The following is a 72,089-nucleotide window of genomic DNA, read 5'->3' on the forward strand; positions in this document are numbered from 1 at the left end:
AATCCCAAGAAACTTTCATGGCCTCTCAAGAGATTCATTCTTTATTACGGAGAAGCGGTGTAGCCTAGTGTAAAGAGCACAGGCCTGGGAATCAAGGGACCTGGGTGCTAATCCTCACTCTGACAATTACCTGCTAGGTGGCCTTGGAACGGTCACTTAACTTCTCTGTGACTCAGTTTCCTCCTCTGTAAAATGGGGATCCAATACCTGTTCTTGGACCCTGATCCTGATGTGGGACAAAGAGTGTGTCCGATCTGATTATCGTGTGCTTTCTCCAGCACTTAGTTCAGTGCTTAGCACCTAATAAGGGTGTAAAAAATAATCATTATTACTATTAGTAGTAGGATTATTATAAATTCATTGTACCATACTCTCCCAAGCTCTTAGTAGAGTGTTCTGCATGCAGTATTTGATCAATAAATAACATTGATTGATTGACTGATTGATTGAGGTGTCAATAACAAGTACCTGGCAAAAAAGAGCTAATACGAAAGTTCTCCCCTACATTGCTAAGTGGGAGAGTTGAGGTAGAGAGATGAATATTATTATTATTTTACTGTATTGATTAGGTACTCACTCTGTGACAAGCACTGCACAACAAACAGTTCAGAGAGCAAAATAGAAAACAATTTGCAGAGAATTATAAAAATAAAATCACCATCAAATAAGTCACAGTCCCTGTCCCACACAAAGTTTGCAATTTGATAGGGAAAGCACCAGTTTCACAGATGCAGAAACTGAGAGACAGTTAAATGACTTGTCCAAGGTCACACAGCAGGTCAGTGTCAGAGCTGAGAGTAGCACTATGGTCTCTTCCATTAGGCCATACTGCCTTCAGAGTAGTAGTATAATAATGATGGCATTTGTTAGGCACTTACTGCACTGTTCTAAGCGCTGGGGAGGATACAAAGTGATCAGGTTGTCCCATGGGGGGCTTACAGTCTTACTCATCATCATCATCATCATCAATCGTATTTATTGAGCGCTTACTGTGTGCAGAGCACTGTACTAAGCGCTTGGGAAGTACAAGTTGGCAACATATAGAGACAGTCCCTACCCAACAGTGGGCTCACAGTCTAAAAGAGTCAGCATTAGAACCCAGATCGTTTGGACTCCCAGGGCATGCAATACCCATTAGGCCACACTGCATCATCCTTTATCTGCCCCTCCCTCAGCCCCATAGCAATTAGGTACATATCCATAATTTATTTATTTTATTAATGTCTCTCCCCTTTCTATACTGTAAGCTCACTGTGGGCTGCTATTTTGTTTCTTTTCTAGCTCTTAGTACAGTGCTCTGCATTCAGTAAGTGCTCATTAAATGCCACTGATGGATTGATTCAGATCTATTCAGAAAACCCTCAAACCTGTTCTGGGGCTGCTGGCTTCAGTGAAGGAACATGGCACGCTCTTCATCTCCATGCACAGCAGCTCAGGGAGGAACTGGATTGAATTCAGGGAACTGATTAGGACGCGTCAGTGTTGGAGTGTGTTGGACAAAATCATCATCATTCCAACGTGCTCCTATGGGGCACTTTTCCTGCAAAGTCTTCCCCTAGCCGCCCTTAAGTATGTTGTGGAAAAAGCAGGGTCACCATCAAGCTGTGTGACCTTTTACACAGGGAGTGACCTGTACTCCCCATTTACAGATGAGGGAACTGAGACCCAAAGAAGTTAAGTGACCTGCCCAAAGTCACACAGCTGACATGTGGTGGAGCCGGGATTAGAACCCATGACCTCTGGCTCCCAAGCACGGGATCTTTCCACTGAGCCACGCTGCTTCTCACCTTGGGGCTTAGCGCAATCCAAGCAGCGTGGCTCAGTGGAAAGAGCACGGGCTTGGGAGTCGAAGGTTATGACAAGTGGCAGCACTTGTCAGCTGTGTGACCTTGGGCAAGCCACTTAACTTCTCTGGGCCTCAGTTGCCTCGTCAGTAAAATGGGGATTAAAAGTGGGAACCCCATGTGGGACATGGCCTGGGTCCAGCCTGATTAATTTGTGTCTATCGCAGCGCTTTGTACAGTACGTAGTAAGTGCTTAACAAATGCCATTAAGGAGAAGAAAGAAGGCGCCAATTGATAAATGTAGTTCCAAACCTACCAGAAAAGTACTGCTATCCTGTCATTCCCCCGCTTATAACCCTGCCCTTTCTTATTCCTTTCAAAATCAATATAGACTCAAGGAGCTTTTTTTAGTTTATACACTGCCACGTTCCCTGACATTAAACCACCTAGTTATCTACACCATAAGTAGCTTTTTTTGGAAAGGATTTGGTGTCAATAGCTTTGGCCAGGTGACCCAGATAATAGAAAAGGAAACTCGTTACCATCCAATTCCTCCCTCTGTTCTCTCCCAGAGCCAAACCGGGAGCTAAGGAAATGACTTGGGAGTTTTTCTCGCTAAATTGTATCCATAATTTCTCCAACACGGTCTATTTTTTTTTTTCTTCACTACATCAGCAACACCTGCTGCTAAGTATAAAGATGATTAGCCACAAACTAACCTAGTAGAGAATATCAGCTGCATTTGTCCAATGAAGAACTAATGGAAATTATGCAGATTGAATTGTCTTCCCTCCTGAAGGCAACCAAGCTTCACATCAACCGGGAAAATGAAAATATAACTCAGATAGGAAACGATTTATAGTGGGAGCTGCAATAAAATCTATTGCTGATTATTTTAAGGCCTCTTTCTTTTTCATGTAATTATTGGCAACAAATTACCCAAATAAAGGTTTATAGCATTCCCTGTGTACCTGAATAACTTTGAGTATTAATCAATTCGGTAGAGGATCCGAACATTCCTAGCTAAATATCCTTTCACAATGACGACAGTCCCAAATTCAGCACACAGGCTGGCCCATGATAATAGAATCCTGTCACACAGTCAGATTTATGCTATGATGTTTCTTCCAGCAAGGTTCTGAGGGTAACAAAGAACCAAGGAGTGAGTTAGAATTTATTAATTTGGTCATTGATTTTGCTCCATCAAATAAATCATACGCTCTTACCGAACGTCTTTAGCCCGGAAGAATAGGGGGTCCCCATGGGAAAAGGAAGAAAAATACCCCAGTACAGATCACTGAAACACAAAAAATAAGAGTTTCACGGACAGAGAGAGCGCTGGTTTTCTTTAGAACCTGGCATCTCAAATTAGGAATAAAGAAGTGCATTATTTCCCATTGTGATTTGCCCTTGGGCACAGGAATTTCTAAGGCTGAGAGAGAAAAGATGAGTGGAGGGCTACCATCTTGCGTTTTTTCCTTCTTGGTGATTCCACTGGTGAAGGACATGATCCATCCTCCTGACCCAGGAACTTTGTTGCTGAAAGACTAACATCTGGTTGGTTCCTTCTAGAGCAGCTAAAGAAGTTTGCTACCCCACACCAAATTTCAGTTCACGAATCCCTGATTGTACCCCTCTCTCTCACGCTTTAGAACAAACTAGTAGTAGGCTATTGGCAGTAGTTATCCGAACTTCAGTCATCATAATCATCCCCACGATTACTTATCACCCCGAAGCACCAACAATGACTTAATCCAATCTTCCTGTTGAGAACAAGCCAGTTAGTTCAGTTGGTTAGAGTGAGGTGCTAATAACGCAAAGGTTGTTGGTTCAATCCCCATATGTGCCACTCCTCTTAAGCGCTAAGTACAGTGCTCTGCACAAAGTAAGCACTCAGTACAATTTAATGAAAGAATGTTTTTTTAAAAAAAAACCAATTCTTTGGCCGGACCTCCATGTCTTTCTGATTTTTCCTATCGTAGATCAATAAGTCAATGGTACTTCTCAGGAGTTTCATTTTTGCACGCCTCTCCAAAGAACCATCTTCCCCACCTTCCTGAACTCACAACTGTTTTTTCCTGGGGTGGGAGATCGTCGCCCTCCTCACTCCATCTCATACACAGACATTTGAAGCCGTGTGGCTCAGTGGAAAGAGCATGGGCTTTGGAGTCAGAGGACATGGGTTCAAACCCCGGCTCTGCTAATTGTCAGCTGTGTGACTTTGGGCAAGTCACTTCACTTTTCTGTGCCTCAGTTACCTCATCTGTAAAATGGGGATGAAGACTGTGAGCCCCCCGTGGGACACCCTGATCACCTTGTAACCTCCCCAGTGCTTAGAACAGTGCTTTGTACATAGTAAGCGCTTAATAAATGCCATTATTATTATTATTCCCCCCCGTTTTAGACTCCCCCCCCCTTTTAGACTGTGAGCCCACTGTTGGGTAGGGACTGTCTCTATGTGTTGCCAACTTGTACTTCCCAAGTGCTTAGTACAGTGCTGCGCACACAGTAAGCGCTCAATAAATATGATTGATTGATTATTATTATTATTTGAAAAGAACTCCCTCCCCATCATCCCGACTTCCTCCCTCTGCTCTACCCTCCTCCCCACAGCATTTGTGTATATATGCACATATTTATCATTCTATCTTCTAGACTGTGAGCCCATTTCTAGACCGTGAGCCCATTGTTGGGTAGGGACCGCCTCTATATGTTGCCGACTTGTACTTCCCAAGCGCTTAGTACAGTGCTCTGCACATAGTAAGCGCTCAATAAATAAGATTGAATGAATGAACTGAGCGCTTACTGTAGGCAGAGCACTGTACTAAGCGCTTGGGAGGGTAAAATGCAGCTAAGGTGGTGGCCAGGTTCCCTGTCCACAGATGCTTACGCTCCACGAGCACAAGCCTGGGAGTTAGCAGGCCTAGGGCCGATCACAGTTCTTCCATTTAATAATAATAATAATAATAATAATAATAATAATAATGGCATTTATTAAGCACTTACTATGTGCAAATCACTGTTCTAAGCGCTGGATAATAATGGCATTTATTAAGCACTTACTATGTGCGAAGCACTGTTCTAAGCACTGGGGAGGTTACAAGGTGATCAGGTTGTCCCACGGGGGGGCTCACAGTCTTCATCCCCATTTTACAGATGAGGGAACTGAGGCCCAGAGAAGTTAAGTGACTTGCCCAAAGTCACACAGCTGACAGTTGGCGGAGCCAGGATTTGAACCCATGACCTCTGACTCCAAAGCCTGTGCTCTTTCCACGGAGCCACGCTGCTTCTCCATTTACCTGCTGAGAGACCTTGGCGTAGTAACTTTACTTCTCCAATAATAATAACCACCTCCACCTACAGTCTAGACCACCTTTACGCACACACATCACTGTCTTAATCAGTGCTCCCTCCGCCCTACCTCCTTCCCCTCCCCACAGCACTTGTATATATTTATACATATTTATTACTCTATTTATTTTACTTGTACTTATTTATGACTCTATTTTATTAATGATGTGCATATAGCTATAATTCTATAATTGTATATAATTCTATAATTCTCTCTATATAGAGAGAGAAGCAGCATGGCTCAGTGGAAAGAGCACGGGCTTTGGAGTCAGTGGTCATGGATTCAAATCCAGACTCTGCCAATTATCAGCTGTGTGACTTTGGGCAAGTCACTTCACTTCTCTGCACCTCAGTTGCCTCATCTGTAAAATGGGGATTGACTGTGAGCCCCCTGTGGGACAACTTGATCACCTTGTAACCTCCCAGCACTTAGAACAGTGCTTTGCATTTAGTAAGTGCTTAATAAATGCCATTATTATTATTATTATATTTATCCTGACGGTTTTGACACCTGTCTACCTGTTTTCTTGTCTGTTTCCCCCTTCTATACTGTGAGTCCGTTGCTGGATAAGAACCCTCTCTATTTGTTGCTAACTTGTACTTCCCAAGTGCTTAGTACAGTAAGCGCTCAATAAATACGATTGAATATATGAATGAACAAATGCCACAATGATAATAACCTACAGTGTAGACCATCTGCAAGCACACAACATCACTATCTTAATTAGGGCTGCCTAAGAATTGTTATTGCAAGGTAAGAAATTCAGTCATCTCTAGGTGGGAAAGCATTCGCGTGGAGGGGAAGGAAATGTTTACTGAGAGAAAAGTGCACCGAAGAAGGAGTATCAAGTTGCTAAAATGAAGAATCATGTCTAAAAATGTATTCATCCACTTTCATTTGCATCGTTACTGATGCCTTCGATTTAGCAACGTATTTTTTACTCCACAAACACTAGACAATGGAGTGTTCAGAACCGTAAGAAGCAGCGAAAAGTGAAGCACAAATCTTGAAATTCTCCATTGATCAGTGGCTTGAAACCGCTCTGAATTGTCCATTTGAATCTCACTCAACACCGCAATAATTTGTCCAATTGCCAAATGGTTCACCCTTATAACGGGCCACTCAGAGTACTTAAATATCTCCCTAACCGAAGTTGTTGTGCTAAATGGTGTCGACGGCCCCGTATTTTGAAGGCCAGCTGCAGCAGTCCTTATGTCCTATTAGAGGATGCTGGACTTAAATTCTTTAAGTAGAAAGTATTAGCCTTGGTTTAGCATAAACCACTATAGAATATACACAACCTATTGACTTTGTGGCAGACTCTAAATACTCACTATCTTACCGGAAAGAATCAACGGCAGGTCTGATGAATCGACTCAGTCACATATTAAAAACTTTTACTTCTTATCCCATTAAAAGTAGCACTAATGAGCAGAGTCCATGACCTTTCATTCGAAAGCTACATGGACTTCAACCTCTCGATATTTCCCACCCAAATTTAATCTTTATAATGGACACCTTAAAAGGAATCTGATAGGAAATCCTAGAGCAACTCCAAAACTAAAACACTTAAGGAAGATTTTGATTAATGCCTCATGATTAATCAATTGATTAATATCGTTTTCAATACAGATGTTAGGACACTGTCTACTTTAATCAGCCATTCCGAAAATAGTGGAGACAAATGCTTTGTTTTCACGTTGGCTGAAAAAGCAAAGAAGAAAAAAAGAGAGCCTTCTTTAGTGGCTATGTTAATTTTGAAACAAACCTCACTTAGCATCCTCGAATTTTATCGAACATTAAAATTTTTATGCAGAGGAAACTGTTAATGAGATAAGTGTTACTCTTTAGGCAAGGCCATATTTTAAATCTTGGAGAAGAAAAAATAATGTATTTAGCCAAATATGTGTGCACTTTATTTTTTAATAAGAAATTATTTTAGGAGTATACTATAATCCATATGTAATGCTCTAAAGTTTTTTTTATCATTGTTTTCTCAGATGGTTTCTAATTTGTGATGATGCTTTCCACCATACTAAAACTGAAATCTTTATTCCAGTCAAAAATAATCACTCTGTAATTACCGTGACAAACTGCCCAAGCTGTATCATTGTGGCCATTTCGACTAATGATATTGTATTAGAATGCCTAGCAATAGACTTCAAATGGAAAATATAATTATGTGCATTAGTTTGTCTAAGCATTTATAAGATCACATATCCATCAGTTTTCAGGTCTCATAAAAAAAACCATACATCACTGTCACAGCTAGTTTTGCTATTGGAAATGAGGGCCTTTATGAACTGAGCTTAAGATGTTTGTCTTAAATTTCACCAATTCTATCGGCCACACAGAGCCCTCCCTTCCTGAGTGTCTGATGGGCGATGGAAGAACTTTTTGGCATTAAACTACTAAACATAAATCCGAGTTTAACCAACTGGCAACCCACTGCCTCAGTTCCCCCATCTCAAAGCCCCGCTGAAATCCAAGGGCACTGATCCGCATAACTATGAAATCCATGCCAAAGTTATGGGTCAACCCCTTTGCATCCAAGGGACCCCATTGCTATACATTTTTTTCATGGTATTTGTTAGGTATTTACTATATGCCAGACACTGTACTAAGTGCTAGGGTAGATACAAGCTAATCAGGTTGGACACAATCCATGTCCCACATGGAGCTCACAAGTCTTATCCCCATATTGCAGATGAGGTAATTGAGAGAAATGACTTGTCCAAGGTCAGAAAGCAGACAAGTGACAGAACTAGGATTGTTATTCCAATTTGAGGTCATAATCTCTTCATTTTTATTTCATTACTCAAGAAAACAAAAAAAAACTGACAGGGGAATTGATGGTTTCCCATTTAGGCACTTTGGCTCCTAGGCAGATTTGCTGCATATATCAATCAATCAATCGTATTTATTGAGCATTTACTGTGTGCAGTACCCTGTACTAAGTCCTTGGGAGCTTACACGACCACAGAGTTGGTAGACACGTTACCAGCCCACAAACGAGCTTACAGTCTAGAGGGAAATTCATTCATTCATTCATTCAATCGTATTTATTGAGCGCTTACTGTGTGCAGAGCACTGTACTAAGCACTTGGGAAGTACAAGATGTATACATATACATACATATCATGTATGTGTATGGTAGGTTATACAAAGCATTTCATCAGGGAAATGCGTTTGTCTAAAAGGACCAAAGTATCAAATTCCCATATAGTTCTAATGTGCATGTTGCACCCTAATCCCACATCTATCTCTTCCCATGACACATGAGATGGTTACCGCCAATCAGTATTGAGCTTATAAGCACGCAGCCCAAACCACTCCATCAATAGGTCTGTGAGCGTTCTCTCATGCCGAGAGACTTGTTTTATTTGGTATTTTGTAGCTTAATCATTCCCAATCTAGAGCCACAGGCCCCCGTCTGCTGAGCTTTCTCTTTCATCTGGACTTCAGTGTGGCTTTCTCTAGACATTTGATGCAGAGGAAACCACTAACTCTAAATGCACCGTCCAAGCTGCTTAGCCAAGAGTTCTCAGAGTAAACTTAGTTGCATCAACATACCATGGGAATAAGCCCAAGAGTGCTAATAATAACCACCATGGTATTTGTTAAGCACTTACTATGTGCCAAGCACTGTTCTAAGTGCTGGGGTAGATACAAGATTATCAGGTTGTCCCACGTGGGGCTCACGGTCTTAATCCCCATTTTTCTGATGGGGTAAATGAGGCACAGAGAAGTGAAGTGATTTGCCCAAAGTCACACAGCTGACAAGTGGCGGAGCCAGAATTAGAACCCATGACCTCTGACTTTCAAGCCTGCACTCTCTCCACTAAGCCACACTGTTACACTCTCAGGGCTGGAGGATGAAATACCTCAAATCCACAGTTTGTCCTTATTCCTCCCTAAGCTTTGTCAATCAATTTATTTATATATTTATATTTATTGAGGGCTTACATCGTGCAGAATACGGTACTAAGCGCTTTGAAGAGTACAATATAATGGAGTTTGTAGCACGCTCACTGCCCGCAACTTAGACTGTGAGCCCCATGTGGAACAGGGGTGGTGTCCAACCTGATGAACTTGTTTCTACCCCAGAGCTTAGCACAGTGCTTGACACATAGTAAGCACTTGACAAAAACCACAAATGAATTAAAAAGCAAAAATTAGGCGCTTACTTACTGGAACCTCCTCATGGGGCTAAGAACTCCCAAGCCGGGGGAAGCTGTCTTTCAGGTGATTGACATAGGGCAAAATTTACTTTGAAGAGTATAATTACCCAACGGAACTAATTACCAACTCGCATCAAGAAGGGAAGAGGGGGAATTGGATGAGGTTTCTATGAGCGTGGCATGGATGGGGATAGTTGAGGAAAGGATCAGGATAATTCAGAACAAACTGGATGTTTTATTTGCTAATTGACTTCCCCCATCTATTCTTTCATTGGATACTTTATTAACTCTCAGCTTGACTCCTGTAGACAAACCCTTGTTCGTGTCTTGCCAATGGCCACCTACTAGCTCCCGCTCCTTCCTTATAGCCTTGGGAGAGTACCACTGTGGAATAAGAAGGGAAATAATAATAATATTTCTTAAGCGCTTACTATGTGCCAACTACTGAATTCACCACCGGGATAAATACAAGATAATCGGGTTCCTCCTGCGGCTCACAGTCAAAGCAGGAGGGAGAATAAGTTTGAATCCCCATTTTGCATATGCAGGGACTGAGGCTCGGAGAAGTGATTTGCTCAATGTCACACAACTGCAAGTAGTGGGGGTGGGATTAGAACGCAGTCCTCTGTTGGGCTGTTTTTTGGTTTAGCTGTGTAATTTCCCCGGCCCGTGCTCTTTAGGCCATGCTTCTTCCTAAAATGCTTTATTTGTCATTTTGTAGTCTAATTATTCCCAAACTAGAACTACAGATCTTTGTCTGCTGAGTCTTCTCTCCTTCATCTGGACCCCAACGTGGCTTCTTCTAGACATTTGACAAAGATGAATTCCCTAATTCATTCATTCAATCAATCATATTTATTGAGCACTTACTGTGTGCAGAGCACTGTACTAAGCGCTTGGGAAGTACAAGTTGGCAACATATAGGGACGGTCCCTACCCAACAGTGGGCTCACAGTCGAGTCTAATGCTAAATGTACCATTCAAGCTTTTTAACCACTCGTTCTCAAAATAAGCAGAATGGCATAATGGATAGAGCACGGCCCCTGGAAGTCAGAAGGAGCTGGGTGCCAATCCTAGCTCTGCCACAAATCTGCTGTGTGACCTGGGGCAAGTCACTTCACTTCTCTGTGCTTCAGTCATCTCATCTATAAAATGGGGATTAAGGCTGTGAGCAAAGCTGGACAGGGATTGTATCTATCCCAGAGCTTAGCTCAGTGCCCGGCACATAAAAAGTGCTTCACAAACCCCATTAAAAACTAAAAGGTTACTTGCATCAAAATGCTTTGCAAGCAGGCCCGAGAGTGCTATACTGTCTGCTGAAATAATAATAATGATGGAATTTATTAAGCACTTACTATGTGGAAAGCACTGTTCTAAGTGCTGGGGAGGTTACAAGGTGATCAGGTTGTCCCATGGGGGGCTCACAGTCTTAATCTCCATTTTACAGATGAGGGAACTGAGGCACAGAGAAGTGAAGTGACTTGCCCAAAGTCACACAGCTGACAATTGGTGGAGCTGGGATTTGAACCCACAACCTCTGACTCCAAAGTCCGGGCTCTTTCCACTGAGCCACGCTGCTTCTCTAAGCAATAAGTGTGGGAGGGTGAAATTCCCAAGCACCCTTAAGTGACTTCACCAAGGTCTCCCAGCTCTAGTACAACTGGATTATTTCTGTCTCTTGCCAAAGTCCTGATCAAGGTCCTGGTGATTTGGCAAAGCAACTTCCCAATTGGCCCTGACTCCATCCTGGAGTTTCTTCATCCCCTACATCAGCTAATGGTATTTTCCTGGGGAATAAATTGTTCCTCCTTCCAGGTAACAAATGGTGTCTCCCAATACCCATCTCTCGGTTCGTTACCACAAGCGTGCTTAGCAACATGCACCTTTTATGTTACTTCCATGTTCTGGCACCCTATGCGTTTGTCTACGCTTTTCCTCTCTGAAGTTGGGCGATATTGCTTGCTGTATTTTGTTGCCAGTGTAGATTTAATCCATCCAAACAAGACTGTGTATTTGAACTGACAGAGAGTAAATGATTTACATCTGGCATAACTGATGGTAGTGTCAAAACCTTGGCAGGGTATTCTTTGGTAAACACACTCCCATGGATGCCTACCCACACATGCCTGATTTTCTACCAAGGGATGTGGTCAGATTGTTGCCAAAACAATGCGGAATGTTTTTACAAATGATTTTTTTTTAGACATCTTTTTTTCCCCTGATGGATTTGGAAAGAGTTGTGGGGCTTGCCATCACGATGAGAGAGAAGACCATTTTTCAACCTCTGTGCCTGAAATTAAATTTCATGCAAAAATGCTTCTCTGACAACTAGCGATTGGATGAACTCACAAGAAAACACATCGCAAACGGTTCAAACTGCAGTTCTAAAAGCCATTACAGATGCTTATATGAATTTGAAGTTAAAAGGGGTGGGGAGAGGCGTTCAGAAGTCTCACGAGGTAAGGAAGAGAAGGATAGAGGACTAAGGGAGATGCTTCAAAAATCCATAGGCTTCCTGGAACTGGCTTTAGGACTCGGGGATTTGGAACCATGTTTCTGTTCATCGGTTTCTGCAATAATATGCGCTTCCACTGTGGATTTGAGCTCGACTGCTGTTGGGCAATTAGAGAATGTTCTTTTGACCACGGGTTTCTGCCTGGATAGGATTCACTGTCGTGGCAGAATAAATACTACTCAATGGAAGTTTTCTTATTTCATTCAATTGTATTTATTGAGCGCTTACTGCGCACAAAGCACTGTACTAAGTGCTTTGACTGAGTTCCCAGACTGAGCCCCCTCCTTCCTCTCCCTCTCCATCCCCTCCGCCTTACCTCTTTCCCTTCCCCACAGCACCTGTATGTATGTATATATTTTCGTATGTATTTATTACTCTATTTATTTTACTTGCACATATCTATTCTATTTATTTTATTTTGTTAATGTGTTTGGTTTTGTTCTCTGTCTCCCCCTTCTAGACTGTGAGCCCACTGTTGGATAGGGACCGTCTCTATATGTTGCCAACTTGTACTTCCCAAGCGCTTAGTACAGTGCTCTGCACACAGTAAGCACTCAATAAATACTATTGAATGAATGAATGAATGGGGGAGCACAATATAACGAGGGGTTCTCCAAGAAAATAACACCGATATCTTAGAAGAACTGAGGAAGTCAACAAAGAAAGTTGGGGGAGAAGGGAGCTGGAAAATCATCCAGGAAAAGTCAATCCATCTGCCCAACCAATCCCAAACTCATTCATTCAGTAGTATTTATTGAGAGCTTACTGTGTGCAGAGCACTGTACTAAGCACTTGGAAACTATAATTCAGCAACAGAGACAATCCCTACCCAACAACGGCCTCACAACTCTAGAATAGTTTCCTTCCTCACATGCTTGCTTGTGTTATTTAGATGACCAACTCTCTCTGCTGTGCCTATGTAGACACCGTCTTAGAAAAAGGATTGAAATCTCGGTGGACATACTTTCATTTTCTACCCCTATTCCTGTGAAGTAGAAAAGGTGCATCAGAGATGTGAAGTCAGATTTAATGCGGGCTTCATCTGTGAATTTCTGACAAAGAATTCCTTCCATCTGTATCCTACCCAAAGGGACAACACCATTTGCTTGTGAACACGGTTAATTCTAGAATAGGCATACCATCTTTTTTTTATTTTATAAAATAATTATCCTTTAGTAAAACAGTTGGCTTCCCTTTAGGTGACTAAAGATCTTTCAGATGTGACATTAAGCCCTCATATGGGTTACATGTGCTTATTGGAAGGAACAATTAGACTGTGGGCTCGTTGTGGGCAGGGAATGTCACTCTTTATTGTCTTATTAATCTTTCCCAAGTGCTTAGTACATTGTTCTGCACATAAAAAGCACTTAATACGATTGAATTGAACTAAGGTAGATTCACTTCCAGGAGTGATCTGATGGTTTGCTAAGAGGGGCGATCTGATTGACCACTAAGAGCAATCTGATTAGTCACTAAGGGAGCAATACATTTGGGTTGATTTGTTTAACACATCTTTTCCTGTCTGTTGTGTAAACTTTAACTGGACTGCCGTCCCTACCTCAGAGCTCTTGGTGGTGATCGTTTCTTTTCCAAGAGCAAGAGTGAAACATTGCTCTCCAGGGCATCAAAAAATCTCATCCCGGTTCTAGCCCTCATCCCCAAATAAGCGCTATTCAGGCTTGTATCCCTCAGTGATAAGGGACTAGGTTTTCTTCACCCCTGAGTTCAGACGTAACCAAAATCTTCAGCTCTTCGACCGAGACCTTTAGACTCTCGCGGTCGACCCGAATCCCACCCCCAACCATTCCCTTCTGCTCTGAGAAATATACCTCCGTGCTCTCCTGCTCAGCGGAAGAGCAGCCAATTTCATATTTTAATCTGAATCTTCTAAACTGTTCGACTCCTGCCTTCTTCATAAATAAAATTAATTTGGAAATGGCATTATAAAAGCTAGACATTCTTTTCAGGCTAAGAATTCCAGATGTTTCTAGTCGCTCCCTATGACATTTCCACAATCAGAATAAATTGTGTTTCCAGACTAATGTAATAGATAGAAGAGCTGAATAAATCTCATACAGTTGAGATGACAAAATTAACATGCTGATGACATTTTAATGTTTCAATATAATCAAGGGGGCACAGATCTTGCCTCCACCAGTTCTAATATAATTCTATTCTTTAATCTTTTTCCAAGACAAAATAAAATATAGATAGATTTGAAAATGAATCCAGCCCTGGTGTGCACCAGTGTCAGGGAGGTTATTTGTGATACACCTGCAGGTTTGGCAACCAAGCTTAAATTCATTCATTGAATGACCCGGGCTAGGTACCCCTGGATGGCTATTTCTGGGGATTTTTGCATTTTTAACGAGCATGAAACGAGCAGAGAGAGGCTGTGGAGATCTCAGTGGTTTGGACAGTGGAATGGTTATTAGATCCAGAGACTGTTGCCATCCACCTGGTTTCTTATCAAATCCATCAGCAGAGACCGGCAATGGGGAAACTGGAGAATGAGGGAGCCAGTTGGCCTCGTTATGGTTGCCTTTTTTTTTTTAAAGAGGCAACGTTGAGATAAACCTTTCCAGCCTAGGTCCTCATTTCCTCTGCTCCCACTCCCTTCTGAGTCCCCCTCGTACTTGAATCTGCTCTTTGTTCACCCCTGCTTCAGCCCCACTGCACTTATTTGCCTATCTGTAATTAATTGATTTAATAATAATAATGATGGTACTTGTTATGCACTTACTATGTGCCAGGCACTGTACTAAGCTCTGGGTTGGAGACAAGCAAATCGAATTGGACCAAGTCTCTGTCCCATGTGGGGCTCACAACCTCAATCCCCGTTTTGCAGATGAGGTAACTGAGAAGTGAAGTGACTTGCCCGAGGTCACACGGCAGACATGTTGGGGAGGTGAGATTATAACCCATGTCTGTCTCCTGTTCTAGACTATAAACTTGTTGTGGGCAGGGAACTTATTTTCCAACTCCATTGTATTGTATTTTTTATAATAAATAAGTACTAATAATAATGATGGCATTTGTTAAGCTCTTACTATGTTGCAAGCACTGTTCTAAGCACTGGGGAGGGTACAAGGTGATCAGGTTGTCCCACGTGGGGTTCACAGTCTTAATCCCCATTTTACAGATGAGGCAAGTGAGGCACAGAGCAGCAAAGTGACTTGCCCAAGGTCACACAGCCGACAATTGGCAGAGCCAAGATTTGAACCCATAACCCTAATTAAATAATTAGGCCCTCTCTTCCCCCTTTTCAGTTCTCCTCTCCCCTTTGGTTCCCCTCTCTCCCTTTTTTCTCCCCTCCCTCCTGCTTTGCCTGAAACCCTCTCGCCCCATCCCACTCGACATTTTTCGCTAATCTACAGCTTGACTTCCCACTGGCTGTACTGGTCAAAGCAGCTGGAGATTGTGAGCATGGAGCCTGCCTACCAACTCTGTTATATAGTATTCTCCCAAGTGCTTAGTACAGTGCTTTATACAGACACCGTAAGTGCTCAATACCATTGACTGAAGGATAAATCTATTGAGATTTAGAATCCTCATTTTACCCTTCTGTCTGTATATCATCTGCTTTTTGTAGAGTAAGTTCAATCTAAACAGAAGCTTACCTGAGACTTTGTTAAACACTTGAAGACTGGGCTATAGACTGTAACACCTCTAGACTGTAAGTTCATTGTGGGCAGTGGGAATGTGACTCTAAACTCTGTTAAATTGTAACTTCCTAAACGCTTAGTACACTGTTAGTATTCAATAGATGGGATTGATTGACGATTGAAAGAGCAGAGACATTTCTTTCTTTAGCTTAAAACCTGTTTCTCGACAGCCAAAGGGATGAAGTGATTAGGAATTCTTGATTTGGGGAGGATCAGAAGGGGAAAGGGTTGGGGTGGGGAAAGAGAGAGGTTGAAAGACAGAAAGTGTCTCAAAGACAGGAGACTGTCAGTTGTAGGAGGAGACTGGTACAATTTAAACCGTGGCTGGGTCTGTCCCAGGAGCCTAAGGTGTTTCAGGGAAGATTTTGCAGAAAAGCAAAACTGATGGGAAGTGTGAAAGACACACAAATAGGGCTTGTCGGTTGGAGAGCAGGAGAATAACAAGGTCACTTGGAAAATTTTCAGGACCTTTTGATGCAGAAAGATTAACTCCACACCAACCACAGGACATCCAGACCTGCCTTTGGCTATCATCTTTGCAATCAATGAATCAGTGGTATTTACTGAGCGCTTACTCTGTGCAGAGCACTGTACTAAACAGTTTGGAAAGTACAGTGCAGCAGGGTTGGCAGACACAGTCCCTGCCCCCAAAGGGGCAGGGAAGCAGGGTGGCTCTGTGGAAAGAGCACGGGCTTTGGAGTTAGGGGTCATGGGTTTGAATCCTAGCCCCGCTAATTGTCAGCTGTGTGACTTTGGGCAAGTCACTTAACTTCTCTGTGCCTCAGTTCCCTCATCTGTAAAATGGGGATGAAGACTGTGAGCCCCCCTTGAGATAACCCGATCTCCTTGTAACCTCCCCAGTACTTAGTGCTTTGCACATAAGCGCTTAATAAATGCTATCATTAATTAAAGATCTTACAATTTAGACTGACATTAATATAAATTACAGATATGTACACAAATGCTGTGGGGCTGAGGGTGGGCTGAATATCAAGTAGGGTGTGACTCCAAGTGCATAAGTGATGTAGAAAGGAGTTGGAGTAGTGGAAATGAGGGCTTAACTGGGGAAGACCTCTTAGAGGAGATGGAATTTTTGTAAGGCTTTGAAGATGGGGAGAGCGGTGGTTCGTCGGATAAGAAGGGAAGGGAGATCCAGGCTAAAGGGAGAGAGAGTGTGGCCAAGGGATTGATGGTGAGATAGATTAGATCAAGGTACAGAGAGTAGGCTGGATTTAGAGGGGCCAAGAGAGTGGGCTGAGTTATAGTAGTAAATCAAAGAGGTAAATTAGGAGGGGGCGAGTTGACTGAGTGCCTTAGAGCCAATGATAAGGAGTTTCTGTTTGATGTGGAGGTGGATGGGCAACCCCTGGACATTTTTAAGGAGTGCGGAGACAGACTAAATGTTTTTTAGGAAAACAGTCCGAGCAATTGAATGAAGTAAGGACCACCTTCTCGGTGTCATCTTTGACTCGTCTCTCTCTCTCAGACCGGCTCTAAATCTTGCCCATTCACATCCTCTGTGACATTTCATGAATCCATCCTTTCATCTCAGCACACACCTTAGCCTCCCAAACTACCCAAAAGTTGCTCCTCTTAGCATTCATTCAATTCAATCAAATTTATTGAGCGTTTACTGTATGCAGAGCACTGTACTAAGCGCTTGCACGACTAGAGTCCTCCTTCCCAACCTGCCTTGTGTCATCTCAGTGGGAATGACAGAAGCAGTGGAAAGAAGCAGCAGTGTGGCATCACCTAAAAGGGAAAGGGCACTTGGGAGAGGACAATATAACAGAGTTGGTAGACACGTTCCCTGCCCACAAGCTTATAGTCTAGAGAGATTGGTATGCCTTCCTCTGAGGGGGAAATGCAGTATGGCTCAGTGAAAAGAGCCCGGGCTTTGGAGTCAGAGGTCATGGGTTTAAATCCCGGCTCCACCAATTGTCAGCCCTGTGAGTTCTGGCAAGTCAACTTAACTTCTCTGGGCCTCAGTTACCTCATCTGTAAAATGGGGATTAAGATTGTGAGCCCCCCATGGGACAACATGATCACCTTGTAACCTCCCCAGTGCTTAGAACAGTGCTTTGCACATAGTAAGCGCTTAATAAATGCCATTATTATTATGATTATTACGTCCCCTGCCCAATGTCACACAGAGAGGGTTTGAGATGGGGCGTCTGAAAATGCAGTCAAGAAAAAGAGGCCATTTGCTCTCACACAAACCAACCCTGATCACTGCCTCCCTCGGTGAATTCACAGCAGCCCGACGCCTCGTTTCGGTCACGGCCAGCAGGCTTTTAAGGGACTATTTTTTTTAGTGTCACTCAAAAGACGATTTTTTATGGTCACGCTGAGGGAAGTAAGTCTATAATGTGCAATTATATCCATTTATCTCTCTCACTTGGCTTACCTGGGGCGTCTGAGCAAAGATAGGTTGATCTCAAATACTGACCCCAGCAGCTAGTGTGCTGAGGAAACTCCAGAACTCAAATCATTTCCCACTAAAATTGTCTTGCCACAGAGAGAAAAGCACTCGAAGCTGTCAGTGGGGTTTCCCTCAGATTGATTACGGAAAGGATCTCCTGTATCATGGCGGATGTGAGGTTTTAGCGCCGACTCGAGCGAAGTTTGGTTAAGGGATGGTTTGCCCTCGCATCCCGGTTATTGAATTTGAGAAAATCTCATAGCTTTTTCTGTCAGAGCCTCTGCTCATTGTTATAGGAATGAGTTCAAAACGGGAGATTGAAAAAGTTTCAAGTAAGAGTTAAGATCTATCTAAGCTATCTCTTTCAGGTCAACGCGATGATGGAGACTAAATATCGTTTCAGGGAAAAGTTGAAGAAAAAAACTTCTTTATTAAATTCTAGCCTTTAGTATTGCACTTACTTCAATCTAACACTGTTACAGGGTTACAATACTTCAGTTCCCCTAAGAAGAAGAATGATTCAAGGCTGTTCTGAGAAGCTCGTCCATGGTTGTGTTTTGAGCATTCTTCTCTGTATCGACCCATCTTAATCCCTGAAAGACAAGGGCTCAACATTGGATGGTTTATATCACATTTCAGTGTATTAGAAACCACGCGGCAGCCACTTGTTTCTTTGTGACCCTGGGCAAATCATTTTATTTCTCTGTGTCTCAGTTTCAGTCAATCAATGGGAAGCAGAGTGACCTCATGGAAAGGACACAGACTGCAATCCAGAAGACTTGGGCCCTACTCCCGGCTCCACAACTTGTCTACTGTGTGATCCTGGGCAAGTCATTTAGCTTCTAGACTGTGAGCCCATTATTGGGTAGGGATTGTTTCAGTCTGTTGCCGAATTGTACTTTCCAAGCGCTTAGTACAGTGCTCTGCACACAGTAAGCGCTCAATAAATATGATTGAATGAATGTAATTTCTCCGTGCTTCAGTTCCATCATCTCTAAAATGGGGATTAAATCCTACTCCCTCCTACATAGACTGTTAGCCCATGTGGAACAGGGAGTAAGTCCAACCTGCTTATCCTGAATCTACCCTGGTGCTTAGTATAGTGCTTGGCACATAATAAGTACTTAATAAATACCATTATAACAAATATCATTACCACAGCACTTCTCTGGGCTTCAATTCCCTCATTTGTAAAATGGGGATTAAGACTGTGAGCCCCAAGTGTGATAGGGACTGTATCCAACCTGATCACCTTGTATCTATGCCAGAGTTTAGAACAGGGCCTGGGATATAGTAAGCGTTTAACAAACACCATTAAAAAAAAAAAGCCGCACCCCAGACCTGAAGTATTTCTTTGTGAGAGATTCTTAACTCAACCCACCTCAGGTTGAGTGTGTTTAAGTGCTCATCCATGGTCTCCTCCTTCTTCTGAATTACACCCTGAATCAGCTGCTTACTTGGAAGCCATTAAAAGCTATCCCTGGCCCTGTCTTTTATTTTTTTAAATGCTTTTGTTAAGCGCATACTATGTGCCAAGCACTGTAATAATAATAATGATAATAATAATGGCATTTATTAAGCACTTACTATGTGCCAATCACTATTCTAAGTGCTGGGGGAGATACAAGGTCATCAGATCATCACATTTGGGGCTCACAGTCTTAATCCTCATTTTACAGATGAGGGAACTGAGACCCAGAGAAGTGAAGTGACTTGCCCAAAATCACACAGCTGACAAAGGGCAGAACTGGGATTAGAACCCATGACCTCTGACTCCCAAGCCTGTGATCTTTCCACTGAGCCACGCTGCTTATGGGGCTCACAGTCTTGATCCCCATTTTTGAGATGAGGGAGCTGAGGTACAGAGAAGTCAAGTGACTTGCCCAAGGTCACAGAACAGACAAGTGGAGGAGGTGGGTATTTAGAACCCAGATCTTTCTGACTCTCAGGCCTGTGCTCTACCCATTAGGCAATCCAAGCGCTTAGTACAGTGCTCTGCACACAGTAAGTGCTCAATAAATACGATTGAATGAATGAATGCTTTTCACCTGGAAGGTTTACAAACTCTTCAGGGAGAGGAGGAGGAGTTTTAAGTTGGATCAAAACCAAAAATGAGGTGAAACTGGACATTTTGGGGAAAATTTCTCTCTGCAGCTCAGCGTCCCCTGTGTTCTAGTTGCTCATACTACTGCCAAGGCTGTTGCAGGGCCTCTATTATATACATCCCCTATAATTAACTATCTATTGTACACAAGTTACATTCTCTGACACAAACAGCTATACATAGCCCATTGAAGATACTACAGCATCCAGAATCAGGCTACTCAAACCACTAAGCACTGCTAATTACCCCGAACATAAAGGGGCTGGACTTAGAGGGGGGGAGGAGGTCAATTCCAGGGTCAGAACGTGGGATTTTTGCCTGAAGTTTCAGAAAAAGTGGCTGCGTCCTACAGCTATTTATTCAATTGTATGTATTGAGCACTTACTGTGTGCAGAGCACTGTACTAAGCGCTTACTATGAGACTCAAGTTAACCAGATAAGACTGGTAACTTAAACTGTAAATCAATCAAACATATAATAATAATAATAATAATAATGTTGGCATTTGTTAAGTGCTTAGTATGTTCCAAGCACTGTTCTCAGAGCTGGGGGCAATAAAAGATAATCAGGGTTGTCCCATTTGGGGCTCAGAGTCTTAACCCCCATTTTAGAGATGAGGTAACTGAGGCACAGAGAAGTGAAGTGACCGGCCTAAAGTCACACAGCTGACAAGTGGCAGAGTCGGGATTTGAACCCGTGACCTCTGACTCCTAAGCCCGTGCTCTTTCCACTGAGCCACACTGCTTCTCAGTAAGCATATTTACTGAGCACTCACTGGTCTGGTTACTTTTTGAGGTTGAGGGGTGAGGTTGACTGTAATGCCCAGAGATACAGAGCAAGCACTTAGCACAGTGATCTGCACATAGTAAGCACTCAATTAATATAATTAATCAATTGAAGTGGGGAATGCTTGCTGGGGGGGTTTTCTACTAGTGATAAATCTTGCAACTGAAGACCAACAAAGGCATATCACATAATAGGGCAACTCACTAGGACATCTCAAAACCGGAGGCTCGCTGTGGGCAGAGAATGTGTCTGTTATATTGGACACTCCCAAGTGCTTACTACAGTGCTCAGCACACAATAAGTGCTCAATAAATATGATTGAATGAACATTATAATAATAATAGCATTTGTTAAGTGCAATAATAATATTTGTTGAGCATTTGCTAAGTGCTAATCACTTGGCAGTTGCAAGTGCCGAGCGGCAAAATAATCAGGTTGGATCTCTAGTGCTACAACAAAGGCCCGGTACAGGTCCAGTTACTTGGCACACATGTGGGCTTTATTCATAAAGTAACATCAGCCAGTGACAACAATTGGCTACCTAACTAGTCTACCTTGACTACCTATTCACATTTCATTCATTCATTCAATCGTATTTATTGAGCGCTTACTGTGTGCAGAGCACTGTACTAAGCACTTGGGAAGTCCAAGTTGGCAACATATAGAGATGGTCCCTACCCAACAGTGGGCTCACAGTCTAGAAGGGGGAGACAGAGAACAAAACAAAACACATTAACAAAATAAAATAATTGGAATAAATATGTACAAATAAAATAGAGTAATAAATACGTACAAACATATATACATATATACAGGTGCTGTGGGGAGGGGAAGGAGGTAAGGTGGGGGGGATGGGGAGGGGAAGGATTTGTCACCCATCATCCTAGCTAGAACCCCACAGTCAGGGACGAGAGGCCTCCAGTGACATTATCAATTCCTCCAATTCTTAGCTCCCAAACTGGACCAAATATTGCCCCCCAGCACTAGGAAAATCCACCATCTCCACCATTACAGAAATTTTGCTGGTGACCAGCTGGGTAATAATTATGGTGTTTGCTAAGTGCTTTGCCGAGCACTGTTCTAAGCGCTGGAGTAGATATAAGAAACAGATATAAAAAAACAGCGTGGTTCAGTGGAAAGAGCACGGGCTTGGGTTCTAATCCCGGCTCGACCACTACTTGTCTGCTATGTGACTTTGGGCAAGTCTCTTAACTTCTCTGGGCCTCAGTTACCTCATCTGTAAAATGTGGATTAAGACTGTGAGCCCCGTGTGGGACAACCTCATTACCTCATAGAGCAGTGCTTGGCATATATTAAGCACTTAACAAATGCCATCATTATTATTATTATTAAAGTTAATCGGGTCGGATGCCATCCCTGTCCTCTGAGAAGATCGCAGTCTAAGAAAGAGGGAAAAACAGGTATTGATTCCCCATTTTACAGAGGAGGAAACAGAGGCCCAGAGAAGTTGGGTGATTTGGCCAAGGTCACACAGCAGACAGGTGGAAAAGCTGGGATTAGAACACAGGTCCTCTGACTCTCAAGCCACTCCACTAGGCCAAGGTGCTTTTCTAGTGTTATATTAAGTGTTATCTTTGCTTTGTTCACTTCTCTGAGGTTAGATTCTTAACGCTGTGATTGTGTGGGGCCTATGGACCAATCAGTTCTCCTAATTTAAGCTTGGATCATGAGTTTTGGATTAGTTTTGGATTAACTATGGGCGACTAACTGGATTTTCTTCCCTTCAAGACCGATGCTCTAAATTATTCATCAGTTTTTCCAGTGGCACACTTCCCTCTGCTCCTCCTTTCCAAGACAAAAGAGAATTCTCTCATATTAGACCGTGACATCATTCCCATCTTCCTTGGTCGTGTTTCTTGAAACAGCCCACCCCCAAGCAAACATTAGACGCCGTCCCAGGTTGAAATTGCAAACCAATGTGCCACCCTGATCTAACCAAGGGTGAATATGACACTTCAACTCGGGGATCTATAACTGACATTCTCAGGAAAATAATGTTGAACGTCCTGGAGGGTAGCTCCTTCTAGTTCTGGTGAACGTAATCTCCATTTTTCCACATTCGCAGCTCCACCGCCAAGCCATAGGCACTGAAAAATAACGCAGCTAGTCACGGGTCAAGGACTAGTACACTAATCACAGGCACGAAAGTACCGCACCACCGATAAATCACACGAAGCTCCAGAAAGCAGCACTTTAAACTTAGTGTCTTAAGTAAGCGTTTAATTTTGATTTACTAAGGTAGCTATTGTATGTTAATTGAATCTGGTGATTAGTGTATGCAAGATATAAGTTAATTATATGTCAGTTAAAGCGATTACGATGATGACACCCACAAATGGTTCTGCTATTGGGGATCATTAATGGCCGGTGCTGAGAAATTAATGGTGGAGAGGAGCCATCTTGATGGACAAAATACACTTTGATGTGTGTTTGATTGAAAGATCTCTCCTCCAACCTAGTCCTCCACAAATGCTTCTAAACCCACCTTTCTTCTCATCAGTAGTTATTTGCTAATAAACATAACCCATCCATTATTTTAAAATTCTCCCTCGATTCAAAACCACTGGGATAGTTGACCAATAGCTCCGAACTAAGTTGTCCTTCTTTCCTCTTCCATATTTTCCACTTGGTTCATTTTAAGTGGCCAACTGTTGTCTAATCCTAGGAATTGCCCTCCATTGCCCTGAAACCAAAATAATAATAATGATAATGATTTAAGCACATACTATATGACAAGGCGATTGAGCTCTGGGGTGGATGCAAGATAAGTCCAAGATCCAAGATGCAAGAAGCAGCTTGGCTCAGTGGAAAGAGCCCGGGCTTTGGAGTCAGAGGTCATGGGTTCAAATCCCTGCTCCGCCACTTGTCAGCTGTGTGACTTTGGGCAAGTCACTTCACTTCTCTGGGCCTCAGTTAACTCATCTGTAAAATGGGGATTAAGACTGTGGGCCCCACATGGGACAACCTGATCACCTTATAACCTCCCCAGTGCTTAGAACAGTGCTTTGCACATAGTAAGCGCTTAATAAATGCCATTATTATTATTATTATTATTAAGTCTTTGTCTCATACAGAGTTCACAGTCTAAGTAGATGGGAGAACAAGCATTGAATCCCCATTTTACAGATGAGGAGTCTGAGGCCCAAAGAAGTAGGATGGTCAAGATTCAAACTCAGGTCCTCTGATACCCAGGTCCAGAAAGGCAGGGAGGGGTCGTGCCTAAATATGAGTAAGGATGTCAAACATAGAGACCACCACAGTTCCAACAAGCTTCCCATGTCCACTGTCAGAGACCACCACCAGACTGTCCAGAAGTTTAGTCTGACCTATCCTGGCCTGGCAGAGAGCCATGTACTTAGGAGAAAGTCAGAGATCATGCCCTGTCAGATTGATCAATCGATCATATTTATTGAGGACTTACTGCCTGCAGAGCACTGTACTAAGCACTTGGGAGAGTAATAATAATAATAATAATAATGGCATTTGTTAAGCGCTTACTATGTGCAAAGCACTGTTCTAAGTGTTGCGGAGGATACAAGGTGATCAGGTTGTCCCACATGGGGCTCACAGTCTTAATCTCCAATTTACAGATGAGGGAACTGAGGCACAGAAAAGTGAAGTGACTTGCCCAAAGTCACACAGCTGACAATTGGCGGAGCTGGGATTTGAACCCATGATCTCTGACTCCCAAGCCCATGGTCTTTCCATTGAGCCACGCTGCTTCTCAACATACAATATAACAGACACATTCCCTATGTATATATGTTTTTACATATTTATTACTCTATTTATTTTACTTGTACGTATTTATTCTATTCATTTTATTTTGTTATTATGTTTTGTATTGTCGTCTGTCTCCCCCTTCTAGACTGTGAACCCACTGTTGGGTAGGGACCGTCTCTATATGTTGCCAACTTGTACTTCCCAAGCGCTTAGTACAGTGCTCTGCACACAGTAAGTGCTCAATAAATACGATTGAATGAATGAATGAATTCCCTGCCCACAGCAAGCTTACAGTCTAGTGAATGCAGTTTTGTCCATACCGGTTTCTGCCCAGAGCATTCGCCCCAAGATAAGACAAAGAGATCTTGATCTAAGTAATCCTTCAATCAATAGTATTGATTGAGCACACCCTCTGCACTGAACACTGAACCAAACACTTTGGAGAGTACAGGAGGGTTCATGGACATGATCCCTGCCCTCAAAGAGTTTACAATCTAACATGGAAAGACTGAAAATAAAATGAATTTCCAATAGAGAGTAGAAACAGAGTTTAAAATTATGTTCACACATGCTATGAAGGGGAGGGAACTGTAGAGTGTAAACCTGGTTTGGGCAGGGATTGTCTCTATTGCTGAATTGTACTTTCCATGTGCTTAGTACAGTGCTCTGCACACAGTTAGCACTCAATAAATACAATTGAATGACGTGGACAGGGATGAGAAAGGACTGAACTGACAGTGGATGAGGTTAGGGTATGGAGATTCTTTCATTCATTCATTCAGTCGTATTTATTGAGTGCTTACTGTGTGCAGAGCACCTGTATATATGTATATATGGTTGTACATATTTATTACTCTATTTATTTATTTTACTTGTACATTTCTATCCTACTTATTTTATTTTGTTGGTATGTTTGGTTCTGTTCTCTGTCTCCCCCTTTTAGACTGTGAGCCCACTGTTGGGTAGGGACTGTCTCTATGTGATGTCAATTTGTACTTCCCAAGCGCTTAGTACAGTGCTCTGCACATAGTAAGCTCTCAATAAATACGATTGATGATTGATTGATTGCAGAGCACTGTACTAAGCACTTGGGAAGTACAAGTCAGAAACATATTGAAAGATCAGTCAGGACAAACCTCCTAGAAAAGGAATGGTTTTCATCTGGTCTTCAAATCTTCATTTTCATGATAGTGCTTCAACACTTCATCAGACTGTAAGATCCCTAAAGACAATGACCACATCCTTTTGTTCTGTTGTACTCTCCCCAGAGCGTAGTGCAATGCTCTGCGCATAGAAAGGGCTCAATAAATTTCCTGAGGAGTCAATAGATGGTTGAGTTTGGGTTGGGATTAGTCCTTCAAACTGATGGAAAAGCCCACCTGGAGTGAAAAATCACACCCTCCTCAAACACTGAATACCCAATTTCAGTCGACATTGTTCCAAGCATCACTCTAACAGAACAGACTCCACCAGGTTCCAATCAATATCTCCCCTCAATTAGCTCCAATTAATCATTAGGGAATTCCTTAATCATACCAACTCTCTAAATGCCAAGACATAGGAATATAGTAACCTACAATTAACATGTAGTACTTGCTTGTCGTGTACTTGCTAAACAGTTTACAACTAACGTGTCATAGGTGAATTACAAAAGAATATTGTTTTAATCAATCAATCAATTGTATTTACTGAGCGCTGGCTGTGTGCAGAGCACTATTTTTGGGAGAATGCAATGCAACGGAGTTGCTAGACATGTTCTCTGCCCACAAGGAGCTTACAGCCTAAGTGGACTGTAAGTTTGAGAAAGGTGGTACTAAAAATCTAAAAATCTCTTTTTAGAAGAAAGCAGCAAATATTTTAATTGCACTCTCTGTTTGACATAAGCTCTACCCCTAATGTTATTAATTATGCTCTTTTTGAACCAGTCAAGGAAAAACTGTAAAAATGATGGCGAGTGAGACAGGTATTTGTGAAACTCTGTCTCCCCATCACTTAACTCCCCTAACTTATAGTATCTTTCAGTGTGTAAATCAACTACTTCCAAATGCGCACACGTCCCTGAAAGCGTAAAAACAAGTCATAATGCCCTGTCTTACTGTAACAAGGACAGTTCAAAGTTCCATAATCGATGTCCTCATGGTGATAATTAATCCCTTCATCATTAACAGAATGAGAAACTGCATTCAGAAAATGCTGATTGAAAAATTCAGCTATCTCACACAAGTCACTCCCTCCCTGATCATCCAAATTGATTCCTACACTTAGTGGAGATTAATCGGAGACCTTCCACTCGAAACTTTTCTAGCCTTCTTATGCTTCCCCCTCGTGATTTTTTAAAAGGGTTCAGCACTAACATAAAGTACCAGCATCACGCTTCCCTTCCTTAATTTACGATGGATCTTTAGGCCTAATCAGACCCTTTTCTGATTTTGTTTTCTGAATGAGGTCTGCCATCCGTTTCCCAGCTGAAATAAGTGGAGAAAGTCCAGAGCTTTCTGTGGAGGGGGAAAAAAAAAGTCAACTTTCAGAATTCCACCCAGAACTTCTTCAGAACTTAAAAGGATTCAGGGGTCCCTCCCAGAAATGGCTAATGAACCAAATAAGTAGCATAGAATTTCAAAAAGAATTTCTACCAAGAATCAACCTTTCCTCACTTTCAATAGGCAGGATAGCCTGAGGAGCGATGAAAATTTCACCGTCTGGATTGAAAAGGGCATTTTGTATGTGTGATGACGGAAGCATATGTTGCGATCCCTGTCTTTGATGAATTGCCATATTTATGAGAAGCAGCATGACAGAGCGTAGCCCTGAGACTCAGATGGACCTGGGTTCTGCTGTGTGACTTTGGATAAATCACTTAACTTCTCTGTGCCCCCATTACCTCATCTGTAAAATGGAGATTAAGAGTGTGAGCCCCATGAAGGACAGGGACTGTGTCCAACCTGATCAACCTGTATCTAACCCAGTGCTTAGAACAGTGCTTGGCAGAGAGTAAGCGCTTAACAAGTGCCACCATTATTATTATTACTGTTATTACACACCTATCACTGGCCGCCGTTTGTCCGGTGGATAAAGCCTGACTCTTGGAATCACAAAACTCGGGTTTTAATCTGGGCTCTGAAAGTGTGGAATACCATTTGGTTGTTCATTCAGTCCTGGGTATAGTGCTTGGCACACAGTAGGTACTTTGTGAAGTCGACTACTGCTATTATAATAATGATAGCATTTATTAAGAGCTTACTATGTGCACAGCACTGTTCTAAGCACTGGGTTATAACTACTCTAGAGTTTGACAGAGCAACATAGTGAAAGACATTTAAGAAATGAGACCGACTCTTTTAGAATAAAGCCTTCAGGAGGCTCATGATACCAAGGAGTTAAAATTCTAGAAACTGCCATTCTTTTAATGGTACTTGTTAAACTCTATGTGCCAGGCACTGTACTAAGCACTGGGGTCGATACAAGCTATTCAGGTTGGACACAGTACCAGTCGCATATAGGCATCACAGTCTAAATATCCATCTCACAGATGAGGTAACTGAGGCATGGAGCAATTAAGAGATTTGCCCGAGGTTCCACAACAGACAAGTGGTGGAGTCAGGATTAGAACCCAGGTCCTTCTGACTTCCAGGTTCGTGACCTTTCTGCTAGGCCACACTGCTTCTTGCTAATCATAAATGAAATAAGCCATGTTTTGTCACCTGTCTACAAGTTTTGTTTTGTTGTCTGTCTCCTCCTTCCAGACTGTGAGCCCATTGTTGGGTAGGGACTGTCTCTATATGTTACTGACTTGTACTTCCCAAGCGCTTAGTACAGTGCTCTGCACACGGTAAACGCTCCATAAATATGGTCAAATGAATGAATGAATGAAAATGGCCATGTTCACAAAGGTGTGGGAGGGATGGAATTGTCAGTTTTACATCGATCACTGCAGGCAATCACCGGGGTTGAAATTTCCCAGGAGAAACACCATGTCCAAAGAGTCAGGGCAATCATATTACTCATACATCAAACGATCTTACTGTATATCTCTGTCCCTACTCTCCATTACATTTTCTGTTTTTCCCCAGTATCTATTTGAGGCACAAGATTCGGATGTGAAGGCATACTCTGTACGTCCCAAGTGCTTAGTACAGTGCTCTGCACACAGTAAGCGCTCAATAAATACGATTGAATGAATGAATGAATCTCCTGTAGTGGACAAAAACTTTGTTTTCTGCTCATTTCATACCATACACAACTCAAAATTCAGCATCATGGACAACATCTGGTGATCCATTTTCATCTTTATCTACCTTCCATTCCAGGTAGCTCATCAATCAATCATTCAAAAGTATTTCTGAGGGCCCAATGCAAGCAGAGCCCTGTACTAAGCACTTGCTTTTAGACTGTGAGCCCACTGTTGGGTAGGGACTGTCTCTATATGTTGCCAACTTGCACTTCCCAAGCGCTTAGTACAGTGCTCTGCACACAGTAAGCGCTCAATAAATACGATTGATTGATTGCAAGGATACAAGGGAATATACATCTCTCTTCCCTCCAGAGTTTATTGTATGCTACAAGTACTACCTCAGAGCTTAGTTCAGATCTAGGCATATGGTATGCGCTTAAATTCCAGTTATTATTATTACTCGCCCAAGTGTTCAGTACAATGCTCCACACACAGTAAGCATTCAGTACACACCAGTCATCGATTAACTGAGTCCCTAAATCACAGTCCCCTTCAGAGATTGGCTCAAAGTCAGGACTTCTTCTAATCATTCATTCAATTGTATTTATTGAGCACTTACAGCTTGCAGATCACTGTACTGAGCACTTGGGAGAGTGCAACAATAAAGAGGTACATTCTCTGACCACAGTGAGCTCAATTAACTTCTGCACATTGTCCACATAATTCTCCTCTTGTAATCTCCCCAAATTGTCCGCCGACCAGATGTCAGTACCCAAACCAGCAACTTGGAAAAAAACTAAATTCAAACTCATTTTCTGTGTGTCACCCCGGACCTTAGTTTGGATTCTTTTTTTTTTCTTTCGGTCTCAACTCTTCTCATTTCCATGAACGATTTTACCGTCAGACTCCATGTAATGTTAAATTAGAACACTAGCAATCAAAGTCATGGGGAGCGAGAGGATTTTCAATTGCGACCAAGCGTCGCTCTCAACATCACCACCGAGAAAGAGACTGCAAAGCACAACAATTCACACAACTTGCCGGCCGAACCCATCGTCCTTTCAGTCCCTAATGATGCTGAAGTGCCTCCATGATTAAAATTTAAAGGCTTCCCAGTAACCAAGTAATTTGCCGAAAACCCCTTATCCTGCACTCACAGTGGAGACTCTGATTTTAATACTCTATTAATCAAGCTCCAGCCAAGTTTACTACTGATCCTCTCAATTATAGGAGCACCAACTTCATCTCTCAGTATGGCGGTGGTAGATCTTTTTGTTTTTTTATTAACCACAAACCCAGAATGGAAAGGAACAGGAAACTTCGTTTAGGTCTATTGTACAAAGGGGAATAGGCATGGTGGGTTAATAAACAACATTAAACCTGCCCAATCTGTAGAAGCTTTGATTAAAGGGAGTCCTGAAGGCCCTCATCTCATCCTAACACATGAAAATATAATAATAATAATAATAATAATAATAATAATGGCATTTATTAAGCACTTACTATGTGCAAAACACTGTTCTAAGTGCTGGAGTGCTCATCTTTAATAATTAGAAGCATGCCCACATGTATTATGGAAGCCATCCATATCAGCTCTGTACTGTGCCAGGGTACAATAACCACCAATGCTGCCAAGGTTACAACCATAAGAGCTGAGTCATCATCATCATCATAATAATATTAATAATTATAATATTTGTCAAGTGCTTATTCTGGGCCAGGCACTGTACTAAGCCCTGGGGTGGATACACATAAATCAGGTTGGACGCAGTCCCTGTCCCATGTGGGGCTCACCATCTCCATTCCTACCTTACAGGTGAGGTAACTGAGACACAGAAAAATGAAGTGACTTTCCCAAGGTCACATAGCAGACGAGCAACAGAGTCAGGATTAGAACCCATGATCTTCTGAGTCCCAGGCCCGTGCTCTATCTTCTCAGCATTGTTTCACCCCCTCACCCTTTGGGGCTGGACACGTCTCTCTCATAGCTCCAAGATCTTCTAGACTGTCTAGACTGTCTAGAAGTCTTCTAGACTGTGAGCCCGATGTTGGGTAGGGACTGTCTCTATGTGTTGCTGATTTGTACTTCCCAAGAGCTTAGTGCAGTGCTCTGCACACAGTAAGCACTCAATAAACACGACTGATTGATTGATTGATTGATTGATCTGAGAGATTCAGAGATTCACAAGCTGGTTGCCCTATCCCTCTAGCTCTTCAGAGCTACTTATCCTAAATCCTGCATCTTCCAATCTCCCCAAGAGACTCCACCCTCTCTTTCCCCAGTGACAAAACTATGTCATTTGTCTACCATCCCCACGAAAATGGTTTTCTAATGGCATGAAGAATCAATCAATCAATCAATCACATTTATTGAGCGCTTACTGTGTGCAGAGCACTGTACTAAGCGCTTAGGAAGTACAAGTTGGCAACATATAGAGACATGCCATTCCAAGGAAGAGACATCAGCAGTGCCATGAGGGAAACTGTCCATCTCCGATGGAGAACTTTAGGCCAGAATATATCTGGTGATGTCTCAGCTGGCCTAAGATCATTAAAGGTTTTCACAGTGTCAGCTAGTCAGTCAAGTATTTATTGAGTGCTTGCTTCATGCCAAGTGCTTGGGAGAGTACAGGATAACCATGTGCCTTTTCTGGGTGGGCAGTACCAAATTTACTTGGCTATCTTCCATCTTTAAGGTCCTTGACCCAAATCGTTAACTCACCCCTTTTCAGCCTACTTAAACCTTCCTACACTACAAATAGAGTATAAACTTCTCTGTTACAATCCCTTCTTTGTTTTATACTTCTCTAGTACTAGAGAAGGGTGACAAATGGACCCTCAATAAATAGTACTTTTACTACTACTACTACTACTACTACTACTACTACTACTACTACTACTACTACAACTAGAGAAGCAGTGTGGCTCAGTGGAAAAAGCCCGGGCTTTGGAGTCAGAGGTCATGGGTTCAAACCCTGGCTCCGCCAATTGTCAGCTGTGTGACTTTGGGCAAGTCACTTCACTTCTCTGGGCCTCAGTTACCTCATCTGGAAAATGGGGATTAAGACTGTGAGCCCCTCGAGGGACAACCTGATCACCTTGTAACCTCCCCAGCACATAGAACAGTGCTTTGCACATAGTGAGGGCTTAATAAATGCCATTATTATTATTATTATTACTACAACTACTATATTCAAACACAACTTTAGGAACAGATCAGACTGGGAATGTTAACTGCCTCTAGCCACATGACCATCCCAATATGAAGCATATGTTAATAAATGATTTATCTGAATTAATGTCTGTCTCCCCCTCTAGACCGTGAGCACGTTGTAGACAGGGACTGTTGAATTGTACTTTCTCAAGTGTTTAGTACAGTGTTCTGCACATGGGAAAAGCTTAATGAATTAAAAAAAACTAAAAAGGTTGGGATCAGTTAACGATTCCCCTTCCAGAGGGGCATCATGGTGGTCCAAACTGGATGTATTCAACCCTGCTCACATGGACTCAGCCATCACAAACCACACACACCCAAAGGAATGAAAAAAACCACAAGTTAAATAGCCCAAATGGTTCCGTCAGAGATCTCCGTTCTTCTGATGCAGCATCATCTCAGCGAGGAAGCCACCTGTTGTGGCCCTCACAGTGAAATTTTAGAAAGTGGAAATCAGAATGGTTTCCAGAAAAAGCTTTTCTGCCTGACATTTCTAAGCTTGTTGGCCCTCAGTATAGTTCTGGACCACTCTGTGATGACTCAATAACAAAATTCAAAAGCTTTGTTGGATCAAATGAGTAAATGACATTTTGAAAATACTAATAGGCAAGTCTTGAAATACTTAATCGTATTTAGTGATTGCTCACTGTGTGCAGAGCACTATATTAACCTCTTGGGAGAGTACAATATAGCAGATTTGGAAGACAGCAAGGTAGGATAGATAGAAGATATCTAGATTAGACATAGTTCTCTCCCACATAGGGCTGGCATTCTGAAAGGTAGAAAGAATGAGAATCTTATTCCCATTGTATAGATGAGAAAGTTGATGCTCAGAGAGGCTAGGTGATTTGTCTAAGGTCATCCAGCTTGGGTAGGGACCATCTCTATATGTTGCCAACCTGTATTTCCCAAGAGCTTAGTGCAGTGCTCTGCACACAGTAAGCACTCAATAAATACGACTGATTGATTGATTGGACATAGCACTTTGATTTCCTGTCCAGCCCTTTGTTCTGTCTGCTAGGCCACAGTGCTGAAAAGGAGGCTCTTCCCAAATCTATGCTAAATCTTTGGGGAGGGTTAAATCTGAATGTCTCTCTATCAAAGGATTTCGGCATTTCTCTGGCTTGCAAAGTTACCCGGGCTCCAGAGAGCTAAATCAGAAATCATCTGCACTTTGAAGCTCAGCTCTCATTCATTCATTCATTCATTCAATCGTATTTATCGAGCGCTTACTGTGTGCAGAGCACTGTACTAAGTGCTTGGGAAGTACAAGTTGCCAACACATTGAGATGGTCCCTACACCACAGTGAGCTCACAGTCTAGAAGGGGGAGACAGAGAACAAAACAAAACATATTAACAAAATAAAATAAATAGAATAAATATGTACAAATAAAATAGAGTAATAAATTTGTACAAACATATATACATATATATAGGTGCTGTGGGGAGGGGAAGGAGGTAAGGTGGGGGGACGGAGAGGGGGAGGAGGGGGAGAGGAAGGAGGGGGCTCAGTCTGGGAAGTCTCTGAGCTCTCAGAGACTCAGTCAGTCAATCCCACGTATTCAGTTCTTACTGAGTGCAGAGCACTGTGCTAAGCTCTTGGAAGAGTACAGCAATAAACAGAAGCAGGCTTTAGTGCAGAAGGCAGTTCACCACTACTGTCTTACAACCAGAGCTCCAATTCCTATAAAAACAGCAGGATTTAAAATGCGGGCATTCTCCCTTATTCAAGAATCTATGTCTCTTGTACTGAGTGGGCAAGACCAGTCACTAAATCAATTATATTTATTGAATGCTTACTATATGCAGAGCACTGTACTAAATGCTTGGCATTTAATTTACAGAATTAGAAGACATGCTCTCTGCCCATAATGAGCTAAGTCTACAGGCTCAAATGAAGCCTGGTGGCTAAGACAGTTTACTTAGAGAAGCACCGTGGCTCAGTGGAAAGAGCCTGGGCTTTGGAGTCAGAGGTCATGGGTTCAAATCCCGGCTCTGCCACTGGTCAGCTGTGTGACTTTGGGCAAATCACTTCACTTCTCTGGGCCTCAGTTCCCTCATCTGGAAAATGGGGATGAAGACTGTGAGATCCCCGTGGGACAACCTGACCACCTTGTAACCTCCCCAGCACTTAGAGCAGTGCTTTGCACATAGTAAGTGCTTAATAAATGCAATCATTATTATTACTATTATTGAGAGACCAAGAAGCAGGAGACACAGCAACAGTGTGAGAGAAAAACAGAGGCAGAGAAAAAGTCAGAAAGAAAATTAGTCACTCAGTCAGTAGTATTTATTGAGCGCTTACTTTGTGTGGCGCACTGTAGTAAGCACTTGGGAGAATACAAAAGACATGTTCTCTGTAGTAAGCACTTGGGAGAACACAGTATAACAATATAACAGACACATTCTCTGCCCACAGTGAGTGTACGGTCTAGAGGGGGAGACAGACAATAATGTAAATAAATGAAATTACGGTTATGTACATAATTAGCAGATATAGTGAAAGAGAAGCAGCAACCACAACGGGCTTCAGAGACCAAATTATGGATTTTGGTCCTCTGGAACAATTTTCTCATCTGTAAAATGGGGATTAAATCCTAATCCCTGCTACCTAGACAAAGATCCTCATGCAGGACAGGAACTGTGTCCGACCAGATAATCTGTATCTATCCCAGTCCTTAGAACAGTGCTTGGCACATGGTAAGCACTTAACAAATTCTATCGTTATTTTAGAGGTGAATGAAGTGGGAGCCCTCCCAAGCCATCTGGGGCTTGAGAATATTCAGTGTAAGAACCTGAGATGTACTGTGTTGGTTATAATGTAAGGAGTGCTTCCTAAAAGGATTATTCCATCACTTTTCTATCTCTGAATGGAGAGAGCAATAAATGCTTGAGGTCAAAACTATCATTAACACTTTTTACTGTGAGCACAGCCCTGAGAGCAATTCACCTTTTCTGAAAAATCCGTGGTCCTTCCCCTTAAGGAACTCCAATCTCTTCAGGGAGACAGACAAGACTAATTTCCTCACATTGGGAACAAGAGGAAGAACAAAGATGTAACAGGTAGGTTTACCAAGATGGATTCCTGGACAAATAATTGGACAGTGAAATAGGCATATAAATGTTTATGTCAGAAATAAACTACAAAAGGACTAGTGGATCACCGTAAGGAATTTGAAACTTGGGTGGTAATTGGGGAAGACTGCCTGGAGGAGATGGGATTTGAAGATGGGAAGAGCTCTGGTCTAGTGGATTTGTTTTGGGTTAGAGTTCCCCCAGGCAGGTAGTGGGGAGAGACAAGAGAAAGTTTCAGTTGGAAGGAGAGCTTGGGAGAGGTAAAGACTGCAAGACAGCGGATATACAAGGTGGAGTGACCTAGGGAAAGCCTGGAGGCCAACCTTGAGGAGATTTCACTAATAATTATGGTATTTGTTAAGCACTTACTATGTGCCAGGCACCATACTAAGAGCTGCGGTAGATAGATACAAGACAACTGGGTTGAACACAGTGGCTGTCCCCCACATAGGGCTCAAAGTCATAATCCCCATTTTACAGATGAGGTAATTGAGGCACAGAGAAGTAAAGCAATTTGCCCAAGGCCACACAGCAGACAAGTGGCAAAGCGGGGATTAGAACCCACATCCTTCTACCTCCCAGGCCCAAGCTCTATCCACACATTGGAAATATCAAGTATTTGTCCGAACCACATCGTTGGGGGCCTTTTTCACAGGTTCCTGTTTAGGCTGATGCCCATCAGAAAAATCGGGAGGAAAGATTCAGCTGCTCACAATTCCAAAAAAATGGAGGATTAAAACATCACTTTGAAGGAACAGCCAACCTAGATCCTGCTCCCCGCTCTCCCATCTTGCCCCAGTCCAAACGAGCCCATTCAGAGTTTCTAAAACTTTGGACACGCTGAGGGACACCCAGTCCTCAGATGCATCTAGGCAGAAGTCCGGAGCAGAAATCAGAAGTAAGGACGTCCAAGAGAATGAAGAGAGAACTTTACTGTGGCCATTTTTTCCTCGCAATGTTCAATTCCCTTCCAGCTACACTGGGGCCAGGGAGCCATCCAGATTTTCGAGGGCTCAGATCTCTCAAGTTTGGCTAGAACTCACTCCTCTCTCAGGAGCACACAATGGGACTGAATCACCATTGTCTCCGGTTGGAAATGGTCTAGTCTTCCTCTGTGTCACCTTATTGCGAAATGCACAGTATTAACCGATCCTTTTCTGTCAACTAGCAATTTTTGGCAGTTCCCTTTTGCATGATTCATGAAGGACCAGTAAAAGGCTAATTGTTCAAATTAATTTGCGTAAATGACTAAGCAAGAGATAACAAAATTACATCTGCACTTGTTTGGCAAAGATTCAATAGCAGCGGCCGGGTACAGCCAGCTGCTTCCAGACAACACTCTTGCAGAAATTAAAAGCTACAAATATTAATTAATACACTTTTTTGGTACGTTAATTTGCACCGAAAGGTTCCGGAGTGCAAAACTGCTGAGAAGATGAACCATGATAATTAGAATTAATGGGGTGGATGCATGTTTTTTGCAGCTGAAGTTTTAAAATCCCATGAATGAAACTGGGAACTTCAAACTGACATTCCCATAAATCTCTATGATAATGCAGCTATTAGTATTAGAAGGATTAAGTACCGCGGCTCGGAGTTATCCATCACATGACACGTTGTCTCCCATCTGTCATGGCAGCAGTTACCACACCATTGCCGTCCTTGAGAAACCCACACGAAAAGCTTTGGGGAAAAAAAAAATATCAAGGAATCATCGTAACGACGATTAGACTACAAAACGAGTATCTGAAAGTCCTGAATCCCCAACAGAAATAACAATCAGCACCCTGAGCTTGTCAGCTTAATGCTCTGCAGTTACCAAAACTCTATCTATATTTAAGTTGAGTTAGGCGGCCTAAATTATAGATAGATCAGACGGCAAAAGTGAATAGTCAGATGTCATGGATGGTATCTTTAATTCATGCATATCTTTATGAGGTTGATTTCTCTGCAGGCCCTTTTTTACTGATCGCATTATTAATTATAAATAGAAACATCTTGGGCATTTTTCACTGCTGAAATACTTGTAAATATGTTGAAATAACACTTGACATGAAATGACTAATAACTGGGAGATCCAAAGCTTAAACGCCCGGCCTTTAATTCTCTCCATTGTTAAAAACCTAGTTTAAGGAACGAGGGCACTCTTTAAGGACCAGACGTCAACTTCAACTCCGACTGCCCCGGAAGCAGCTAATTCCCTCCAATTTACGAGGCCTCCATCACTTCCACGCAAGTTTTAATTAACGTCGCTTCAAAATTGGAAAAGACATGCTGAACGAAGAGTTACAAAATGCGGGAGGTACCTCTTCTCCTCAGTTGAGACATAGAAAGAGAAGCAAAGTGCACCAGAGCTGGGAAAAAAGGCTGGTTGTACATAGGAAGTCAGTGCGGCCGGGAAGAGCAAAAAGATTCTAGGGAAAAAAAATTCCTAGAAATTAGAAATTAGGAGGAGCTATTTAAAGGACTCGAGTTTGTCCAGTGTTGGGATTTAAGCGTGTTATCAGTCAATTAATGGTATTTATTTAGCACTTACTAATGTGCAGAGCATTGTACAAATGTACTTAGGAGAGTACAGTCCAAAAGAATTAGCGGACACATTCCCTGCCCATTAAGAGCTTACAATCTAGACATGAGTTTTTAGTCTAGAGTTAAGCACAGCTAATCCATGATTTGTGGGGATAAGGAACAGGAAAACCTCTAATCTGATTCCTTCTGACAATAAGCAAAATATAAACTGATGTCTATCCAGAACTTGCAGTCTGCTCCCAAGAATGGGTTTCTCTCTAAACTTTCTGCATGTGCATCCTGTATTCAACTTGAAAATGCTAGAAGTTACTAGGAAATGTGCTTTTCTCTTCATATCTTATGTTCCCTGAGAGCAAGTGACATATATCTTGCCTCTGGGGCACTTCCTTGAGTGTTTAGTACAGTGTTCTGCTCTCGGTAGGCATCCTATACGTAGCACTGATTAATTGGAATTGTTGTGAGCAGAAAACTCTGTTACATTGTACTCTCCCAAGCACTTTTTACAGTGCTCTGCACATAGTAAGCATTCAGTAAATGTCATTGATTAGTTGATTGGAATCAAAATCAGCTGATTAAGTCACTCTATCTCTGCCTAGGTTCACAAATTTGGAGAAGATTCCTTCCTCATCTGGAAATCCATTTTTAGGATAAGTATTTCCAATTTCTCTTTCTGCTACAGTATTCATCAAGTCGTGTCATCCAAACCTGATAATCTATCACCAAGTTTTCATTTTGCATTTCGTGAACCATCTCCATTTTGCTCCTATCAAGTACATCTCCCAGAGTATCCATTCCAAAAGGATGCGTTCCCTCTAGGCACATTTTTACCTTTCCACTTTCGCTGAAGAAATATAGCTAACTGATGATATATATATATATATATACATATATATATATATATATATATATATATATATATATATATATTGCTGGGGAGAGAGAGAACTCTTTGAGCTGAATCTTTGAGATGGATCAAATCCCTGGATTATTGCTCAAACACTCCTCCGCCTGTCTTCTGCTGCCATAAATCTGTAATATTGCATTCTCCCAAGCACTTGGTACAGTGCTCTGCATGCAGGAAGCACTCAATAAATACCACTGATTGACTGACTGATAATAATAATAATAATAATGGCATTTATTAAGTGCTTACTATGTGCAAAGCACTGTTCTAAGGGCTGGGGAGGTTACAAGGTGATCAGGTTGTCCCACAGGTTGCTCACAGTTTAATCCCCATTCTACAGATGAGGTAACTGAGGCACAGAGAAGTGAAGTGACTTGCCCAAAGTCACACAGCTGACAGTTGGCAGAGCCGGGATTTGAACCCATGACTCCAAATCAACCCAACCCTCCAGGAAGACCACTACCAACGGGAATGTTCCTGCTGTCATTCCCCCTCTAGACTGTAAGCTTGTTGTGGGCAGGAATGTGCCTGTTGATTGTCATAGTGTTCTCTCCCAAGCGTTTAGCACAGTGTTTTGCACACAGTAAGTGCTCAATAAATATGGTTGAATCACTGAATCATCCCGGGAGGTCCATCTCCACTTTGGTCTCCTGCTTGCAGGTGGACAAACTGTAGAGATGGCTGGTGGGAGACTTCAAATCTGCAATGGGATCTGGGGTTCGAGTTATTGGTACTTGCCTCCCCACAACACTGGCTCACTGGGAACTCTACGCCAAGTCCGGCATTATGATTTGCTCCTGCCTCAACTGCCCAGGCAAGGCCCCAGGGCAGCATTCTAATCCCCACTCCACCACTTGTCTGCTGTGTGACCTTGGGCAAGTCTTTCACTTCTCTGTGCCTCGGTTACCTCATCTGTAAAATGAGGATTGAGACTGTGAGCCCCACGTGGGACTCACAGTGCTTGCATCAACCCCAGCACTTAGTACAGTGCCTAGCTCATAGTAAGCATTTAAGAAATGGCATAATTATTATGTATTATTATTATAGCACTGCTCTAAATCAATACCAACAGCTTCTCCCCATTTCATTTATGCCCAAGCAGCTTATTTTATTTAATTTCATTTAATTGTATTTACTAAGTGCTTTTTTTGCACAGAACACTGTACTGAGTGATGGGGAGAGTACAAAATAACATTAAACAGACATATTCCCTGCCCACGGTGAGCTTACAGTTTTATCATCAATCCCATCTAGCTAAGAAGAAAGAGCAGGGGCCTAAAAACTAGAGGACCTGGGTTCTAATCCCAGCTGTACTACATGCTCACTGTGTGGTTCTGGGCAAGTCACCTAATTTCTCTGTGTCTCTGATTCCCCATCTATTAAAAGGGATTGAATACCTGTTCTCCATCCCACTTAGACTGGTAATTCCCATGTGGGACAGGCACTGTGTCTATCCTAATTATCTCGCATCTACTCTGGTTTTTAAAACAGTCCTTAGAACAGGGTTAGCGCTTAACAAATACCATTATTATTATTATTACTATTATTATTATTATCATTATTATTAACTGCTCTAGACTTTGTAGAATTTTATCTTCATTCCCATGAAGCATGGTCCTTTTGGGGAATGAGAATCTCTCTCCCGTGGTCTTGGGAAAACCAGTTCAACCTCCGTTGACTCAGTCTGCCTACCTAAAAAGTGGGATTAGAGATCTTGGTCTCCCTATCAATCGGTAGAATTTACTGAGCATTTACTCTGTACAGTACCATACCTAAGCACTTGGGAGAGAACGGAAGAGTTAGAATTCATGACCCCTGATCTCAAGGAATTGGCAATCTAGAGCAGGAAGCTATTCCTTTGTACCTTTGACAGGATATTGGAAAGAGTCCATTAAATCAATAAATCAGTCTATCATTTGTAATTATTGAGCACTCATTGTGGCTGAACATTTGTATTAAGTGCTTGGGGGAGCACAATATAACAGTGGGTAGACACATTCCCTGCCCACAAGGAGTTGATAAGTCTAGAGGGTGAAAGTGCTTTGAGCTGTTCCAAAAAGAGGGGAGGGAAAATAAAATAGGTCGTGATAATTGTCGCCTAACAGAATGGGTACGTTCATTTGGAGATGGTTAGTGTTTGTGATTTAGAAATCAAGGTGGAGGTCAAAGAGCAGCTGCAGTAATTAAAAAATGTGCCTGAGCTTTCATTGCATTTAGCAAGCATTAAAAATGGCAGCACGCCCCTGCCCCCCAGCCCCCTGGCAAAAAGAAACTGATCACACCAGATGAATAAAGAGGTTTTGGGCAAACTGGCATTACAGGCATATAATTACATTATGGAAAGCCTGCCAAAAGAGTTCTTTTGATCAAAAAACAGCAGAAAATTCAAAAGGGGACCCACCAGGCTTAAAAACCTGACCGGAAAGCAAAGGTATGAAGGGAAAATCCAGACGAGGTGAAGGGAAGAAATCAGGGGTCACCCTTCTCCTCAGTGTTCCTGCTGTTTCCTAACTTGCCAACATTAGATTTGGGGAGCAATTTTTTTTTTTCAACCAAATATGTCTCGACCTTTAGGGATAGTCTGTTTAATGGTCGCTTACAGTGAAAGTGGGTTCTCAGCCAGCATTTCAAGGCTCTCCATCACCTCGCCCCCTCCTACCTCACCTCCCTTCTCTCCTTCTACAGCCCAGTCCGCACCCTCTGCTCCTCCACCACTGATCTCCTCACCGTACCTCGCTCTCGCCTGTCCCGCCATCGACCCCCGGCCCACGTCCTCCCCCGGGCCTGGAATGCCCTCCCTCTGCCCATCCACCAAGCTAGCTCTCTTCCTCCCTTCAAGGCCCTGCTGAGAGCTCACCTCCTCCAGGAGGCCTTCCCAGACTGAGCCCCTTCCTTCCTCTCCCCCTCGTCCCCCTCTCCATCCCTCCATCTTACCTCCCTCCCTTCCCCACAGCACCTGTATATATGTATATATATTTGTACATATTTTTTACTCTATTTATTTATTTATTTAATTTATTTGTACATATCTATTCTATTTATTTTATTTTGTTAGTATGTTTGGTTTTGTTCTCTGTCTCCCCCTTTTAGACTGTGAGCCCACTGTTGGGTAGGGACTGTCTCTATATGTTGCCAATTTGTACTTCCCAAATGCTTAGTACAGTGCTCTGCACATAGTAAGCGCTCAATAAATACGATTGATGATGATGATGATGATGATGATAATAATAAAATAATAATAATAATAATAATGATGGCATTTATTAAGCGCTTACTATGTGCAAAGCACTGTTCTAAGCGCTGGGGAATTTACAAGTTGATCAGGTTGTCCCACGTGGGGCTCACAATCTTAATCCCCATTTTACAGAGGAGGTAACTGAGGCCCAGAGAAGTGAAGTGACTTGCCCAAAGTCACACAGCTGACCGGTGGCAGAGCCAGGATTTGAACCGATGACCTCTGATTTCAAAGCCCGGGCTCTTTCCGCTGAGCCACGCTGCTTCCCTAATGATAAATGCTATGATAAAACTAATCATAGCATCAGTTAAACACCTCATGTCTGCTAAATGCTGGATAGATACAAAGTCATGAGATCAGACAAAATTCCTGTCCCCCACTGGGCTCACAGTCTATTTTATTCCCATTTGACAGATTAGGAAACTGAGGCTCTGATGAGGCAAACTTAAAGCCAGTGGCAAAACTGGGGCCTTTGAGTGAAATCAGTCTCCTGGTTTCCCATCTAATTAAAAGTTTCACTCAAAACTATTCATTGAGTCCATACTGTGCTAAGCTGCTGTACTAAGACCTTAGGAGGGTGTTATAAAATAAGAAGACATGAAAAGCAGCATGATTTAGTGGAAAGAGCTGGGAGTCAGAGGACCTGACTTCTACTCCCAGCTCAGATAATAATAATAATAATAATAATAATAATAATAATAATAAAAATGATATTTGTTAAGCACTTACTATGTGCCAAGCACTGGTCTAAGTGCTGGGGTAGATACAAGGTGGTCAGGTTGTCCCACGTGGGGCTCACAGTCTTAATCCCCATTTTACAGATGAAGGAACTGAGGCCCAGAGAAGTTAAGTGACTTGCCCAAAGCCACACAGCAGACAAGTGGCGGAGCGGGATTAGAACCCATGACCTCTGACTCCCAAGTCCGTGCTCTTTCGACTGAGCCATGCTGCTACTTGCCTACTGTGAGAGCTTGGGCCAGTCCCCTAATTTCCCTGTTCCTTGGTTTCCTCACCTGTAAAATGGGGATCCAGTAACTGTTCCCCCTCCAATTTAGAACATGAGCTCCATGTAAGACAGGATCTGTGTTCAGCTCGATTATTTTTTATTTAACCCAGTGCTTAAAAAACTGTTTGACACATAATGAGTGCTTAGCAAGTCCCACAATTATTATTAATAATAATAATAATGGTATTTGTTAAGCATTTACTATGTGCAAAGCACTGTTCTAAGCTCTGGGGAGAATACAAGGAGATGAGGTTGTCCCACGTGGGGCTTACAGTCTTAATCCCCATTTTGCAGATGAGGGAACTGAGGTACAGAGAAGTGAAGTGACTTCAGTGTTATTAATATCACCTGGGCATGGGGGGCAGGGGGATTGGGGGAATGATGCCAGGCAAGAGAGTATGGATGACTCGGTGCAAACCACCACCACTGATGCTTTATTTTATTTATTACTCCAGTTATTTTACTTGTACATATCTATTCTATTTATTTTATTTTGTTAATATGTTTTGCTCTCTGTCTCCGCCTTCTAGACTGTGAGCCCACTGTTAGGTAGGGACCGTCTCTATATGTTGCCAACTTGTACTTCCCAAGTGCTTTGTACAGTGCTCTGCACACAGTAAGTGCTCAATAAATACGATTGATTGACTGATTGATTGATTCGGCCGCACACATTCGAATACATGGGCTGGATACTACAATAAACCACCTTACCTAGATTTTTCCATCCACAGAGCCAACACAATCCATAAGTACTCCTAACCCAGAAATCCAACACATGTCTTGTTTTGGGGAGAATATCCTTTCCCCCGTTAACCACTGGTGCCTATGTAATGGTCACCCCAATCCAAGAGCCAGACAAAGGGCATAATAATAACCATGGTATTTGTTAAACACTTACTGTGTGCCAAGCACTGCACTAAGCTCTGGCGTAGATACAAAATGAGGGATTCAATCCCCATTCCACTTGGGGCTCAGCCTAAGGGGGAGTGAGCAAAGATATTGAATCCCCATTTTAGAGTTGAAAAAACTGAGGCATTAGAGTGATTTGCCCAAGGCGCATAGCAAGAGAGTGGGGAAGTTGGGATTTGAACACAGATCTCCTGACTCTCAGATCATACCACTTCTCTAATATATGTTCTTCTTCAAAATCATTCATTCATTCAATCATATTTATTGAGTGCTTACTGTGTGCAGAGCACTGTACTAAGTGCTTGGGAAGTACAAGTTGGCAACATATAAAGATGGTCCCTACCCAATAACGGGCTCACAGTCTAGAAGAGGGAGGTGCAGACAAGAAAAAACATGTGGACAGGTGTCATCAGGACAAATAGAATTAAAGCTAGCTGCACATCATTAACAAAATAAATAGAATAGTAAATATGTCCAAGTAAAATAGAGCAATAAATCTGTACAAACATATATACAGGTGGTGTGGGGAGGGGAATCAATCAATCAATCGATCGTATTTATTGAGCACTTACTGTGTGCAGAACACTGTACTAACCGCTTGGGAAGTACAAGCTGGCAACACATAGAGACGGTCCCTACCCAACAGTGGGCTCACAGTCTAGAAGGGGGAGACAGAGAACAAAACAAATTAACAAAATAAAATAAATAGAATAGATATGTGCAAGTAAAATGAATAGAGTAATAAATACGTACAAACATATATACATATCTACAGGTGCTGTGGGGAAGGGAAGGAGGTAGGGCGGGGGGATGGGGAGGAGGAGAGGAAAAAGGGGGCTCAGTCTGGGAAGGCATCTTGGAGGAGGTGAGCTCTCATCCCACTCATTGATCAATCAATCGCCTTATTTTTGAGCGCTTTCTGTGTGCAGAGCACTGTGCTAAGCACTTGGGAGAGTACAGCACAACAATATAACAGACACATTCCCCTCCCACATTCATTCATTCAATCGTATTTATTGAGCGCTTACTGTGTGCAGAGCATTGTACTAAGCGCTTGGGACAATGAGCCAACCTCCCCATCGGTAATTTCACCTGTTAACGGAAGGATGACTTTGCTACCACATACAATGAAAATTCAATTCATTCTACGTAGAACGAAAATGTCCATGGGGAGTTGGAGCCTTTTGCAATCTGGCAATCCAATTAAGGAAATAGATTATATGCTCAGGGTTTCCTCTACCTCTACCTCCCTTACCTTTCACAAACATCTCATTCTCGTCCTATATCCGTCATCATGACAGAGCCAAGGCCAGATCTCTTCCCGTCGATACGATGGATGTGCTCTTTCTGCTCTCACTGTTGATTAAATGAGCACAACTCGCAACGACGCGGATATCGTTGCTTCCGTTAAAGCCACCCTGCGCATTCATTCATTCAATTGTATTTATTGAGCGCTTACTGTGTGCAGAGCACTGTACTAAGCACTTGGGAAGTACAAGTTGGCAACATATAGAGACGGTCCCTACCCAACAGTGGGCTCACAGTCTAGAATACAGTTCAGGAAGTTCTGACATGCGTCCAACCAATCAATCTTATTTATTGAACGCTTACTATGTGCAGAATGCTGTATTAAGCAGCGTAGCTCAGTGGAAAGAGCCTGGGCTTGGGAGTCAGAGGTCATGGGTTCTAATCCTGGCTCCGCCACTTGTCGGCTGTGTGACTTTGGGCAAGCCGCTTCACTTCTCTGTGCCTCAGTTACCTCATCTGTAAAATGTGACTGTGACTTCTAGACTGTGAGCCCGCTGTTAGGTAGGGACCATCTCTGTATGTTGCCAACTTGTACTTCCCAAGCACTTAGTACAGTGCTCGGCACACAGTAAGCACTCAATAAATACAATTGATTGAATGAATGAATAAAATGGGGATTAAGATTGTGAGCCCCACGTGGGACAATCTGATCACCTTGTATCCCCCAGTGCTTAGAACAGTGCTTTGCACATAGTAAGTGCTTAACAAATACCATTATTATTATTATTATTATTATTATTAAACTCACAGACTGTGCTCTGCATGCAGTAAACCTTCGATAAATATCATCGGTGAAGCTAGGAAGGCAGAACCAAAAATTATATTAGCCGTAGAGATTAGAGAAACACTGTGACAGTGGAAATGGCACGGGCTTGGGAGTCAGAGGTCATGGGTTCTAATCCCAGATCTGCCAATTGTCAGCTGTGTGACCTTGGGCAAGTCACTTCACTTCTCTGTGCCTCAGTTACCTCATCTGGAAAATGGGGATGAAGACTGTGAACCCCATGTGGCACAACCTGATTACCTTGTAACTACCCCAGCACTTAGAAAAGTGCTTGGCACGTGGTAAACTCTTAACAAATACTATAATTATTATTAGATAGTATTTACTGGGCTAGCACTAGGTGAAATATAATCTTAAATTCTTGGGAAGTGCAGGAAATTCCCTGCACACATTCTGGAGAACACATTCCCTGAACACAGGGTGTTCACACTCCGAGGGGGTTCACACCCTAAGGGAGTACAGAAATAAAAGTGTTTACAGAACAGTCAAAATCACCCAAGTGCAATTGATAAACTTATGTCCCTAGGTGTTGATGATAAGGAGAAGCACGCATATAAGTTAGTGGGGATTTGTTTAGAGACAGGAGGAAGAAGGAATAGGTGAAAAGTAGAAAGAGCACAGGCCTTGGAATCAGAGGACCTGGGTTCTAATTCCGCTTCTACTACTTGCTTGATGTATGATCTTGAACAAGTCACTTAATGCCTCAGGTCCTCAGTTTATCGGTAAAATAGGGATAAAATACCCATTCTCTTTGACTATGAGTCTTACCTGAGACAGGGATTGGGTGTTATCTGACTATCCTGGATGTCTTCCAATGTTTAGCACAGTGGTTGGCACAAAACCACATAAGTAATATCACAATTATTTTGATTTTTGGGTGTCTAGGAGTGTGTTGCTACAAGGTTCCCTCAGATGAAAAATCACTTGGAGGAAATAAAGAAAACGAACCTTTCTTAGCGGCCTATGGGAATACACCCCATGATCTGATTCCTTCCGTGGTGTCACCAAAAAAAAAGCCTTTTGTTTCCTGGAGGAGAAAGCACTTCATTTCCTGCTCTAAGTTCCTTGAGACTTTATACATTTTTGTGTGTTTCAGGCCTTCTGTGCCTCTTGTAATATTTCAGCTTTTAAGCTATTTTCTTGCCTCACTGAGCTCACATAAGATACATCTGAAGGCTTTAGTACAAATTTACTTCGAATAAAGTCTTCAATTCATTTTCATGGCACCAAAAAGACAGCTTTAATAACTGCAATGACAAATAAACTGGAAATCATCCCAGGCCTTTTCACTTAACTGACAAGTCGAGCACTTTCATAATGAGCTGCAGGTTTTACGTTTTCTCTTTGACCATAATGGCTTCATTTAAGAGCGTCAGACCCTGACACTTCATCATTTATCTACATTATTTCTCATCTTCTTTCAAATAAATTATGGAATACTAGGCTGAGCACATAAAAACAAAGTGACTTGTTATCAGTAAACAGCAAGATAAATTGTCCAGAAGTTCCTCATTTAGTTCCTTTTAAATTTAAGGACAAGTTATTGGATCTACCTTTTTTTTTTTTTGAAGTCCCAATTTTTTGCATTTTTTTACTGCCATCTTATTTCTGTTGCCAGTGGCCTGTGTTCAGTCATGCGGGTCCCGATGATAGAGCAGAAAGCATAAACTAATCCCATTATCCCAAGGTTAGCCAGAAGTGTACAGAGAAGCAGAGAGGGAAGAGAAGAGGGGAAAAAAAAAATCAAATAAACAACTTGGATATCTATGTCTCTCCTCTGTAACCCTCCTCACCCACAGTGCATCTTGTCACAGTAGCAAATGTGACACATCCAAAGTAATGAAGGGAGGATGTGGAAGTTCTTCAGGCTTTAGTGAGATAACACCGGCTCTCTCCTCAAGTCGGGGGCCCTGTCTTCTACGGAGCACGATCCTCTTTGATTTTACGGCGGACGTTCTCTGGACTATGGCTCCACCAAGAACTATTCCACTGGGGAGGTGATTTGCACCAACTCCAAACAGAAAGCTCAAATCTTTGTCCATCTTAAACACTGTTTCTTAATTAATCACTCAGGGGCCACCCATTTAATAAGAAGAATAATGATAGTGGCGTTTATTAGGGGCTTACTAAGTGCTGGGGAGGTTACAAGGTGATCAGGTTGTCCCACAAGGGGCTCACAGTCTTAATCCCCATTTTACAGTTGCGGTAACTGAGGCACAGAGAAGTTAAGTGACTTGTCCAAAGTCACACAGCTGACAATTGGCGGAGCTGCGATTTGAACCCATGACCTCTGACTCCAAAGCCCGGGCTCTTTCCACTGAGCCATGCTGCTTCCTGCTTGAAAGAGCGAAGAGCCTCCCTACTTTTCTGATCTAACCTACTTAATCTGTGGTTCCGCTAAGATTGTGTTTTAAAAGTGGAAAAAAAACCCGATAACATTTTGGCTCCTGAGTCAATGACCCAGCCTGATCTGGAAGAGAAATCAAAATCACCCCTACTTCTTCCCTTCTACCTCTCTGAAGAGTAAAAGATGAAGTGGAAATGGTCTTTTTTTTTAATGGTACTTGTTAAGCACTGTGTGTCAAACATTGTTCTAAGGGCAGGAGTAGATACGTGAGGAGCAGTGTGGCTTAGTGGCTAGAATCCGGCCTGGGAGTCATAAGGTCATGGGTTCTAATCCCGGCTCTGCCACTAGTCTGCTGTGTGGCCTTAGGCAAGTCACTTAACTTCTCTGGGCCTCAGTTACCTCATCTGTAAAATGGGGGTTGAGACTGTGAGCCCCATATGGGACAGGGACTATGTCCAACCTGATTTGCTTGTATCTACCCCGGTATGCTTAGCACAGTGCCTGGCACCTAGTAAGCGCTTAACAAATACCGCAATTACGATTATTATTATTACAAGGTAATCAGGTCAGACACAGCCCTGTCCCACATGGGGCTCCATCTAAATAGGAGAGAGAACAGGTAATAACTCACCCATTTTACAGTTGAGGTGCAGATAATTTAAGTGATTTTCCCCAGGTCACACAGCAGGCAACTGGCAGAGCTGGGGTTAGAATCCAGCTCCATGCTCTTCCCACTAAGCCACACTGCTTCCCTAGGGAAAGCACAATCAAAGCCAAGAGCTATTGTAAAAGAAGAATATCTTTGTCACTTTCTCATTCTAGAAGCTCTGCCAGGTGAGCAAGAGAATATTGGAAGTGAAAAATAAAGGCTCAGGATGAGAATTAATCAGTTTAAATTCCATATACATCATTTTAATCACATTTCTGGCAAGGCAATAGCTAGAGCAGTCATTCTATTCTCAATTCTTCCAAGCAAAGGTGCTATATGAGTCTCACGAAGGTGCTATGTGAATCTAACAAACAAACAATCTAATAAGTTCTGCCAATTTGGAGAAACCCAGGAGTGAATTTTCATTGGGAGTTATCCATTCCAAAATAATTACGGCTGGCTTGTGTCATTACAGAGAGTAAAAAGAAAATGAACTGTGGTTATGTTGGAAAACGTATATACTAATATTTGATTTTGGATACCCCACAGCGTAAGGTGACTAAAAATGAGGTTGGGTTTCATATTTCCGGCTCCTCCTCCAGGAGGCCTTCCCTCACTTATCCGTCTCCTTCCCAGGCATATTTTCCCATCTCTCACCTCAGGATTAGAATATTTGTTCCTGGGTTATCGTCCACTGGGTTTTTAATCTACCCTCACATGCAAAGCTGAGGTATGAGGGATTTATGGGGAAGAGGGAATTTCAGGCCAGGAGAGTGACGGGAGAAAGGGATTGGAAACGGGAGAGTTGAGAATGAGGTCAATTTAATAGGGGAGTTTCAGGGGAGAGGAGAGTTGTCAGCTGGGAAGCAGTGGGTGAAGAAAGCCAAAATAGATGGAGAGAGCCAATGGAGAGTCCAGAAGCCATTCTGCTTGATGTGGCGGGAGATAATACTAAGCACATTCATTCATTCAATCGTATTTATTGAGCGCTTACTGTGTGCAGAGCACTGTACTAAGTTGCAGGATGGTGAATTAGAAGCCGCATGGCCTAATGGAAAGAGCCCAGGTCTAGGAATCTGGAGACCTGCGCTCTAATCCTGCCCCATCACTTGCCTACTATGTGTTCTGGGGTGAATTACTTAATTTTTGTGTGCCTCAGTTTCCCCTTCTGTTCAATTAAATGCTGCTCCCTCTGCCTTAGGCTGCAAACCCAATTTGGGACCGGGATTGTCTATTCATTCATTCACTCGTATTTATTGAGCGCTTGCCTGTGTGCAGAGCACTGTATTAAACGCTTGGGAACTACAAGTCAGCAACATATAGAGAGTGTCCGTACCCAACAATGGGCTCACAGTCTAGAAGGGGGGGAAGACAGACAACAAAACAAAACAGGTAGACAGTCTATCTATCTGTCTATCAGTGCTTAGCACATAGTAAGCACTTAAATACCATTATTCTTATTCTTTTATTATTATGATCTTTTCTGAAGCACACCTCAAACCACCTTCCCTAGTTCTGCCTCTTATGGGTCAAATCCAGAAATGAACTGACTTGGGACACAAGGCATATGCAGTTTCTTAATCTTATCATTGTCCTCTGACATTGAATACTTATTTGAAAGTTGTACGCAACACTAATCGCATCTAGTACACTGTCATGCAGTAAATATTGATGGAAGAAAAATAATTTCAACATTAACATTTATTGAAATAGAAAATACAACCTCATTCAAATCAGATTATTTTCATAATAGATTTGTGCCTCATTAGTCAATTGTATTTGTACTTCCCAAGCGCTTAGTACAGTGCTCTGCACACAGTAAGTGCTCAATATGATTGAATGAATAAATGAATGAACTGTATTTATTGAGTGCTTACTGTGTGCAGAGCACTGTACTAAGCACCTGGGAGAACACAATATAACAGAAACATTCCTTGCCCACAATAAGCTTAGAGTCTAGAGGGGGAGATAGACATTAATATAACTATAAGCACTGCCATTGTTAAAAAAAAAACAGAGAATGGGTTGCTATGGAAAGTTATGCAAACCAAAAGCATCACTGGGCTCAAGAAGGATTCAAATCTATCCACAGATGAAATGTCTATGGTGGGTCACTAGAGGGAAAGCTAGGGATGCCGAGGATAATAATTAAAATGATAATACCACCATCATGGTACTTGTTAAGGGTTTACTATGTGCCAAGCAATGTTCCAAGCCCTGGAGTAGATGCAAATTAATCAGGTTGGACATAGTCCCTGTCCCACATGGGGTTCACGCACTTAATCCTCATTTTGCAGATGAGGTGAGTCCCAGAGAAGTTAAGTGATTTGCCCAAGGTCATGGTTTGGACACTGTGGACCACCCCCTTTTTCTCAACATGCTATCTGACCTTGGCTTCACAGACTCCGTCCTCTCCTGGTTCTCCTCTTACCTCTCCGGTCGTTCTTTCTCAGTCTCTTTTGCAGGCTCCTCCTCCCCCTCCCATCCTCTCACTGTGGGGGTTCCCCAAGGTTCAGTGCTTGGTCCCCTTCTGTTCTCGATCTACACGCACTCCCTTGGTGACCTCATTCGCTCCCACGGCTTCAACTATCATCTCTACGCTGATGACACCCAGATCTACATCTCCGCCCCTGCTCTCTCCCCCTCTCTCCAGGCTCGCATCTCCTCCTGCCTTCAGGACATCTCCATTTGGATGTCTGCCCGCCACCTAAAGCTCAACATGTCAAAGACTGAACTCCTTGTCTTCCCTCCCAAACCTTGCCCTCTCCCTGACTTTCCCATCTCTGTTGACGGCACTACCATCCTTCCCGTCTCACAAGCCCGCAACCTTGGTGTCATCCTCGACTCCGCTCTCTCATTCACCCCTCACATCCAAGCCGTCACCAAAACCTGCCGGTCTCAGCTCCACAACATTGCCAAGATCCGCCCTTTCCTCTCCATCCCAACCGCTACCCTGCTCATTCAAGCTCTCATCCTATCCCGTCTGGACTACTGCACCAGCCTTCTCTCTGATCTCCCATCCTCGTGTCTCTCTCCACTTCAATCCATACTTCATGCTGCTGCCTGGATTATCTTTGTCCAGAAACGCTCTGGGCATATCACTCCCCTCCTCAAAAATCTCCAGTGGCTACCAATCAATCTGCACATCAGGCAGAAACTCCTCACCCTGGGCTTCAAGGCTGTCCATCACCTCGTCCCCTCCTACCTCACCTCCCTTCTCACCTTCTACAGCCCAGTCCGCACCCTCCGCTCCTCCACCGCTGATCTCCTCCCCGTACCTCGCTCTCGCCTGTCCCGCCATCGACCCCCGGCCCACGTCATCCCCCGGGCCTGGAATGCCCCCAATCCCTCTGCCCATCCGCCAAGCTAGCTCTCTTCCTCCCTTCAAGGCCCTGCTGAGAGCTCACCTCCTCCAGGAGGCCTTCCCAGACTGAGCCCCTTCCTTCCTCTCCCCCTCGTCCCCCTCTCCATCCCCCCATCTTACCTCCTTCCCTTTCCCCACCGCACCTGTATATATGTATATATGTTTGTACATATTTTAACTCTATTTATTTATTTATTTATTTATTTTGTACATATCTATTCTATTTATTTTATTTTGTTAGTATGTTTGGTTTTGTTCTCTGTCTCCCCCTTTTAGACTGTGAGCCCACTGTTGGGTAGGGACTGTCTCTATATGTTGCCAATTTGTACTTCCCAAGCGCTTAGTACAGTGCTCTGCACATAGTAAGCGCTCAATAAATACGATTGATGATGATGATGATGATGATGATTAATCATAGTGACCAAACAGGTAACCACCACAATAATAATAATAATGGCATTTATTAAGCGCTTGCTATGTGCAAAGCACTGTTCTAAAGCGCTGGGGAGGTGACAAGGTGATCAGGTTGTCCCACGGGGGGCTCACAGTCTTAATCCCCATTTTACAGATGAGGTAACTGAGGCGCAGAGAAGTTAAGTGACTTGCCCAAAGTCACGCAGCGGACAAGTGGCAGAGCCGGGATTTGAACCCATGACCTCTGACTCCAAAGCCCGGGCTCTTTCCACTGAGCCAAGCTGCTTCTGTATGTATCTTCAGTCTAGTCCCTGTGATGGGGCAGATTCCTGGGGCTGGTTGGATCGATGACTGAATGAATAATGGCGCATACACTGGCGGACATTCTTACATCCCAAGTTGGTCCCAAAACCATGGTGGTGCAAGAAACTATGGGGGAGATGTTAACTTTCTCACTAATGGAGGCTTTAGAGGGTCACACTAGAAGCGCTCACACAATGGCTAAGCCAAATTCAACCATAGGTGTTTTTTACGGTGTTTGTTAAGCACTTACTATGTGTCAGGCACTGTACTAAGGACTGGGGTAGATACAAGGTTGTCAGGTTGGTCTCTCACACAAGGTTCCCAGTCTCAATCCCCATTTTACAGATGAGGTAACTAAGGCCCAAAGAAGTGAAGTGTCTTGTCCAAGGTCACACTACGGACAAGTGGCAGAGCCAAGATTAGAATTCAGGTCCTTCTGACTCCCAAGTGTGTGTTTTTTCCACTAGGCCACACTGCTTCTCTAGCTGTATTGAGCGCTTACATCGTCAATCATATTTATTGAGCGTTGACTGTGTGCAGAGCACTGTAGTGTGCACTACACTAGGCTCTAGAGAAGCAGCATGGCTCAGTGGAAAGAGAAGAAAGAGAACAGGCTTTGGAGTCAGAGGTCATGGGTTCAAATCCCGGCTCCACCAGTTGTCCACTGTGTGACTTTGGGCAAGTCACTCAACTTCTCTGTGCCTCAGTTCCCTCATCTGTAAAATGGGGATTAAGACTGTGAGCCCCCCATGGGACAACCTAATCACCTTGTAACCTCCCCAGAGCTTAGAACAGTGCTTTGCACATAGTAAACGTTTAATAAATGTCATAAAAAAAGAAGCTCTTGGGAGAGTAAAATATAACAAAGTTAGTAGGCACACTCCTCCACAGCGCCCTTCTTCACCTAAGTGCTTGTCCTCCTTTTGGGCCCCATGATCCATTTTGGAGGGTCTCCTTATCATCATCAATCGTATTTATTGAGCGCTTACTGTGTGCAGAGCACTGTACTAAGCGCTTGGGAGGTACAAATTGGCAACATATAGAGACAGTCCCTACCCGACAGTGGGCTCACAGTCTCCTTATTCATTTCACCTCCCCCGTGCACAAATCAGGTGAAGCAACTTTCTTGAGTTCCCGTGGGAAAACGGTACCAAGTGTCATTATCAAAATGGAAGATCAATAAAGACGGTGGGATTGAACTAAAAAAAAAAAATACTGATTTGGATGAACACGTTAGCTTTTCCTTCTCCCTTCACCCAAGTCTGCTCTAGTCAGATTGTGTGATTTAATATTCCGCTTCCCTCGCCTGCCTTTAATCCAGACTCATTGCAAATTCCAAATTTGGACTAAATTTGGAATACTGATGCGTGAAGCATGTCATCTTCAGCGAGAAATTAGAAACCAAGTCCGATTTCGTCTATTTGTCGAAAGAGTATATTGTCCAATCAACTGATTTATTACCGGACATCTTGTAACTGATTACAAACTGATAGGCACTCTGGATTGAGGACCTAATATAAGGAATGAAACACTCAGATCCCCTAAGGATGAATGGGAAGAGATTTGGGTTTGAAAAAACTCAATTCAATGTACTTTGGGGCCCAATGAATAGATACCTTCTGCCATCCAGCTGAAATGAACCTGTACAAATATTACACTCCATGACATGAAATCAGATGCACCGGTGATTGATATTGGATTCTGCTGAGAACCGCAGCTTTAGCACTGAGGACTTTTAGGTAATTTGGTAATAATGATCCTGAAGCTGTTTTTTCTCCTTGATGCAAATGAAACTGTAATTTTTACAGATGGAAGTTCTATCAGAGAAATCAATTCGGCACCACCTGATCCCCTGACATTATACAGACGCACCAAGCCCGTGAGATAGTTCACAGTTTTCTCATCTTTCACCCAAAAGATGCAGAATAACTTAGAATTGCTCCATTCCCTGAAGGCCATACCTGATTGTGACTGCCTTATGTCATTACTAGGTCCTTTGGGATTTTTAGCCAAAGCGAGTGACATCATTCATGTTGAATCATCTCCCCCACACGGTGCTCTGCTCACGGTAAGCGATTGAATGAACGAATATTGAGGAGTTGCATCTCTTTCACTCTCTCCCCCTAGTACTGCTCAGCAAAATCAGAGAGCAGCATCATGGCCTAGTGGAAAATAACAATAATAATGGCATTTGTTAAGCGTTTACTACATGCCAGGTGCTGTTCTAAGCACTGGGATGGATACAAGCAAATCAGGTTGGATAGAGTCCTTGTACCATGCGGGGCTCGCAGTCTCAATCCCCACTTCACAGGTGAGGTAACTGAGGCCCAGAGAAGTGAAGTGACTTGTCCAAGGACACACAGCAGACAGATCATGGGCCTGGGAATCAGAAGGATCCAGATTTTAAGCCTGGCTCCACCACTTGACAACAGTGTGACCTTGGGCTAGTCAGTTAACTTCTCTGTCCCTCAATTATCTCATCTGTAAAATGAGAATTAATGCTGAGCCCTTTGTGGGACTGCGTTCAACCTGATGAGTTTGTATCTACCCCAATACTTAGTAAAGCGCCTGGCCCGTTGTTGGGTAGGGACCGTCTCTATATGTTGCCAACTTGTACTTCCCAAGTGCTTAGTACAGTGCTCTGCACACAGTAAGTGCTCAGTAAATACGATGGAATGAATGAATAAAAATCATCAGTGCTCTGAACACAGTAAGCGCTCAATAAATACGATTGAATAACGAAAGCGATAAAGCAAGAAGCTTTCACGCTTGGCTTTAATAATGATGAGTACTGTATTTATTAAGCATGCTATGTATCTAGCACTGTACTAAGCACTGGAATTCATACAATATAAGCAGGTCATACATAGTCCCTGTTCTACATGGGGCTCATAGTTTAAGTAATAATAATAATAATGATGGCATTTCTTAAGCACTATGCAAAGCACTCTTCAAAACGTTGGGGAGGTTACAAGGTGATCAGGTTGTCCCACGGGGGGCTCACAGTCTTAATCCCCATTTTCCAGATGAGGTAACTGAGGCCCAGAGAAGTGAAGTGACTTGCCCAAAGTCACATAGCTGACAATTGGCGGAGCTGCGATTTGAACCCATGATCTCTGACTCCAAAGCCCGGGCTCTCTACATTGAGCCATGCTGCTTCGCTTAAGTAGAGGGGAGAACAGAGAAGCAGCGTGGCTCAGTGGAAAGAGCCCAGGCTTGGGAGTCAGAGGTCGTGGGCTCTAATCCCGGCTCTGCCGCTTGTCAGCTGTGTGACTTTGGGAAGTCACTTCACTTCTCTGGGCTTCAGTTCTCTCATCTGTAAAATGGGGATTAAGACTGTGAGCCCCACGTGCAACAACCTTGTTTACCTTGTATCCCCCCCACCCCACCCCCCAGCACTTAGAACAGTGCTTGGCACATAGTAAGCGCTTAACAAATACCAACATTATTATTATCATTATTATCCCCATTTTCCAAGTGAGGAAAACGAGGTACAGAGAAGTGAAGTGACTTATCCAAGGTCATGCAGCAGGTGAATGATGGGGCAGGAATTAGAACCCAGGTCCTTCGACCTCCAGGTCTGTGCTCTTTCCCCCAGGCTACAGTGATTGCCCTAGGGATCCTGGAGGAAGGGAGTGATGTGTTATTTATATCAGAAAAGGACAGCAGCACATCAAGAGCCTTCATGGACACATGTGTCCGAAAAGACCCAAGCTAATCTTCAAACAATCAATGGCATTTATTGAGCACTCACTATGTGCAGAGCACTGTTCTAAGCACTTGGGAGAGTACAGTACAACAGAATTAGCAGACACATTCCCTGTCTGTAAACAGATTACATTCTAGAGGGGATGAAGACTGTGAGCCCCGCGTGGGACAACCTGATAACCTCGTATCTACCCCAGCGCTTAGCACAGTGCTTGGCACATAGTAAGCGCTTAACAAATACCAACATTATTATTATTATAGGGAGAGACAGACATTAAGCGCTTAGTACAGTGCTCTGCACACAGGAAGCGCTCAATAAATACGACTGTTTGATTAATGGGCTATTCCCTTCTGCCCTGAGATTCCTTACTACAGTTGACAGTTCCTCATCAGTCAAAGGCTAGTGCAATGAGAAGCAACCACGAGACAGAAAGCTCACTGTGGGCAGGAAAGTGACTTATATTGTTATAATGTACTCTCTCAAGCGCTTAGTACATTGCCCTGCACACAATAAAAGCTCAATAAATACTATTGACTGACTGACTGACCCAAAGTCTCCTCCCTTGCTGGCAACTGAGCAAACCAAGTTCTTCCAACATGGCCACTTGACGAAAGTACAGTGTATTATAGTATTTGCTACGGGCTTACCATGGGTCAAGCACTGTTCCCAGCTCTGGGTTGGACTGAAGTTTGGGCTGATAGCCAAATTTTAACACAGCATGTTACTTAAAGGCAAATGATTTAATGTGATAAATGTGGAATGCCACTAAAATTACATTTCTATGTTGCAAACTTGAATTTCACAAGTGCTTAGTACAGTGCTCTGCACAAAGTAAGCACTCAATAAATACGATTGAATGAATGAATGAATACATCTCCTTCCAGAGGCCTTCTTCAAATTCTATTTGTTCTGTCGATTTTGACACCTGTCTCTATGTTTTGTTTTGTTGTCTGTTTCCCCCTTCTAGACTGTGAGCCTGTGCTTGGGGAGGGACCATCTCTTTATGTTGCCATCTTGTCTTCCCAAGCGCTTAGTCCAGTGCTCTGCAAACAGTAATAATAATAATAATAATAATGATGGTATTTGTTAAGCGCTTACAATGTGCAAAGCACTGTTCTAAGCACTGGGAGGATACAAGGTGATCAGGTTGTCCCATGTGGGGCTCACAGTCTTTATCCCCATTTTAAAGATGAGGGAACTGAAGCCCAGAGAAGTGAAGTGATTTGCCCAAAGTCACACAGCTGACAATTGGTGGAGCTGGGATTTGAACCCATGACCTCTGACTCCAAAGCCCATGCTCTTTCCACTGAGCCTCGCTGCTCAATACATACAATTGAATGAATGAATGAATAACTGTGACTAGACTGTGACTGTGACTTCTAGACTGTGAGCCCACTTTCTAGACTGTGAGCCCACTGTTGGGTAGGGACCGTCTCTATATGTTGCCAACTTGCACTTCCCAAGTGCTTAGTACAGTGCTCTGCACAGAGTAAGCGCTCAATAAATACGATTGAATGAATGAATGAATAATTCCTCATTTCCCAGACTCCCTCTCCTTTCCGCGTCGCCTATCTATTTGAAACTGTACCATAAAGTACCTGCTATTCACCCCATCGTCAGCCACACATCACTTATGTGCACATCTGTATTTTAATAATAATGATGATAATAATAATAATGGCATTTATTAAGCGCTTACCATGTGCAAAGCACTGTTCTAAGCGCTGCGGTAGATACGAGGTAATCAGGTAATATCTGTCTCCCCCTCTAAACCATAAGCTCCTTGTGGGTAGTGAACGTGTCAATCAATTCTGTTGTATTGTACTCTCCCAAGGGCTTAATACAGTGCTCTGCACCCAATAAATACCATTAATTGATTGACTCAGGCACACAAAGGATAAAGAATGATGCCAGGGGGAAGAAAATGGGCCAACATCCAAACTGAAATGAACCTTACTTTTTTTCATGACACCAGTCCCCATGTCTAATAAAAAGTTCCTCGCTATTAAACATGTCCATTTCCAAATTGCAGTAGGAGACAGACACCTCCATCTACCAGTCCCAATTGTAAAAGCTGCTAGGAGGGTCTTCGGTCCATTAATCGGGGGGGTTGAGCACTTACTGTGTGCAGAGCATTGTCCTAAGCACTTGGGGAGTACAACAGAATTGATATACATATTTCCTGACCATTCAAATGCAACCAGCCCACACAAATCACTTACTGTAGCTTCATTTTTGAACATCGCCATGGCTATGCATGAGTCTACTCTTCATGTAAAGAGCACTTTCTCAAGAAGCAAGAATACTGTTGGGGTTTATTTTTATGCTCCAACACCTCTAAAAAACATCAGTCGCCCATTTGGGTAACTTCAGATGACGTAAAACAGACTCTGAGAAAATCCTGAATAGTAGGTGTTACGGATATCTTGGAGAGGGAAAACTCATCTGGCAATAAAACTTCCTTTTTATCCTTTTAATAAGAATATGCTTGCTTTTGAGAATAAATCATCAGTTTCTTTGAAGAAGGGCACTTGGTTATGAATATGTTAAATCAGTTCACAATTGTCCTCGTTATGAGTGAAATTACATGATGTCTGAGGCTCTTTGTATGTTTTACTAGACTGATCCATAATCAATGCGACATTCATTTTGGTAATACCACTCCAAAACCCCGGGACCTGCAGAGAAAAAGGGGAGGAAAAAAAAATACCACTCCCCTCAGGTGAAACGGGAATTACCTCACAGTGCACAATACCGTAAATTAAATTAGGTAAACAGCCCAAGCCTTGTAAAAAAAGGCCTCCTACCACTCTCCTAAGAGATTAAAATGAGGCTGAGAGAGGTAAAGTAATCAAGTCATGATGGAACTGGAAAACCGGGCCTGGATTTGTTCTCTAGCTGACGGTTGGCTTGTGCCCGTGGTGAAATTCAGAGGAAGCAGGCATTTTCAGAGGCATTTTCTGTGAAAGTCTGCCGACTGCAGTGATGAGTTAGAGAACTCTGACAAGTACTTGCCCAATCACACTCCCATTATTAATTCAAGCTTGATGAAATTGTTCATTTTAACTATAATCATGTAATTCATCAAAATACTACTAGACCATATCATTCTCTTCCATTACACCGACTACGCACCTTATTCCACCTCTAACAAAAGCAGATTTTTTTTCTGATGCTTATTCTCCCTCTCTCTCACACCTCACACATGCATACACCCACACACACACACACACAAGCACAAAGCAGTTGTTCAGGATCTGGAAAGGGGTTGCTTGGATTTCAATAAAAGGAAACCGTCACCTTGTTTTTGTGTTCCAACTCTCACGTTGCTTCGCATTTCAGTGACTCCATCTATTAGGCTTTAAAATATGTCATGGCACAAGGAAAGCAAATAGTGTATTCTCCACGTGGCTGTTCCTCTAATCTCCTCGATGAATACATTACCAATCCAGGGTCCCTGGGTCTGCCTCACCTAAGTCATAAATCAACGGAAACATGCAAACGTACGCGCGCATAAGGAATGGGTTTCACAGGAAGTACCACAGTCTGCCAATATCGGCGGGTTCAAGAGATTTTTGGGTAGATTTAGGCCCAGCATCCAATTCCTTCAGCATCCCATCATCAGTGCTGGAGAAAGAATCAAAGGCAGAATGGGACTTAATTATTTTGCGGATATTCTCACAGACAATCACCGAGCCAGCCCCTTCTTTCTGGGGCTATTTCCTGGTTTCTCCTTGCCTTTGACATCCAGGGGTGAACTTTTTTTTTCCCCCAACTGCTGTTTTCGTACATATCGCCTTCCACTTACCAAGCGATCTGCAGTTGTTTCGGATGGATGCCCCTCCAGAGGACCCGGTGAGATTGGAAAATGGAGTTCGCTGGTCGCTCCTCTGAGGAAACTCGGGCACACTGCAGGAAAATTGCTAGGAACAGAGGTAGGATTAAGGAGTGATTTCAGCAGAGCTGTTCAATCTATTGCGTCTCCTGACTCTTCCCCAAATCCAAGGGCATTCCCTGTCCTTCCCAGCTCCTCATGGTAGGCATATTTCCTGCCTACCAACTCTGTTATATTGTATTCTCCCAAGTACTTAGTACAGTGCTCTGCACATAGCAGGTGTTAAAAAAATGCTATTATTGATCCAGTGATTCTCCTGATTATCAAGCATCTGCTTTTCTCTATAAATGTATTCATTCCGAGACTGATCCGCCACTCTTACTCTCTCTCAATCTGTCATTCATTCCATTGCATTTATTGAGTGCTTAATGTGTGCAGAGCACCGTACTAAGCACTTGGGAAAAGTATAATGCAAGTATGAACAATGACATTCCCGTTAATACGATCACTCATCCTATCCTGCCTGGATTGCTACTTCAGCCTCCTTGCTGACCTCCCAACCTCCTGTCTCTCTCCACTCCAGTCCATATTTCACTCTGCTGCCCGCGTCATTTTTCTACAAAAACGTTCAGGACATGTCACATCCACCCCTCCTCAAAAAACTCCCGTGGTTGCCCATCCGCCTTTGTATTAAAAACTCCTCATCACTGGCTTTAAAGCACTCCATCTCCTTGCCCTCTCTTACCTCACTTTCCTTCTCTCCTTCCACAATGCAGCCCATACACTTCACTTCTTTAGTACTAACAGAGAAGCAGCATGGCTCAGTGGAAAGAGCCCGGGCTTTGGAGTCAGGGGTCACGGGTTCGATTCCCGGCTCTGCCAATTGTCAGCTGTGTGACTCTGGGCAAGTCGCTTCACTTCTCTGTGCCTCAGTTCCCTCATCTGTAAAATGGGGACTGAGACTGTGAGCCCCCCTGGGTCAACCTGATCTCCTTGTAACCTCCCCAGTGCTTAGAACAGTGCCTTGCATGTAGTAAATGCTTAATAAATGTCATTATTATTATTATTGTTAACAGTCAAGAAATCAAGCAAGCAATCATATTTTTTGAGTGCTCACTGTTTGGAAAGCATGGTACTAAGTGTTTCAGAGAGCAAAATACAACAGAGTTGATAGACACATTCTCTGCCCCCAGGGAGCTTACAGGCTAGAAGATCCAAAAGATCCTTTCCTTGGAGAAGCAGCATGGCTCAGTGGAAAGAGGCCGGGCTTTGGAGTCAGAGGTCATGGGTTCAAATCCCAGCTCTGGCAACTGTCAGCTGTGTGACTTTGGGCAAGTCACTTAACTTCTCTGTGCCTCAGTTCCTTCATCTGTAAAATGGTAATTAAAACTGTGAGCCCCCCCCCACCGTGGGACAACCTCATCACTTTGTAACCTCCCCAGCGCTTAAAACAATTCTTTGCACATAGTAAGTGCTTAACAAATACCATCATTATTATTATTATTCAACATCATACCCACCTTGAACCAACTGGCTGCAGGTGAAATTTGAAAGGAACATAAAATCAACCTTATTTAATGACTATAAGATTTATTCAGACCTCACTATTCATTCATTCATTCAATCGTATTTATTGAGCGCTTACTGTGTGCAGAGCACTGTACTATGTGTCAAGTGCTGGGTTAAACTCCTGTGTCTTCAGAAAATGTCTATTTCTAGCATTTCTATTTCCTAGATAAACTATCAGTCAGTCAACCAATAGCCCAGGCTCTGAAGCACATGAGAAGCAAAAAAGCACAGGCCTGGGAATCAGAGAAATTGGGCCCTAATCCCAGCTCCACCAATTGTCCATTGTGTGACCTCAGGGAAGTCACTTAGCGTATCTGTGCCTTGGTTTCCTCATCTGTAAAAGGAAATGCCTATTCTCCCTCCTGTGAGTGCCATGTGGGTTAGGGACTTGGCAAATAGTAAGTGCTTGACAAATTCCATAATTATTACCAAGTGCCTTAACTGCACAGAGCACTGGACTAAGCCCATTTCACTTTGGAGAGTAAAATGGAGTTACGAGAAACAATTCTTGCCCTCAAGGAGCTTGTAGCCAAGCAGGAGAGGCAGACACTGAAATAAAGTACAGCCAGGAAGAAGTATTGGATGATAAAGATAGTCCTTTATAAAAGGACTAAAGAATGGATAGAATGGATAAAGAATAGATAAAGAATGGAATCTTAGGTCTAAAGAAGCAAACATATTTATTGAGCACTTACTGTGTGCAGAACACTGTACTAATTGCTTGGAAGAGTACAATACTACAGTGTTGGTAGGTACATTCCCTGCCACAAGGAGCTAGAAGGGGAGACAAAGATTATTACAAATTATGGATATACACATAATTGCTGTAGGGTTGAGGGAGGGGTGAATAAAGGGAGCAAATCAGGGTGATGCAAAGGGAGTGGGAAAAGAGGAATTGAGGGCTAAGTTAAGGAAGGCATCTTGGAGGAGATGGGCCTTCAATAAGGCTTTGAAGGTGGGGAGTGTCATCATCAGTCAGATACGAAGAGGGAAAGTGCTCCAGGCCAGAGACAGGATGTGGGCGAGAAGTCATGGGTGAGATTGGGGTACAGTGGGTAGGTTGGTACATCCATTCTCCAAGCCTTTGGGATGTTTCAGATCTCCTTCCTTTAGGCATTGTCAATCATCCTCTAAGTTACCCTCAGCCACCCCACTCTGGCAGAACCCATGCTGGTTTAGGATTTTGAAGCCAACACAATTGGTCTTCGATGATCCAAAAGGTTTCATTAGACAAAACTCAGCATCGGACAGTGGAGTAAAAAGCTTACTAGGAGGGGCGGTTGGATAACGAATGGTTACGGAGAAATCAGTATTTTGATCTTTTCAGCGTAAATGAATTACTAACATGAGGATTCAATTTCCTTACTATTCAACGGGATTTCTGGAACAAAGGGACAAAAAGGAAAAGGGGGGAATGGAAAATGACTCTATTATATCCAATTATCCTAAATCATAGCTTAACTTGTTACACCCATTCATCCTTGGTGTTTCTCTGTGACTAGTTCAAGGGCAATAAACCAAATGATAATAATAATAATAATTGTGTCATTTGTTAAGTGTTTCTTATGTGCCAAGCACTGTGCTAAGTAATAAATAGATAGAACACAATCAGATCAGGCACAGCCTCTGTCCCACATGGGGCAAACAGTCTAAGTAGAGGGAGAAGAGGTATCTTATCTCCATTTTACAGATTAAGAAACCAAGGCACAGGTAAATTATCTTGCAAACAGCCATCCGGAAGGCAAATCTCAGAACTGGGATTAGAACCCAGGACTCTGACTCTCAGACACTAGGCCATGCTGCTTCTCAAATCCGCACGCTATCTGCCTCTTCTCCTTTCCCCATTTCCTCCACCGGAAAAAGTGCTTGTTTTCTTCAATTCTTCCATGAACTGACCGGGCGGGCAGAACTTGATTCTGTAATGAATTTTAAAACATTTAATGGAACAGTAACCACCGGGTAAAGTATAATCCCACTTCACCACCTCCTCGTCATGGGGTAATCCTCTCTTTCTCTCCCATTCAGCTTGGCTCTGAGCACCAGTTGAAAAACAAGTTAAATTTAGGAGGAAAAACCAATGGGTTCAGGAACGGCAGAGTTTCCGAAGTGCTGGCCTTTTGAAATCTTTTCCTTTTTCTTTTTTTACTTTACAAATTGCCCCTTTAGTCTCCAACGGGGTTCTTACATTCTTTGAGTTTTGCTGTTCTGATGTGTCCAGATATTGGCCCCAGATAATACAGAGGGGAAAATTCTTTCCCAAACAACTTAAAGAGAATATCACCTTTCATTCCTTAGTCGGGGCTGGCTGTGCAGGAAAGAACATGAAATGGATCATGAACGAACACACTCTGGGCACATAACATTTTTCAGGAAATTGGAACATGGCTCCTTCTAACCCCAGGAGAATTTCAATTCTATCTGAAGTATTAAGTTCATTTTTGTTACTATTAGAGGTGTTTCCTTATTAAAGGTGGGCAAATAAATATTGGCTCTCTTCCACATTCCACAAGGCAAGACGATACGTGGTAAAGAAGTAAAATTGCTGGATTTACAATAATCAGAGTGTGGATCCGTGGGATTGAAAGCGTGATCGTTTGGGGGAAATGAATGGGTGTCCTTATTCTGTTAATTAAGGTTGAAATTGGGTATATATTTTAAAAGAATGAGATTTAATTTTAGCTTTCATTTTTGGATTCCATTCAACACCATCTCCATAGCCTGTGTTTCTTAGGAAATATCACTCATTCCAGTGGTCAAGAAATCAGCCACTGACAGACACCGCTTTCTGACCTGACTCTTCCCTTTTTTAATGGACAGACTAGTTTGGAACTGGGCAAATGGCCACCTCAGTTGAGAAGCTGTGCCGTCAGTGGAATGAACATAATAATAAAAATAATAATAATAATAATAATAGCATTTATTAAGCACTTACTATGTGCAAAGCACTGTTCTAAGCTCTAGGGAAGTTATAAGGTGATCAGGTTGTCCCACGGGGGGCTCACAGTCTTAATCCTCATTTTACAGATGAGGTAACTGAGGCCCAGAGAAGTTAAGTGACTTGCCCAAAGTCACGCAGCTGACAATTGGCGGAGCCGGAATTTGAACCTAGGACCTCTGACTCCAAAGCCCAGACCCTTTCCACTGAGCCATGCTAAACCCACCTCCACCACACATCTGCTGCGTGACTTTGGGTACATCACTTAACTTCTCTGTGTCAGTTTCCTCATTTGTAAAATGGGGATTTAATCCTACTCTCTCCTACTTAGAATGTGAGCTCCATTTGAATAGGAAGTGTGTTCAGCCTGATTATTTTATATCTACCCCAGTGCTTAATACAGTGCTTGGAACACAATAAACCCTAGATAAATTCCGCCATCACTATTATTATTATTAGCCGCAAACACACGTTCATACAACTGTTGGGATGCAGGGGAAGGTTAACTCAGCCTTCCTTCATTCAGGAATAACAGTCCATCACCATTCTAAAAATCCTCTAGTAGCCAAATCTTGGCTTGTAGGTGTGGTCACAAAAAGGAGCAAGCATTGAACGTGGGGTACCATGTTGAGAAGCAGCGTGGCTCAGTGGAAAGAGCACGGGCATGGGAGTCAGAGGTCATGGGTTCAAATCCCAGCACCGCCGCTTGTCAGCTGTGTGACTTTGGGCAAGTCACGTAACTTCTCTGTGCTTCAGTTACCTCATCTGTAAAATGGGGATTAAGATTGTGAGTCCCACATGGGACCACCTGATCACCTTATATCCTCCCCAGCACTTAGAACAGTGCTTTGCACGTAGTAAGCGCTTAACAAATACCAAAATTTATTTTTTTTTTAATTTTACCATGACTCAAGGAGAATCTGAGTCCTTTAAAGAACTGGGAAAAGGAAATCCACACCATCCCATCGCTGATGGATCCATCAGTAATCCTAATCCCTCCCCCAATCCTGCCAGGTTAGGTAGCAGTACAGTGCTCTGCATGCAGTAAGCGCTCAATAAATACGATTGAATGAACGAATGAAAGGACTCAGATTTTGGATCTACACTATCCACAAAAGATAATTCCTGGGTGAATATTCCTAAAGAATATCAGTCTTTGAGTCAGGAGGGCTGGATTCAACAAATCCCAGCTCTGCCTTTGACCTACTCTGTGACCTGGGAGAAATCACTTCAACCTCTTTGTTCTGGTCTCCTCTCCCACTTGGATGGCAAGCCCTGGGTGGGGCAGAGACTATATTTTATCTGATTATCTTCTTCAAACACCAGCTCTTAGCACATACTAATTGCTTAAACAAATACCACAATTACTATCCTCAGTTTTATCAAGTGGAGAAGAGTAGAAACATATGTTTTAATTGGTTACACTAATACACTTGGATATTTGGAGAAAGAGAAAATTCATAGACGGATTTTTTTTTAAAGCGTGCTTACTAGCAAATGGGTGGGCATTAGGGAAAAGGAAAATGAATCAAGTCTCCAAACTCCATAATCCAAAGTGGGACAGCCAAGTATCCATTCATAGTTCCCAACCCCTATATCAGTAATCACGGTAATAAGGAGCCTGTTGGCCTGTTAAAATAATATTTGGGGCTCTCCTTTTTGAGTTACAAAATCCCGTGGGATTTTTTTTAATTAAAAGAATAATTGCGGTACTTGTTAAGGGCTTATGCTGTGCCAGGCACTGTCCTAAGAGCTGGGGTGGATACAAGCATATCAGGTTGTACACAGCCCCTGTCCCACTTGGGGCTCGTGGTCGTAATCCCCATTTTACAGATGAGGCAACTGAGGCCCAGGGAAGGGAAATAACTTACCCAATGACACACAGCTGGCAACTGGCAGAACTGGGATGAGAACCCTCGTCCACCTGACTCCCGTGCCTGGGCACTTTCCACTAGGCAACCCTGCATCAAATCTTCATAGCCCTCCTGAAATCTCACCTCTTCCAGGAAGCCTTCCCTGTTCAGTGACATTTCTCCCCATGTCATATCATTCCAACTGCTACCTCGGCATTCCTACACTCCCAGACTCCCAGAAAACTGCTGGCTGTATTGACTTTATTTTAAAATAAATGATTTTATTTGTACATATTTATTCTATTGATTTTATTTTGTTAATATGCTTTGTTCCCTGTCTCCCCCTTCTAGACTGTGAGCCCGCTGTTGGGTAGGGACCGCCTCTAGATGTTGCCAGCTTGTACTTCCCAAGCACTTAGTACAGTGCTCCGTACACAGTAAGTGCTCAATAAATACGATTGAATGAATGAATGATTTACATTACTATTTAAGCTTTCTTTTCCACCCTACTGATAATTTATCCTGTGTTTTTCTCACCTATTAAATTATGAACTCCTTGGATCTCTAGAGCAGTCTACCAAGGGCCTAATACAGTACTCTGCACATGATAAGCTCTTGATAAATACTAGTGATTGATTAATTGGTTGATTGCAAACATGAAATGCATTACCAAAGAAGACTGGGGCATGTCCTATTTGGAGTTCAAGAACAATGGCGAATTTTAGCCTCCTGGAGTGGTCACCCCTGAAACCCTGAGATTCCAGGGGAATTTCTTGAAAACACAGGATTCCCCAACCAATCGGACTAGGGAAGGACTTTTTTTTTTCCTTTCCCTGAAGCAAAAATCGAACAGTTCAACTCCAACCTCCATTCATTCATTCATTCATTCAATCGTATTTATTGAGCACTTACTGTGTGCAGAGCACTGTACTAAGCGCTTGGGAAGTACAAGTTGGCAACATATAGAGATGGTCCCTACCCAACAACAGCCCCACCGTCTAAAAGGGGGAGACAGACAACAAAACATATTAACAAAATAAAATAGAATAGTAAATATGTACAAGTAAAACAGAGTAATAAATATGTACAAACATATTCATTCAATTCATTCAATCGTATTTAATTGGAGATGGCTTGGAGGGGGAGAAGCTCCAAACAAACGGGACGGTGACGGGCTGGGCACTTCACCACCAGCAGGCTTTCAGAGTTCCATTGAAGAACTCTTAGCTTGAGAGATTTTGATCTGTTCCAGCACTTAGAACAGTGCTTTGCACATAGTAAGTGCTTAATAAATGCCATTATTATTATTATTATCTGCTTAGGCTGTAAACTCCTTGAGAGCAGAGATCTCCTCTTCCAACTCAATTGTACTATACTTCCTCAAGTGCTTAGTACAATGCTCTGCACATCCTAAGCACTCAATAAATACCACTAATTTATTGATTGGGATTTGGGATTCAACTCTATGGAGGTAGGGGTAATGCCCTTAAACATTTTCATGTTAACTTTCAAAAGATGGTCACTCAATCAATCAATCATATTTATTGAGTGCTTACTGTGTGCAGAGCACTGTACTAAGCGCTTGGGAAGTACAAGTTGGCAACATATAGAGACAGTCCCTACCCAACAGTGGGCTCACAATCTAAAAGGGGGAGACAGAGAACAAAGCCAAACATACTAACAAAATAAAATAAATTGAATAGATATGTACAAGTAAAATAAATAGAATAATAAATATGTACAAACATATATACATAAATACAGGTGCTGTGGGGAAGGAGTCGGAGGACGTGGGTTCTAATCAAGCACCACCAGTTGTCTGCTGTGTGACCTTGGGCAAATCACTAAACTTCTCTGTGCCTCAATTACACCATCTGTAAAATGGGGATTAAAAGTGTAAGCCCAGGTGGGATAACCTGATTACCCTGTATCTACCCCAGTGCTTGGCACATAGTAAGTACTTAGCAAATACCATAATTATTAATTGTTATTATTATTGCTATGAAAAATCCAAAGACAACTTTCAAGAGCTCGTAAGTACCTCTGATGGGTCCCCTAACATGGAAATTATCCTGTAGACTATAAATCAAGAAGCAGTATGGTCTGGTGGAAAAATCATGGGACTGGGATTCAAAAGAACTGGATCTCTAATCCCAGTGTTGCCACTCGCCTGCTGTGTGTCCCTGGGCAAGTCACTTAACCACTCTGTGCCTCAGTTTCCCCATGTATAAAATGGGGATCAAATATAAATTCTCCCTCCCTTCTTGATTATGGATCCCATGTGGTAAAGGAACTGTGTTTGATATGCTTGTATCACATCTACCCCAGCACTTAGCATGCAGTGAGTGCCTAATGGATGAATAATAATATTTATTATTAGCATTATTGGTTATGTGACTAATAAATAATAAAGATTCACATTCTTGAGAAGCAGACTAGTTGTTGCATGGCCACTGGGTACTTTACCTCCCTCCACCAAATCTCCCCCCTTTTAGACTGTGAGCCCACTGTTGGGTAGGGACTGTCTCTCTATGTTGCCAACTTGCACTTCCCAAGCTCTTAGTACAGTGCTCTGCACACAGCAAGCGCTCAATAAATACGATTGATAGATTGATTAGTTCACACTCCTTTTTTATTAAACCTTTCTGCTCAAAACTGGCCGGATAATCCTCAAGTGATGAGGGAAGGGGAAGCGAGTTGGGAAAGGGGAGAGGAAGGAGAGAAGAGTGAAAAATGAACTCAGCAGGGGTCAGAGCTCATTACAGGGGATCAGAAAATATGAGTCAGTTCCCTATTAGTTAATAGTGACTCTAATTTGTCCAAGGAGTAAAAACCACACCACAGTCGTAAATCAAGGATTATAAAGAGATGCCCTGCCTCTTGGCATTTTTCTAAACAGTAACACAAGGTCTGTGTTTGCCCGCTGACAGTTTTCTAGTATGAGGTTCACAATAACAGGTGGTTTTCTAGGCCTCACAAAATAATGATGAAATGCCCATTTATTTAATAAAAAATTCACCAGATATGAAATCAAAACAGATCATCGCCCATTTGGACTCTACTTAATTCTGGCTCACGCTGAAGATAACACAGAGTAAATGCAATTTGTCATTATAAATGTATTATTATTTAATCATATGAAACTTTGGGTTTATCTTGGGCAAACATTTAGAGGAGTTTCAATACACAGGAGCCATCCCTGACAGATAGGATAAAACAGATTTATCACTCTTGACAAATTATATTGCAAAACGTCTTCTCGTGCCTGTTCATGGGGAATATAATATCACCATATTCAACAGGAATGGCATCTGTAATTCTTATTTCCTAACCTTTCTTTCGGACTAGCGTGCATATTCTTTCAGGAGACTCTACGTTCCTCCGACTGTGAGCCGGTTCTAAGGATAATGATATGAATGAAGGAAACCTGTAACCCTTTAAATCAAACTAAGTAGTGTTTTATTAAAGTGCCCAGCAAATCAATCTAAATCCAAGGATAATAAAGCCCTAATCAGGTGGTAGAAAAAATAATAGGTTGTCATGCATGAGGAAAAATAGGCAATCATGGAATGTTTTCTTTAATTAGGCCGTGTAAAGTGGAGGGTCTGCGTAGAAACTGGCAAGGCATTCATCATATGCAAGGTGGGAAATTATTTAGATGACCGAGGAAAGAAAATTGAGTGTGATACTCTCAGATTCCCCTGGACAGAAAATGAAGGCTTCTGTTCCGTTTGCACCACTCTGACTGAGCTCTGTAATGGCAGGTAGGGAGAGTGGACGGAGACCCGCCCGGATGGCCTATCGCTCCACTGCATCCCCGCGATTTCATCATTCAATCAATCAATCAATCAATCAATCGTATTTATTGAGCTCTTACTGTGTGCAGAGCACTGTACTAAGCGCTTGGGAAGTACAAGCTGGCAACATATAGAGACAGTCCCTACCCAACAGTGGGCTCACAGTCTCCCTAAACACAGGAATGTTGGTGATGCCAACGTACTGTCTCAGGCCCGGCTGGGACCTTCCCTCGACATTGAGCGTTGGTGGAATTGAACTGGGTGATTAAGTTCCCCCTCCTCTAGACTGTAAACTTGTTGTGAGCAGGGAATGTGTGTGTTGCAGTGCTCGGCGCACAGAAAGTGCTCAATAAATTCGATGGACTGACTGACATCTCCTCTATGAGGCCTTCCCTGACTCAGCCCTCTTTTCCTTTCCTTCAACTCCCTTCTGCGTCATCCTGACTTGCTCCTTCTATTCATCCTCCCTCCCAGCCCCACAGCACTTATATATTTGTAATTTATCTATTGATATTAATGTCTGTCTCCCCTTTCAATAATTATAATGATGGCATTTATTAAGTGCTTACTATGTGCAAAGCACTGTTCTAATTGCATATTAGATATTTACTAACAAATACTAACATACTAACAAAATAAAATAACAAAATAAAATAAATAGAATAGATATGTACAAGAATAATTTTAATCAATCGCATTTGTTGAGCACTTTCTGTTGATAGAGTAGTGTACTGAGCATTTGGGAGAACGAAAGGGGGCTAGGTTAATAAGCCCGATCCCTACCCTCAAGAAGCTCATGATCTTTTTCCACGGACGGCGACTGGAAAAAGGGGCAGGCTCATCGGTCGGCGAAATAACAGTGGCTTCGTCCTCGCGTGGCCTTGGCATTTTTGGGCGCTATCTAGCTGGAAGGCAGGGTGGGCGGAGGAAGGCAATCCTTAATTTAATGGTTCACAAAGAGTTTCCAGCAGATGGATTTCCCTGTGGCCGCCCCGCCACTCATGAAGAACCGACCTGTAAATCACCGGTCGACACCTTCGAGTTACCTTGTTTCAGGTGGTTTCCCCTCTGTCTATTATTTCTGCTAAGAGACCCGTGAAAATTAAATACAGACCCCATCAATGCTCGAATGACCCAGAATTTCCATCACAACAGCAGGGTAATAGCAATAAATCATTTCAACTTTAATCTATTGTTATTGATGAATGTACAATTATTTGTCATCTAATATGCTGAAAATGATGACCAAAGAAATAGATCAACTTTTTTTTCTTCTTCCAACTACGGCATTGATGGATTGTATCCCTAAGTTGTTATTACACTTATAATGTACTCTTCAGTACTGACAGCACCGTTCGTTTTTTAATGATTCCATAGTAATCAACTTAAGACAACATAGCAAGACTCATAACTCATGTTCTTTTCATTTTTGGCAGTGATGGGAAATGAAAATGTTTTTATTCTTTTGAAATAATTCTTACCTGACTAGGCTGAAGATTGCTTTAAAATTGTAAATAAATGGTTGTTTATTGGGCTGGAACTGAAAAGTGACATATTAAAATGTCTCTTTCTGGAGAAAAAATAATAATTTAGGCCTGGGAGAAGTTAGACTTGGGAAAAAAATA

Source organism: Tachyglossus aculeatus, chromosome 9, assembly GCF_015852505.1.
Source record: "Tachyglossus aculeatus isolate mTacAcu1 chromosome 9, mTacAcu1.pri, whole genome shotgun sequence".
Taxonomy (NCBI): Eukaryota; Metazoa; Chordata; class Mammalia; order Monotremata; family Tachyglossidae; genus Tachyglossus; species Tachyglossus aculeatus.